The 72,089-nt window shown below is 46.0% G+C and overlaps 3 long non-coding RNA genes across 3 annotated transcripts; 1 reads left to right on the forward strand and 2 right to left on the reverse strand.

Moving 5' to 3' along the window:
• Nucleotides 1-1,565: 1,565 nt before the first annotated feature.
• On the forward strand, nucleotides 1,566-8,060 carry LOC309330130. Its single transcript, XR_014151294.1, has 2 exons — nucleotides 1,566-2,538; nucleotides 7,126-8,060. It is a non-coding gene; the product is annotated as an uncharacterized lncRNA (long non-coding RNA).
• An 18,323-nt stretch (nucleotides 8,061-26,383) lies between these two features.
• On the reverse strand, nucleotides 26,384-28,827 carry LOC309330202. The gene is made up of 2 exons (XR_014151372.1): nucleotides 28,794-28,827; nucleotides 26,384-26,994 (listed from the first exon to the last, which is right to left on the reverse strand). It is a non-coding gene; the product is annotated as an uncharacterized lncRNA (long non-coding RNA).
• A 7,909-nt stretch (nucleotides 28,828-36,736) lies between these two features.
• Nucleotides 36,737-38,531, reverse strand: LOC309330219. Its single transcript, XR_014151387.1, has 3 exons — nucleotides 38,498-38,531; nucleotides 36,972-38,231; nucleotides 36,737-36,791 (listed from the first exon to the last, which is right to left on the reverse strand). It is a non-coding gene; the product is annotated as an uncharacterized lncRNA (long non-coding RNA).
• Nucleotides 38,532-72,089: the final 33,558 nt, after the last annotated feature.

Consider the following 72,089-nt stretch of genomic DNA (forward strand, 5'->3'; position numbering starts at 1 on the left):
GTTTAATAGACTATTGTATTTTAAGATTCTGTTGAAAGCCACCCAGAGTGGCTGGGTAAACCCAGCCAGATGGGCGGTGTATAAATAATAAATTCTTCTTCTTCTTCTTCTTCTTCTTCTTCTTCTTCTTCTTCTTCTTCTTCTTCTTCTTCTTCCCTTTCCCACTTCCAACATTCATGGGTGACCATGGGTTCTAGTGCTATGGGAGAGTGAGATAAGCTTCTCTCTCTTATTCACATTTTCTCTGAACTAAATAGCCTCTAAAGAACCTTTCCTCATCTGGGAGCCATTCCATCCTCTCCATCATTTTGGTTGCCCTTTTTTGAACCTTGGGCCGAGGGGAGTTGCAGCCCCAAGCAACTAAGGCCCTCCAGCTTCAAGGCTCCTCTAATGTCCTTAGATAACCCACCACCACCTGCCACTGTAAGTGGTTGAAACCACAGACAGGTTTCCCCACATCTTCTGCTCTTTGTGAAAATTAGGCTTGAAAGGTTCGTTCCCTATGTTGAAATAGGACTTTAATTTCCTGGGTTATCTCTTTTTTTAACCACCCTGTCCCCAAAGGCAGGGTATTAACCTAGCAATCAAAACGTTCTAAGGAAACTACAATTAAGACAACATACACTAAAAGATACTTTTGTGGCATGCCGGTCAGCTGAACGATGGGATGCGCTGGAACAGATAGACTAAAAAGCATACCAACATTTCTCCAATGAAAACAAGGACGCCCTAAGGAAAAGAGGGACATTCCAGGATTAAATCAGAAACCGGGATGGCTTCTGTGAACCCGGAACTGTCCCTGGAAAACAGGGGCACTTGGAGGAGCTGCACAGACATTTCGCAATGAGGTTTTGAAGTAGGGCTCACTGCCTAGAACATACGACAGCGAGTTGGGCATGAGATGTGAAGCTAAAAAGCGAATGACATGCAATTCATTAGGCATGCAAATGCTAGACGATGGACAGAGACCACACACAATTAAGAGTGGAATGCACTCCGTTTCCATACTTCAGATAAGTTGCTCCCAAGGAGTATTTTAGGGGAATATTAAAAAATGGCAGCTGTATTTTAAAGTTGGCCATGATCAGGGGCATGGGAAGATCAGAGCTCAGAGACAGAAGGTTCCAGGTTCAATCGCTGGTGAGGACAGGGAAGAAATTCAGTTCTGATCTATTGGCAACTCCACTTAAGTTGCTCTTTGCAAAACAATATAGCAAAATTCTCCAGGCAAGTAAAGTGTACTGGAACATATCCGACAGCAAAGTGTGCATATCAATGCATATACTTGTGAAAATTGCACCCAGAATCCAGTATAATAGGGGAAATTGCTTTGCCAAAAAAGTACCCTACGTTAGGTAAAATTGCATAGGAAAAAAAATTATATATTGGGAGGGAAATGCACTAAATTGCTAGAGAATTTTCTTGAAGACTTTTTCTATCAGCATATGAATTGTTGTGTATATATTAGATATATATGTGTGACAAGCATAGAAAAATGTTTGTAAAAGAAAAAGAAAAAACATAAGGGAATTCATTTGAATTTTGAGCTCTTGGTTCCATGCTGCCCTTATTTCAGTATTATCTATTGCTCCCTTCAGCTAAAGGTCTGAAATGGTTCTTTCAGCATATGAGTGTCTAGCTCATAGTTGCACTGCATCATCAGTTCTGTAGTCTTAATGGATTGCTTATAGTTTCACTGCATCACAGATCCTGTAGACTTAAGGCAGCACAAACAGCTATGCTTTTGTGTAACGGTGCTTAATGTAGGCTTGTTTTACAGGTGAATGAATCGAAAAGTTTGAACATAAAAAGTGTCTGAGTGAAAAGTGTACAATGGGCTGAAATGGTATTCCATGCAACAGGATGGATCTATGATGGGATGCTAGCAAGGCTGAAAGGTAACAGAATTAGCTGCTCAGCCCATCCCTCGGCTGCAACATAGGAAGCTGCCTTAGATGCAAACAGACCCTTTGTCCATCTTTCTCAATGATGCCCACACTGACTGGCAGGTGTTCCAGACAAGGCACTACCAACCCTACCTGGCAATGCAAGAGAATGAACCTGGGACGTTCCGCATGCAAAGCACTGAGCTACATCAAAATAACTCGGGCGTCCTCACATCCCACATTCAGGACCGGACCACTATAAAATTTGTGGTAAATGTCACAGAATGGAAGGGAAAGCTCTCCCTTCCGCAAATTCCAGAATGTCAAGTTTTCGTGAGGAGGTTGAGCAAACATAATAGCGGATTAATAAGTCGACGAGATAAACTGTTGTTGTTTTCTTCTTCTTCCCACTTCAGGACCAAAGGAATGTGTTCCCTAATTTGCCAGCAGCCAACAGCACTGAAAGGAAGATTCTTTTTAATGACAAGTTAGAGGGGGGGAAATTGCAGGAAACACTACCGGGTAGGACACTATTATTTTTCCACGTAACGTGGCATCACTGCAAGGCTTGGAAGCAGTATATAAAGTCTCCTTTCCCAGTTGTTATCAACCTGCTGGACTGTTAAGTCATCTATTCTAGAAGGAGCAGAGGGTAAGTAACATTTCAACAACTTTAGCAGGGAAGGGTCATAGCTTGGTGGCAGAACGTCTGCTTCGCATGTAGAAGTTCAATCCCCAATTGCATCTCTGCGTTGGGCTGACAGTTGCCCCCTGCCAGAAACTCAGGAGAGCCACTGCTAGTCATTGGAGACAATACCGCTGGGAGAGATCATCAGGGGGTTTGGGCTGGGTGTTCATCAGTATGCGGATGATACCCAGCTCTACCTCTTTCAAATCCGAACCAGTGAAGGCAGTGAAGGTCCTGTGTGAGTGTCTGGAGGCGGTTGGAGGATGGATGGCGGCTAACAGATTGAGACTGAATCCTGACAAGACAGAAGTACTATTTTTGGGGGACAGGAGGCGGGCAGGTGTGGAGGACTCCCTGGTCCTGAATGGGGCAACTGTGCCCCTGAAGGACCAGGTGCGCAGCCTGGGAGTCATTTTGGACTCACAGCTGTCCATGGAGGCACAGGTCAAATCTGTGTCCAGGGCAGCTGTTTACCAGCTCCATCTGGTACTCAGGCTGAGACCCTATCTGCCTGCGGACTGCCTCACCAGAGTGGTGCATGCTCTAGTTATCTCCCACTTGGACTACTGCAATGGGCTCTACGTGGGGCTACCTTTGAAGGTGACCCGGAAACTACAACTAATCCAGAATGCGGTAGCTAGACTGGTGACTGGGAGCAGCTGCCGAGACCACATAACAACGGTCTTGAAAGACCTACATTGGCTCCCAGTACATTTCCGAGCACAATTCAAAGTGTTGGTGCTGACCTTTAAAGCCCTAAATGGCCTCGGTCCAGTATACCTGAAGGAGCATCTCCACCCCCATCGTTCTACCCAGACACTGAGGCCCAGCGCCGAGGGCCTTCTGGTGGTTCCCTCGCTGTGAGAAGTGAGGTTGCAGGGAACCAGGCAGAGGGCCTTCTTGGTAGTGGCACCCACCCTGTGGAACACCCCCCCATCAGATGTCAAAGCGATAAACAACTACCTGACATTCAGAAGACATCTTAAGGCAGCCCTGTTCAGGGAAGTTTTTAATGTTTGATGTATTACAGTATTTTAATATTTTTTTGGAAGCCGCCCAGAGTGGCTGGGGAAGCCCAGCCAGATGGACGGGGTATAAATAATAAAATTATTATTATTATTATTATTATTATTATTATTATTATTATTATTAAGCTAGATGGACCAAGGGACTCAGTCGAAGGCAGATTCCTTTGTTTCTAGGCGGATAATCCTTTGGACCTCTAAATATCATTAGTTCAGGGCTCCCATCAGCCCCCTTCTGCAGAGGCAATTGAATCGACTGAATTAAGTCAGCTCTGTAATTAGATTTGTGTGAGAGTTCATCATCATCAAACCTTTATTGGCATCACTTACAAACATTCAGAATAAATAGGCCAGTGCGATTTCGTCGCCATTTCAACAGTACAGTCATTTGCCAAAGGGAAGAGGAGGTGAGCAATCTATTTCATCTCTGTGGGTCTACAGCAAGCGCAGGATCCTGTGGCGTACTTTGGCGGCAAAAAAATCAAATAGAGGAACTTGGCTACTGTCTTGGTGAGCTCCTGGTCTCTCCCTTGTAATAAGAAGGATATAATCTCTGTCTCTGGTTTCCATGTTGGAATACATAGATGGTCTAGAAACTGTTGGCAGAGATCATCATACATTTTACATTTAAGGGCCATGTGAGCTAGAGTTTCCACCAGGTGGGCATCGCATGGGCAGATCCTATCTCCTTCTGCCATACCCGCAAACGTACCCCAAAGGAGGTTAGAAGGATTAGAATTGAACGTAGCCAGCGAAAAAGCCCTTCTTTCTTGTGGGTTTAACAAAAATTGTAAATAATTGAGGTTAAATTCCTGTGCCCAAGAGAGTCGAAAATAAAGAGGTGGACATGTTTTTTCTGCAGCTGAGATTAGTTCCTGGCGATCTATGTCTGTGGGAGAGTTGTAGAGCATCTGCTTTGTGTCACAAGTTCAATCTTCTGCATCTCATAGAATCATAAAAAGAGACCCTGAGGATATTCTAGTCCACTGTTTCCCAAACTTGGGTCTCCAGCTGTTTGGGGGCTACAGTTTCCATCATCCCTGACCACTGGCCCTGCTAACTAGGGATGGTGGAAGTTGTAGTCCAAAAACAGCTGGAGACCTAAGTTTGGGAAACCTTGATCTAGTCCAATTCTCTGCAATGCAGGAATACGAAGCTAGGTTAGGTGGGAAAAGAAATTAAAATAAAATAAAAGACCAGAACTTGTTCATGTATGCCACAGCCGCCGCAAGAACTTTACTGGCCCAAAGATGGAAAACGCAAGATTTACCCACCATCCAGGAGTGGCAGGTTAAGATGATAGATTTTGCGGAACTTGCCAAATTGACAGGAAGGATCCAGGACCAAGAGGGCCAGAGATACAATAACAATTGGAATAAATTTATTGAATATATAAAGGAGAACAACAAAAATATTAAGACACTAGCAGGACTGGAATGACACCTCCAATGTAAAACAGTAGAGTTATGACAAAAATATACGCAAAAAGTATGTGATGTGTATACCAGCGGTCGGGAGGGAGGGAAGTCAGGACTTGGCAGAGTCAAAGGGATTATGATGTGACAATAAGGATTGTTGGGGAAAGAATTACATGTTGAAAACAATAAAAAGTTATTGGGGGGGAGGAAAGGAATACGAAGCTGTCCCTTACGGGAATCGAACCTGCAACCTTGGTGTTATGAGCCCCACAATCTCGCCAACTTTGCTGAAGGGCTGGAGAAGATTCTCCTTCTGTAGAGAAGGCTGAGCTAGAAGGGCCAATGGCCTGATTCATTACAAGGCAGCTTCCTATGCTCTGTCCTCCCTCCTCTGCCTGTGTGCTAAATGTTTTGCGACATGGGGGACTAATGGGGAGATTTATTACTTGGTGAGCAGCAATGCCCATCATTACAATTGCGCACGGGGTGGGGTGGGGGTTTGCTTGCTTGTTCATTAAGAATTATATCCCATGGGATGTTGGACCATGACAGATCGCTGGCCTGATCCTGCAGGCTCTTTGTATGTTTCCCCTCCTTCTACAGTGTGGGCTTTGCTAGCTGCCTTTTCACGGGGCTGTGCAGGGTTTTTTTTAATATAGCGAGCACCTCTGGTTAACAAGATTAAGGATGGTTCGCTCGCCCAGAGTGCAGAGCCAAGTGCAAGACTGAGAAGATCCATAATTGACATGATCCATTTGGGATCCATATTATGCAAGTTTACCTCTGTTTGGGACTCTCCTTTTCTGCCTACTCCATACAGTTGGGTTATGGTAATAGGCTTTTCAGAGTGGCGTAGTAAGGATTTGGTTTGGCTTGGCATTTTGTTTGGGCAGGCGAAAGAATTTTAAGAATTATGGACAGGGATCTTGAGTCAATGATTGGGTTCAGGGTGGTCTCTAGTCACCTTCCACAGCCTTTGGCTTTGCCGTCCTGGGGGGGGGGTGCATGCTATGGGCCTGGCCAGGGGCATCTTGGATAGCAGGGACGAGGTGAAAGTGTCTGTGTCACATACGCAAGGCTCAGTGCCGTTCCAATTCTGGATGACCCCAGAATTTAACAGAAAACATGTCCAGGGGAATCGAGAAACAAGATTAAGGGTACAATTTGATATACGAATGTAGTAGATAAAATGCAAAGAAATATATAACAATAAGAGTACATTCATCTGTAAAGAAAGAATTATACAACATGATTGACAGGAAGTCTGTAGTGTCGGTATATATATGATCTGGGAATAGTTTTGTGTTTTTGTTTTTTATTTTGTTTTTTTTATTTTTAGGTATATACATTTTGTATATAAACTTTGTATACATGTTGGAAGTTATGCTATAATGAGATATGCAATGTAATAAGATAACGTATACAGATAAGATGGTTAATAAACTGTTTAAAAAAGAAAATAAAACATGTCCAGCGGATGGGAATGATATGCCTGTTCTGTATGTGACACAAACCCATCTGCCCAGATGGTTATCATTGAGTTAACAGGCCATGCAGATTGTCTAATTTGTCTTAGTTCAAGATGTGCTGGGATTAGGACTATTCATATGTAATTCTTGGTTACAATGATGGCAGTGGTGGTGATTCTTTCTTAGATTATACCTTGCACCTTCCTGCAAAGGACCCCAGGGCAGCCAACAGATCAATAGTAATACAATTGAAAGATAGCCTTATAAAAAGAGTATAAAACTCTTAAAAACAAGTGTATACTCTCAAACTAATAATTTCAGAGTTGCCAGGGACAGAAGTCTCAGCAAACAGGCAAGTTTTTCAATTTTCTCCTAAATAACACTGTTATGTACCACCTTGCTGCTAATTTAAGTCCACTTAACTAACTTCCAAGGAGGCATTTATGGGATTGCACTAAAAGGCTGCAATTCTGCAGAGACTTTCCTGGGAGTCTCTTTCCACAGGGCATGTCTTTGAAGAAAAGTAGAGCTGCACCACAAAATGAGTGATTGTTTGATTTGCAAACGATTGCGTCAGTACCTGGCTATATACGGGACGTTTCCATTGGTCTCTAAAACTGAGCTCCTCCTTCCTTTCAGGTTCTTTGTACCACAACCACCCAGTAAAGAAAGATGGAATTCCTTCACTCGTATCCAGAACTCATCGATGTCTCTGGCCCCATCTTGCTGGACACTGGCGCCACTGTCCTGATCAAGCAGAGCCCTGAATGCCTACCCGCAAAGGCTCCTTACTGCATCCAGCCATCCCACGCCCAGTCCATCCACATCCCGCCTTCTAAATATTTTGACCCCTGTGCGAAGTCCTGTCACCCTCGGTGTCTGACCCCCTGCAAGTCCATCTGTGGACCTCAGTCCTGTGGAATAGGCCCTTCTAAATGCGTTCCCATCTACGGCGGACCGCAGTGTGTCTCTCCATGCTATCCACTCTGCAGGCGTCCCTACTTGCCTCAGTGTCTCCCTCCGTGCCGCCCCATCTGTGGGTATCCGTGCCAGCCTCAGTGTGGCCCTTGCGGCCCGATCTGTGTGAGACCGCAATGCGTCTCGCCATGCTATCCTATCTACAGAAACCCATGCCTGTCCCCATGCTTGTCTCCATGCCGACCCATCTGTGGCTATCCATGTGCCCCTCAGTGTGTGTACCCCAGGCCAGGGATCTGTCTGCAACCAAGCTACCAGTATCCTCAAATCTCCTGCGGGTATCCACCCTGCGGCTACCCGTGCTGCTCTCAGTGTGGGCGGCCATGTCCTTGCGACAGCCTAGATCTCTTTTACGAAGGCTACTAAGGTTCGCATGTCTCTCTCTCCCCAACCCATCCCCATTCCATTTCAGTATTATTCCCCGGGTTTGCTCTGCCATCGCTTGCCTCCCATCTTAACGTGGAGAATCTCAAAACTGAATTTTGCAAGCGGTACATGGTTGCCTCAGTTCGTGCCTCCCCTCCCTCCCTAAAGGCTGTTGATGTGTTCCAGGAGCACACCTGTTCATTGATAGCATCCTGGTGCTTTTTTAAAAACAACAACAAAAAACGAGATCATATAATTGCATCAGGATTCCTCTTTCTCTTTTCTATTGCACTGAGATTTAGTTCAATGCTCAGGTGCTCCTGAATTTATCAATGACCTGTAAGAAGGGGGGAAAGGACAAACTTCTTGGTATTTATGGGCATTGCATTGCCTTTAGCCTGACAAAGGAGCTAAATTGAAGCACAAGCATGTTTGTTCATTTGTTTAATTTCTATACCGCTTTATATTTTTCATGAGAAATCTCAAAGCGGTTTACAGCGTATTAAATCAGTAAAACATAAATTGAACCATCTTAAGAAAGTCAAATATAAAATATACAGTCAAAGCAAGATAGCAGAAAACTAAAACTAATGTTGCTAACTAAAGTTGCAAGGCTCCATGCCAAGTTGAAGTTATTCGCACTGCGATCCTATGCCCAGATTCCTGGGAGTAACCTCCCATTGAACTCAATTGGACCAGAGTGGAGGACAAACCTCCAGCCTACATGCCTAACCAGGTGCTCTAGGGCAGCCTTTCTCAACCTGTGGGTCCCCAGATGTTGTTGAACTACAACTCCCGCCACCCCTAGCTAGCAAGGCCAGAGCTCAAGGATGATGGGAGTTGTAGTCCAACAACACCTGCTCTAGGGCTCCTCATCTCAGCCAAGCCATGACTACCTGTTCCACACCTGATGCCCTATATGACATCAGGTGAGGGGCCTCGAATGTTAAACCTCAGAGTCAAGGGGCATTGAAGGCGCTGCTTCTCCAGTACCAACTACCAGCCAGTTGTTGCGGCTTGGGAAGTGCCACAGGCCTGAGATCATTTCCATGTCATTGTGATCATCGTGATGTCAGATGATTGGCAGGCGGGCAGCCCATCCCCACCTATCAGACTTGGCCTGTGTGGAGATAGGGATCTCAAGCTTGAGGTATAGGATTGCACTGTCCGACCAACAAAACCCAGGGAGAAATTTGGGTGGGAAGGATTTGGCAACCACCTCAAATTAAGCAATCAAATGATAATTTTTGTCTCATAGCATGCTGATCTGGCCAAGAGCCACTTGTCTCAAGTGGCTCCCATCTCTTCCAAAGTGTCCAGTCCATGACCTCCTAATTAGGGTTGCCATATTTTGAAGAGCAAAAAAGAGGACACATTTGCCGGCTTCTGCTTTTAACTATGGATCGCGATGGCAACACTCATTTTACATAGCCATGAAAAGGAGGACATGTCCTGGAAAAAGAGGACGTATGGCAACCCTTTTAAAAACAGCAATGGGTGTGTTCAGAATTATTACGAATTGAGGGTGGGTGAATTTGTGGTGGGGTAGAGGCCAAGTTTCAGCAGATTCTCTCAGCTCAGGTTTTCTTGCAAAACTCTTTGGATTCATAAGGTTCTTTCCAGCTAAGTCCTTCTCAGAGTAAGCCCATTGAATTAACTGGGTGTGGTCAAATTATACCCATTGATTTCAATGGGTCTATTATGAGCAGGATTTATCTGGGTGCAACCCAAATTCTAATGTGTTTATTTTGCCACTTTCTCTGCTATGAAGTCTGTGGGTGAGCAGTGAATTGGTGTTAGGCTAAGTCCAATATCATCTCTGCTACCAACACCTTCTCCCCACAGAAAAATCAGTGTACAGTTATTTTATCCCATAACTGCTGTCGTACTAGAATCCAGTGTGGTGAATTGACCTCAGGGTGATTTCTTTGATATTCTATGCTGGTGATGGGTTCAATATTTCAACTGTTCAATGTCTGGTTTCATGATCTTGTTGATGACTGTCTACTCTTAATGGGCTTGATCCCTTACGGCAGTGCTTCTCAAACGGTGGCCCAGGAACCATCAGTGGCACCACTTTCAGGTAGGGCTTGGGGCCACAACTCATTCTCCCTGCTTAGTGGTGCTATAGACCTTTCATTTAACCAATGGCGGTACCAGAAACTTCTCCACGTGGCATGGAATGGAGGTCAGAAGACCGAGAAGCCCAGGGAAAGGGAGGCGAAAATGCAACAGGAGCTTTTGAAAGAAATTAGGCAGGTAAAAGGTTAATGTTTTCAAAATGATGGTGATGGTGGTGATGATAAACTGGGAACATAAAGAAAGGAACTAAGAGAGGGAAACTGTTATAGGCAGAAGAAGTGAATGTAAAAGGAAGAGGGATGAATTAAACTGGCAGTTTGGTGGGGTACAATTTAAGCGTGAAAGGAGAAGAGGAGACATGATAGGAGATGAGTACAAAATACTGGGGGTAGGTGGGAGCTGAAAATATAAAATAAAAGCCTTCTGCACTCAAAGCAGGGGTAGCCAATGATGTTATGAACTACAACTCCCACCATCCCAGACCATGCCAGATGCTGGCTGGGGTTGATGGGAGTCCACAATATTTAGAAGGAACCCAACGGGCTTCCTCTTCCTTGGAGCTTTTGCATCAGCCAGTGATGTCTTATATGTGAAGGCTGAGTCTCAATAGACCTTCTGAGCCAATATTTGTTGGAGGAATAGTATAGTATCTTGGACACCAGGCAATCCTTGTGGCAAATCCACTAGCCAAGAATGATTAGATGTCCATCCAGTGTCGTGTTTTGAATTCCCAGCTGGTCATGCCAAACTCCACTTCCATCTGCCACCATTTGGTGACCAGCTCCACCCCTGCACTGCCGTTTTGTGACTGGTGGGTCTCATTTTCAACCCTCTGAAGTGGGCCCCAGGGCCAAAATGTTTGAGAAGCCCTGCCTGATAGGATTTGACATAATAATTTTGCTTCTGGTGGATCTCTTGTTCTGTTCAAGAAAAAGACCAACCATTCCTTGCCTCTTCTGAATGTTTGGGTAGGGTTTGACTGACGATTTGCTGGTGATGGGTCGCTTCTGTTACAAATCTGTGTGCATCAATAAAACCTGTTTCTTCGCATGTCCCGTCTCAAGCAAATTATTTATTTTAAAGTGGGGCACAGGGCAGCTTACAACCTGTAGCTGCAAAGGAAGCCCCCCTATACTCAATCAGACCCATGGCTCATCTACTTCAGTATTGTTTACACTGGCTGGCAACAGCTTTCTAGGCATTCAACCCTACCTGAGATTGGAACTGGACAATCCGTATGTTAAGCAGATGTTTCACCACTCATCTATGAACCTTCCTTGTAGCACAGAATCATAGGACATCGCCTTATATTAAGTCAGGCCATTGATCCATTTGGGTTAATATTGCGTAGACTAAACAAAACAAATTCCTTCCAGTAGCACCTTAAAGACCAACTAAGTCAGTTCTTGGTATGAGCTTTCGTGTGCATGCACACTTCTTCAGGTATCTGAAGAAGTGTGCATGCACACGAAAGCTCATACCAAGAACTGACTTAGTTGGTCTTTAAGGTGCTACTGGAAGGAATTTGTTTTGTTTTGACTATGGCAGACCAACACGGCTACCTATCTGTAACATTGCCTAGACTGACTGGCAGTAGCTCTCCAGGGATTCATGTTTGGCTGCCCTTGATCTGAGCGTTCTAAGGAGATTCCTGTTGCCCTCACAGAGCTATAATTCCCAGAGTTCCTCAGGATTGATTGTTAAACCAGCCTGGGAACCGTAGCTCTGGGAAGGATTCATACTACCCTCCAAAAGTGAGGTAGAACATAGTCATCATGCTTATGGTCGCCACTGAATGGCACCATCCATGAGGCATATGAAGTTCCACATGTTCTGCAGAATGCGGAAAAAAGGTGGGAATTCTTGGGGAGGGTGGACTTCCCAAACAGCCCACTAAGGATGGAAAACTATAAATAGATCTTTTCATCCTTCAACAAAACTGACAAAAACATATTTCCCCCATTATTTCCCCCATGTGCCCATTAGGTCCTTATGAGAAAACCACTCCAACCATGTAGCCCAAGCAGGCCAGTCTATAAAAGTGGGGCAGAACCTGGAGGCCACATTTCTTTCTGGCCAACCTTCTGAAGGCCACATCCCAGTAGTCAGAAGGACCAGTGGCAAATGTGGGCAGAGCAACAGCTCTCATGTTTTCCCTTGGTGCTATAAGGTAGCTTCATATATCCCTGTCTCTGTCTTCCCTCCAAGCCATCAGGAGGCATGATTCATCTTCAGGGGCACACCCTAGCCAGGCAGAAATACTCAAGGAGTTTGTGCACAGCAAGGCCAAGGGGTGTGTCTGAAGAATGGGTTTATTAGGGACCATTCCAAGGACCAGGCACAGAGAACTGGAGGGTCTCATTCCCCACCGTACACCTGGGGCCGTTGTCCCCCACATCTCTTCTACTTCTTCACCCAAACACCACTGACCATCTCTTAACAGACTCGAGGAAAAACCAACAATCACAACTTCTGAATGAATTGCAAATGTTTTATTTCAGCCAAAGCGGGAGGTGAGGGTGGGGGGCAAATAAATAAAATGGCCCATCAGGCAGATGTCGTACAAAAGGAATCGCTTGCAAGGTGGAGCACAGAATGCCTTGCAGGTGGGACCAAGATTACTGGATCCCTGAGATATCATCAGAGAACTGAGCTGGTGTGGTAAGGTCCGAAGGGGGTCTCATCGGGGTGAGCTTCTTCAATCACGAAGGTGTCCTAGCTACTGTTGGAGAACAGGGCAGTCTTGCACCTGACTACTCAAGAGTCAGTCCCAGTGTGCTCACTTTCCAAAGTAAGTGGATCTGGGACAAGGACAGACCAGTCTCTCAGTCTCTCCACTTCCTGTTGCTACAGCAACTAGGGATGCTCAATGAGTATGTCCATTTTTCCATGCATCTTCTTAAAGGTAAAGGTAAAGGCACCCCTGACCGTTAGGTCCAGTCGTGGCCGACTCTGGGGTTGCGGCGCTCATCTCGCTTTACTGGCCGAGGGAGCCGGCGTACAGCTTCCGGGTCATGTGGCCAGCAGGGCTAAGTCACTTCTGGTGAACCAGAGCAGCGCACGGAAACACCGTTTACCTTTCCGCCAGATTTTTACCTATTTATCTACTTGCACTTTTTGGTGTGCTTTCGAACTGCTAGGTTGGCAGGAGCAGGGACCGAACAACGGGAGCTCACCCCGTTGCGGGGATTCGAACCGCCAACCTTCTGATCAGCAAGTCCTAGGCTCTGTGGTTTAACCCACAGCGCCACCCGCGTCCCTCCATGCATCTTCTTACCCGGTATAAATATTTTTCACAATTTCCCCCTAATGCCACCCATATTTATATGCTATTTCCACATGTTAGGCACAGTTTCCCCCCAATGTACACATGGCAAAATACAGAGCAGCGCAGATTTTGCGGGAGAATTGTGTTTCAGCAAGGAAGTGACAGCTTTAAAATCCAAACCAAGCTGGAATTGCAACCTGAGGCTGCTCACATCTTATACAGAGATGGGGAATAAGAATGTAAGCAGGTATAGTAATTTTGTCCAGCATCATGTTGACCGGCAAGGCTTGAGCGCAATGGCAACTCTCCCTGCTTGCAATTCCCAGCAGCTGGTTATTATTCAGAGACAAACTGCTTCTGGCGGTGAAGGCAGAGCCTAGCTATTGTGGCCGGCAGTGAGGCCAGGGAGAGAGAGAGCAAAAGAAGCAAGGAGCTTAGGAAGCAGGTGCCAGGATTCCTGATAGGTAAGCAGGTGGCTGATGTTGCAAGCAAGCAAGGAATGACTGGATCTTTGGTCCTGCAGCCCCTGAGGAGGTCTCCATTAGTTGCAGCTCTTGTGCTTGGGCTTCTGTTCCTCCTGCTGCTGGTGGTGCTGGTCCGGCTTGGGCTTTCCGCAACTGGAGGGCTTCGGAACGTGATGGGTCTCCGTGCCACAGCATGGTGGCTTCTGCTGGGGTGGCGGGTGGTGGACCACAGGGGGCACATAGGAGTGCTTCTTCTGTTGTTCCTGGCCGGACATCCTGGAAGGGCTTAGGCAACGCTTTGAAAAAGAGAAGGAGGAAATCTGAATTTTGTTAAGAACATAGGGAAATCCCTACTGGATCAGGGGGTCCATCTAGTCCTACAGCCTGTTCTTCTCATAGTGGCCAATTAGATGACCCACTGGGAAGCTCACAGAGCCCAATGTAGGCCCAACAGCAACTCATCCTGTGGTTGCAAGCAAGTGGTATTCAGGAGCTTACTGCCTCTGAGGGTGTATGTAGGGTTCAGTCACAGATGCCCTGATCCTCCATGAAGCCACCCAATTTGGTGGCCGTCGCTAAATCTTGTGGGATTTTTATTATGCCTCATCAGGGCCTTTTCAGTGATGGCTCCGACCTGGTGGAATGCTCTGTCCCATGAGACTAGGGCCCTTCAGGATTTAACCTCCTTCCGCCGGGCCTGTAAGACAGAGCTATTCCACCTAGCTTTTAATTTGAATTCAGCCTGATCTTTTATTTCCCTTCTCTTCCCTCCCCCTCCCCTTTTATGAAGACCACCCGCTCTGAGACCCCACAGCTAATTCTCCCCTGGCCTCCTCGCTGGCCCAAGTAGGACCAATTCAGCCAGCTAGCCCTGGGGATTATCTAATTGATTTTTGAATTTTATTGTTATTCATGTTTTTATACTGTATTTTATGCTGCTTTTATAATTGTTTTAAAGTGTTTTAAATTTGTTGTTAGCCGCCCTGAGCCCAATTTTTGAACCGGAAAGGGCAGGGTATAAATAAAAAATGTTTATTATTATTATTATTATTATTATTATTATTATTATTATTATTATTATCAATGAACCCCTTTGTAGACCCCCCCCCCTTTGGAGGTTTTATTTACAATTCAGTGGTATTCAACTCTTGTGAAATAAAAAATAAAGGAGCCCTCAGAAGCTGTCTTATACCGAGTCAGACCCTTGGTCTGTCTTGCTCTGTACTGTCTATGAAGATTGGCAGAAGCTCACTGGAATTTCAAACCAATAGTCTTTCCCAGTTCAAGCCGGGACTTGAATCCAAGACCCTCTGCATACAAAGCAGATTCTCTCTAGCGCTCCAAAGTTGCAAAGCTTCACAAGATGTTGTTGGACTACAACTCCCATCATCCCTGAGCTCTGGCCTTGCTAGCTAGGGGTGATGGGAGTTGTAGTTCAACAGCATCTGGGGACCCACCGGTTGAGAAAGGCTGTCCTAAATGAACTACTTCATTGTTGTCCATGGTGGGATAAAGATTGCGACTGACTGCACCTGTGAAGTTGAAGGTTGGGAGTTGCTGTGGATGCATCTCCAGCAGAGATCTGGCAAATCAAATTTGCCAAACAGTCATGTAGTTCTATAGTAGAGACACAGAACCTGCAGGTCTCCAAAAGTTGCTGAAATCCAACTCCTGACACCACTGACCGTTGGACATGTTGGCTAGGGCTGATGGGATTTGGAGGCCAGCAACATTTGCAAGTCCTTGCTTCTATGCTCCCTGCTTGTAGAACAACTTAGGGAATGCCTTGCTTGAACCTGAATGAGCTGGTGGCTTCCAACGGTTGTCAGACTCCAGCTGTTCCTAGACTCCAATTCCCATCATCCCTTGTTGGCCAGGGCTGATGGGAGTTGGTGTCCAGCAGCATCTGAAGGTCCACAGATTCCACACACACACCCCTTGTTGTTAAATAACACAGGGAATTTAAGGACATTAGGATAGCTTTGCTTGGTCAATGGCCCATCTAGTCCAGCATCCATACAGTGACCAACTGCCCCCCAAAACCTAGGAATCTAGATAGACTGCCAATGGCCTGGAGGTTCCATAAGAACTTCAAAAGAGCCCTGACGCATTGGACCAATGGGCCATCTATTCCAGCATTGGCTACCCAGATGCCTGTCAGAATCCCACAAGCAGCACCTAGGTACGAGAGCCCTCTTTCCCCCTGCAGTTTTAGCAACTGGTATTCAGAAGCAGAACCAAATTCTGGATTGGCCTCACATAACCTGATGACCTCCAGATGTGCTGGACTCCAACTCCCACCACCCCTGACCATTGGCAGTGGCTCATGGGAGCTGAAGTCCAGCAACATCCGAAAGGCACCAGATCCTTCCCTTCCCCCACCCTTGTTCTATGGCAGTGGTTCTCAACCTGTGGGTCCCCAGATGCAGTTGGACTACAACTCCCATCATCCCTGAGCTCTGGCCTTGCTAGCTAGGGGTGATGGGAGTTGTAGTTCAACAACAGCTGGGGACCCACAGGTTGAGAAAGGCTGTTCTATGGCAAGGAGTTTGAGCTCAGCAGCAGAATCAGTTTCCCCAGAAGTCAATGACTTACCTAGTTCAGTTGAACTGCAGTAGAAATCAGAGAAGGCGAGTTGATGGAGTGCAATCAGAAGGAGAGGGCTTTTATAGGAGATCTGGAGTCTCGGCTCCTGGCAATTAATCGCTGAGGGATGCAGATTAGGGTGCCTTGGCGGTCTCATTATCTTGAGTCACCTGACCCTATCTGCTTTATCTGACTTCTTTACATAATATATTTGCAACCCTCTGGGGCAAATGAATATGCAAGCATCTGGCCTATCCCCCAATGGGAGGTCAGGCTTTTCAAAGTCACGAGCCTCAAAGTCATATCATTAATTATTGTTGTTGGAAAGTAATTGACATCATCATTTGGTGCAAAATCAAATTAAGTCTTCCATATCCTGCCAAGCTAATGGTGTGTCAGTGATTTTGGGGGTACATGCCCACCAGATTTAATCTAGGACCCAGTTATACGTGAAAGTAGTTCCTATAATTTTCATGTGAACTGGACTTGAATTCAGCTCCCTTTGCAGGTTGTTTTTAATTCAATTCAACTATAGTTTTAATTCAATACATTCTATATGTTGATTTTGGTGTCTGATTTTGGTCATTGTGTTTTTACCGGTCTGAAAAAAATGATATTGTTTAAGCTTAAAATCATAACTGCTTGGGGAAATAACTCTTTTAAAAATGCTTATATTCATGTGTGTGTGTGCTGTTAAATCACATGCAGAGCACACATTTAAAGCACTATGGTGATATTTTAAACCAGGTTTCCTCAAACTCAGCCTTCCAGATATTTTGAGACTACAATTCCCATCATCCCTGACCACTGGTCCTGCTAGCTAGGGATCATGGGAGTTGTAGGCCAAAAACATCTGGAGGGCCGAGCTTGAGGAAGCCAGCTTCAAGCAGCCATGACTTCCTTCAAAGGATTCTGGGAGCTGTAGTTTATTAAGGGTACTGAGGGTTATTATTCCCCTTACAGAGCTACAATTCTCAGGGTGGTTTAATGATCAAGCTGAAGGCTGAGGGAAATGCCAAGAACCAGGTGAATGAATTGTAAACTGAACTGTGAAATTAACTGGAATTCCTTTTTAAAGGGGACGAACTTGAACTTTTTGAAGAGGGCGAACAGGAACTCATTGGTTTCTAAAATGAACTTTTGAAGCACTGGGGTGTGTCTGTGTGTGAGAGAGAGAGAGAGAGAACAAATAAGAATAAGAATAAGAATAAAATTTTATTTATATCCCGCCCACCCCAGCCGAAGCCGGGCTCAGAGCGGCTAACAACAATAAAAGTAACACAGCATTCTAAAATCAATTCATTCTAAAATCAATTCAAATCAAATTAATGGCAACCATTGGGCTAGAGTTCTGTGAGGATTACAGAAGGAGGGGGTCAGACTGTGCCTTGGCCAAAGGCCTGGTGGAACAGCTCCGTCTTGCAGGCCCTGCGGAAAGATGTCAGGTCCCGCAGGGCCCTGGTCCCTTGGGACAGAGCGTTCCACTAGATTGGGGCCACAGCCGAAAAAGCCCTGGCTCTGGTTGAGGCCAGCCTAACCTCCCTGTGGCCAGGAACCTCCAAGGTGTTTTGTTTGAAGACCGTAAGGTCCTCCGTGGGACATACCAGGAGAGGCGGTCCCATAGGTACGAGAGAAGAAGCTGCTGGATCAGACCAATGGCCCATCTTGCCCAGCATCCTGTTCTCACAGTGGCCAACCTGATGCCTCAATGGGATGTCTGCAGAATTTGCAGAATTTGCACCCTTAGTCATTCCTTTGCTGTTTTCATTGGAGCAGGTTGTGGAACCTGCAGGTGTAGCTTCTGGACCAAGGCCAATGACACCATCACCTCTACCGGAAGGATAATTCAAGGTGCTCACCTCGGTGTTTAAAGACCTAAATTACTCAGGTCCCAAATATCTGCAAGGCCATAGCCTTCCCTATATAGTGGTACCTCTGGTTACATACTTAATTCATTCCGGAGGTCCGTTCTTGACCTGAAACTGTTCTTAACAGGAAGCACCACTTTAGCTAATGTGGCCTCCTGCTGCTGCCATGCTGCCAGAGCACGATTTCTGTTCTCCTCCTGAAGCAAAGTTCTTAACCCGAGGTACTATTTCTGGGTTAGCGGAGTCTGTAACCTGAAGCGTCTGGAACCCGAGGTACCACTGTAGACCCTCTTGGGTGCTGAGATCAACAGATGTAGCCCTCTTGGCAGTTTCTCCACCCTCAGAGTACAGTCATACCTTGGGTTTCAGACGCTTCAGGTTGTGCGTTTTCGGGTTGCGCACTGTGCCGAACCCAGAAGTACTGGAACGGATTACTTCCAGGTTTCGACGCTCGCACATGCGCAGAAACAGTAAATCATGCTTTGCACATGTGCAGAAGCGCTGACTCATGACCCGTGCGTGCGCAGACGCGGCGCTGCGGGTTGCGAACACTGCGGGTTGCGAACGTGCCTCCTGCACGGATCATGTTCGCAACCAGAGGTTCCACTGTATTGGGATGGTGGTGTTTTAGGAGAGGGCATTCTCTGTGGCAACCCCTAAGTTGTGAAACTCCTTGCCATAAAGGTATGTCTGGCACCTTCTCTATACAACAAATAATGAAGACTCACCTCTTTACTCTGACTTTTGACCCTCATTATTTTTATGATCGTAAGTTGTTTTAGACAGTTTCAATGTTATGTTTAATTATGTTTCGATGTTACATTGTGTTTTGATTTAAGATGTTAATTTAATTTGACATCTAAGATGTTTTAATTCATCTTAGAATGAAGGGCAGGTTAATAATAATAATAGGACTTAGATTTCTCCACCAAGGTGAGCCAGGCCTGAATTCCAGTGGAGAATTGGGTCATAGCTGTCAAGCGTCCCTTATTTGGCGGGACAGTCCCTTATCCCAGCGCCATGTCCCACTGCTGTCCCTTATGGATGATGTCCCTTAAATAAGCTACTGAAGGTAACGGGGCCCTTTCTATGTCCAGCTGTCCTTTGTCAACAACAAATTGTTGCAGTTTTTTGTGTTGAATACGTGCTATATGGTAATTCATGGACCTAATAGGTATCTAAAGCCATTTGCATGCAACAAAATATGTATTTTATCAAAGTAATTGTTGATCCCTTATTTTGGCTGCTATCCCTTATTTTCGAGGCTGCTGGTCCCTTATTTTCAAATCTGTAAGTTGACAGCTATGGAATTGGGTTCTGCTCTTAATGGACTTACTGGGGAAATAGCCAAGTTCATAATTCAAGCCCCAACTCCAGTTTCAAGTCTTGGCGCCATCGCTGCTGTAGACCCATCCCAGGAAAAGCAGCTTCTTTGGGATTACACACATTCCATGTCGAGAAATCATGCATAACTCTCCAGATATTGCCTGCATGCAATATGATCTCAGTATGAATTAAATGCAATTGTTCTGCAATAAACTGCTTATGAATCAGTCTAGCTCATTAGACTGTTTCCTTCAGCATTAAAAAACAAACTCACGCATAACTATACCATGGATCTGCCCAGTGAGATGATATAGATATTTAAAGTAGGCCTGGGTGGGAACTCTAAATTTGCATGTTTTTGGTTTGCAGATTTCCAGAGGTGAGTCTCCAACTCAGTAATCTCTGGAATAAGGTGCATTGGTATTCTTTTCTGCTTTGACCATGTCAGCTACAAGAGAGAGAGAGAGAGAGAGAGAGAGAGAGAGAGAGAGAAGGAAGGAAGGAAGGAAGGAAGGAAGGAAGGAAGGGAAGGAAGGAAGGAAGGAAGGAAGGAAGGAAGGAAGGAAGGAAGGAAGGAAGGAAGGAAGGAAGGGAGGGAGGGAAAAAGAAAGAAAGAAAGAAAGAGGAGTGTTTTCTTGACTGGCACCCATGAGTTAACCATAGATATCTCCTACCTGGAACCCTGGAGAGTTACTGGCAGTATAGAGATAATTTATTATGGTCGGAGAACAGCTTATAAAACACACTTGGGGGTACAATCCCAGAAGGAAAACAAACATTTAAAACAATGTACAACAATAAATTTAAAATTTATAAATGCAATAAGCTTATAGAAACTTAAAACTTTAAGACAAGCTACGGCAGAGAGATGACCCAGAGTCACCCATGGAACCACATTTGGGGATTTTCTTAACGAACTAGTTTGGGTCGGGGGATGGTCTGCGCCTACAGATCTGTACACAGAATCTGGCAACCATCCAGGTCGTCTTATGATCTTTGTCTAACAGGAAAAGGTCAAATTTTTGCTTTTCCGGGAGGTCAGGGAGCCTCACCAGCCTCACTATGTGCCTCTTCATAAAAGGGACATCTAAAGAACAAGTGCTCTGGGCTTCCTATCTCCCCCAATGAACAGGCGCAAAGTCTCTGAGCTCATGGGACTTTTTTAAAGGATCCTTCCAGGACCAGCGAGGGCAGAGCCAAGCTTCTGGCGCTGGAAGTATAGATAGATGATACTGAACTAAATGGACCAAGGCTCTGACTTGCAGTAAGGCAGATTCATGCATCCATATATTTTTAGCATCTGCAGGTAAGTTTGGAAAACACTTCCTGCTTGGAGAGCCATTGCCAAGTCAGCGTCAACAATACTGAGCTAGACCTGCACAACCGACGCTGACACAAAAACCCACACATACATTCAGCAAAATAGCTAACTCAGGGATGATGGGAGTTGTAGTCCAACAACATCTGGGGACCCACAGGTTGAGAACTGCTGATTCTGGTTTTTAGAAGACACCTGAAGGCAGCCCTGTTTAGGGAAGTTTTTAATGTTCTATTGTGCTTTTAATTTTGTTGGGAGCCGCCAAGAGTGGCTGGGGAAACCCAGCCAGATGGGCAGGGTATTATTATTATTATTATTATTATTATTATTAGAAATTCATTGCTCTGCCCACTTCCCCCCTCCCCCGGCCCTTCCCATTGCTATTTTCCTTTTTTAAAAAAAAAAATATTGAAGTTTCCAATTAATACAAAAAATTAAACATACACACACAAAAATAATAATAAAAATACAAAAATACAAAAACAAAAAGAACAGTTAAAACAAATGTAATTTCCCTAACTCATTTCCATTAACTTGTTTCCCAGACCTCCTCTCACCTCCCCCTTTTGTATTCCAGTTCAAATTCTTAATTCAGCAAATCCTTATTATAACTTGTTGTAACTTATTGTAACTTATTACTCAACCTCTACATTACAGCTGGTAATCACTTAATTTTTATCCAACATCACACTAATGTCCATTAATTTTATAATGCCTCTGCAGATAGTCTTTGAATTTCTTCCAGTCTTCCTCCACCGTCTCTTTTCCTTGGTCTCCCCATTGCTATTTTCCAGGCACAGTCCCTGATTTAGAAGAGCCATTCCAAATTCTGATTTGGTCCTGGAATGTCCCACTTTTCCTTAGGATGTCCCTATTTTTATCAGAGAAATGTTGGAGGGTATGGAGTTATCTGACCCCCGAGCCGTCTGAAGGCAGTCCTGTATAGGGAAGCATTTTAATGTTTAATTATGTTTTTATATATGTCGCTAGTCACCCAGAGTAGCTGGGGCAACCCAGGCAGATGGGCTTGGTATAAATATGACAATTATCATTATGGAATGGGACGTCCCTATTTTCATCGGAGAAATGTTGGAGGGTATGGGCTTGTGGCCCCCGGAAGGTTGCAGAGAAGGAAATGTGGCCCTTCTGCTGAGAAAGATTTCTTCTTCCAGACAGAAGGTCTTTGTGAGCATTAATGCAGAGACATCACTTTGTCAACAAAGGTCCGTATAGTTAAAGCTATGGTTTTCCCAGTAGTGATGTATGGAAGTGAGAGCTGGACCATAAAGAAGGTTGATCGCTGAAGAATGGATGCTTTTGAATTCTGGTGCTGGAGGAGACTCTTGAGAGTCCCATGGACTGCAAGAAGATCCAACCTCTCCATTCTGAAGGAAATCAGCCCTGAGTGCTCCCTGGAAGGACAGATCCTGAAGCAGAGGCTCCAGATCTTTAGCCACCTCATGAGAAAAGAAGACTCCCTGGAAAAGGCCCTGATGTTGGGAAAGATGGAGGGCACAAGGAGAAGGGGACGACAGAGGACGAGATGGTGGGACAGTGTTCTTGAAGCTACAAACATGAGTCTGACCAAACTGCGGGAGGCAGTGGAAGACAGAAGTGCCTGGCATGCTCTGGTCCAGGGGGTCACGAAGAGGCGGACACGACTAAACGACTCAACAACAACATTGAATTATTTTAGTATTGAAGAAAAACAACTCTATAAAAAGGAAGGAGGCTGATCAGATCATTACAAATACTGAGAAGGTATTTTATTTCTCTGGCTTCTCTTCTCACCTATAATTCTTGTGTGTCCGCTGTGAACAGTTCCCCCAGAAACATTACCCAATTGCTTGGGGTTCCGTATGGCTTGTTTTTCAGAGTTCATCAGTTAAGCAAGCCATGCTAAGGTGCATTGAGTGATATTCCTTAAACTGCCACCAGAGGAAACTTTTGCCTCATCCTGCCACAGAAATCGCTCTACTTAAAGCAAGGACGGATGTGGACCCTGGCACCATCTAGTGGTTGTCTGACTGCATCTCCCATAACTGCCTTCACCAATGGTCAGGGATGATGGGATCTGCAAGATCTTGCAGGTCTTGGAGGGCAGATCTGCAAGATCTGCAGGTCTTGGAGGGCAGACCATCCAATTGTCCCTATTTTCCAGGGACAGACCCTGATTTAGAGACGCTGTCCCAGTTTCTGATTTGATCTTGGAATGTCCCACTTTTCCTCAGGATGTCCCTATTTTCATCGGATAAATGTTGGAGGGCATGGAGTTATCTGACCCCCAAACCATCTGAAGGCACCCCTGTATAAAAACGAAGCTTTTTAATATTTAGTGTTTTATTATGTTTCTATATCTGTTGTTAGTCACTCAGAATGGCTGGGGCAACCCAGTCAGATGGGCAGGCTATAAATATGAAAATTATTATTATGGCATAAAGGTAAAGGTAAAGGTACCCCTGCCCGTACGGGCCAGTCGTGTCCGCCTCTGGGGTTGTGCGCCCATCTCACTTAAGAGGCCAGGGGCCAGTGCTGTCCGGAGACACTTCCGGGTCACGTGGCCAGCGTGACGAAGCTGCTCTAGCGAGCCAGCACCAGCGCAGCACACGGAAACGCCGTTTACCTTCCCGCTGGTAAGCGGTCCCTATTTATCTACTTGCACTTGGGGGTGCTTTCGAACTGCTAGGTTGGCAGGCGCTGGTACCGAACGACGGGAGCGCACCCCGCCGCAGGGATTCGAACCGCCGACCTGACGATCGGCAAGTCCTAGGTGCTGAGGTTTTACCCACAGCGCCACCCGCGTCCCTATTATTATGGCATAGGACACCCCTATTTTCATCAGAGAAATGTTGGAGGTTATGAGAGGACCACAGACTCTGTATCCATGTCAGCGACACTATAGATTAAAAGTATGCTACATTCTTGAATACTAAAGGGAACTGGAGTTGTCTCCAGTGCTAGTCCTACTCAAAGTAGACTCATTGAAGCTAAGAGGCATGACTAAGGAGGCTTTCAGACATGGCAATCATGGTGTTAGCTTTCCTGGTTATAATGCTAGAATCAATTTGCAATGTTCCCTGGGAGAGCTGAAAATTATGCCAATAAATTTCACATCTAGCAACCCAATGCACCACTCTGGTTTCAGATAGTACATGGGTAAAGGTAAAGGTAAAGGGACCCCTGACCATTAGGTCCAGTCGCGGCCGACTCTGGGGTTGCGGCGCTCATCTCGCTTTACTGGCCAAGGGAGCCGGAGTACAGCTTCCAGGTCATGTGGCCAGCAGGACTAAGCTGGCGAACCAGAGCAGCGCACGGAAACACTGTTTACCTTCCCGCCAGAGCGCTACCTATTTATCTACTTGCACTTGATGTGCTTTTGAACTGCTAGGTTGGCAGGAGCAGGGACCGAGCAACGGGAGCTCACCTCGTCGCGGGCTTTCGAACCGCCAACCTTCCGGCAAGTCCTAGGCTCTGTGGTTTAACCCACAGCGCCACCCGTGTCCCAGTACATGGGTAGACAAGTCTAAAAAGCCTGGGACACAAATTTTCACAGCCCTTTAGCAGCTATGGTGGCACATTTACCAGAAGTAATGTGTTTAGCATTGGCTCTGGAAGTGTATACTCAATTCTGAGAAAACTAAGTCCCCTAGAGCAAAATATACATCGGGAGCCCCCTTCCCTCCCCAAAAATCATAGAATTGTAGAGCTGAAAGGGACCTCCAAAGCTCATCTGGTCGACCCCTGGAAAATATGACCATAAAACCTTCATCTCCCCTTATTGGATTTGACCACGTCAAATAGGAAAGAAAACAAAATGCTCAGAGTGTGCTTTACGTTTCAGAGAGAGAAACACCCACGGTATTTGGCCTCATGTTTCACTAAAGGGAAAAAAGGGATAAACTGTTTCCTCTGGGCCTGAGTGTTACATATAATCGAATGCAAGAAGTATCAGTAACAAATGTACTGTGTAAACAGTACATGGGAAATGGTGTGTGTCCACCCAAACTGTGTCCCAATAACAACAATAATTTTATTATTTATATCCCGCCCATCTGACTGGGTTTCCAAAGCCACTCTGGGCTGCTTCCAACAGAAATAAAAACATCAAACATGAAAAACTTCCCTTTACAGGGCTTCATTCAGACATCTTCTAAAGGTTGTGTAATGACTTATCTCCTTGACATCTGATGGGAGGATGTTCCACAGGGCGGGTGCCACCACTGAGAAGGCCCTGTAACATCACTTATTGCAGGGAGGGAACTGCCAGAAGACCCTCGGAGGTGGACCTCAGTGTCCAGGCAGAACGATGGGGGTGGAAACAAAAAATTCCTTCCAGTAGCACCTTAAAGACCAACTAAGCAGTTCTAGGTATGAGCTGAGGCCATTTAGGGCTTTAAAAGTCAGCATCAACACTTTGAATTGGGCTCGGAAACGTACCAGGAGCCAATGTAGATCCTTTAGGACTGGTGTTATAGGGTCCTGACGGCTGCTCTCAGTCACCTCTGCACCCACAATTTTCCAGGTTAATGAGGCAACAAATGGATCTTTTTCGGAAATCAAATAGCACAGGAATGAGTGTTAAATTTATGCTATCTCCAGAAGTGGCTTTAATATCAGTGCTCAGATACCAAAAGTCCTTCGCAGGGGTCAGCAAGGTTTACCTCACCTGGGCCGGTCCACTACAGCAGAGATCCCTCTATGGGCTGGATTGCACATTCGCGTGAGCACACACCCCCCCCCCGCAATTTCCAGCGACTTTCAGCGCCACGGAAGCAAGTCCCTATGCCGCGCTGCGCCAATTTAGCGCAGCACGTGGGGACTCACCGAGTGGGCTGCTTGGTTCGGGGGCGGCTCGGGAGCTGGTTAAATGACCCCGTGGGCCGCTTGTGGCCCTTGGGCCTTAGGTTGCCGACGCCTGGTCTTGTGCATAGTTGTAACTACCAGAAAAGGAGAGGGAGTGAAAACCAGGTGAAAATGTATTACCGTATTTTTCGCTCCATAAGACACACCTAGTTTTTAGAGGAGGAAAACAAGAAGAAAAAAATTCTGAACACAACAGTGGATGTATGGTTTTTGTGGTTCATGATGTGGCCACAGACATGTGATCTGATGGTGAATTTGGGGTGACCCAATGCAAAAATCCTGAGGATCCATGGGCTTTTACCTCCCCCCTCCCAGTCCCTTATCTCTCTCCTGATCCCACCGATCAGCTGTTTCCTTTCAACACTCCCTTCCCTCTTGTTTGCCTTAGTGTCTTTTTCTTAACTGGAGCAGCTTTTTTGCTCTTCCTTTTCTTCTAATTTCTCTCCTTATTGCTTTAGTTTTCTTGTTTCCCCCCTTTGCAAGTTTGCTGTCTTTACCTCCCCACTCCCAGGCAGCCTCCTTTATCTCTAGCATCCCTTATCTCTCTCTCCAATCAGCAAACGATCAGCGGCTTCATTTCAACACCCACTTCCCTCTTTCCAAAAAAAAAAAAAAAGCATGATCTGCTTTTTGCCCCTGGGCAATTCGGCTCCAGGGACCACGCATTCGCTCCATAAGACTCACAGACATTTCCCCTTACTTTTTAGGAAGAAAATGGTGCGTCTTATGGAACGAAAAATACGGTATATCTTGTGCAAGAAACACCACACAAATCAGCTTAATTTGGCATGTTTTTATTCATGTTGCAGAACTCGGCTTTCACTAGCCGACGAAGTTGGGTTACATTGCTGACTAAATTTGATGAAGCTTAACAGTCCCCAGCGCCTGGCCTGCCAGCTGTTCGCCCTTTTCACAAAAGCCTTTTGTGCTTTTCAGGTGATGCCAGCATCTCGTTGGTTATTTACACTTAGGGGTGCAGGGTTCCATGCATTTGGTGGCACACTTCTTCACGCACTGGGGGGCGCAGGGGGGCGCACAAGCCGGGGCACAGGCCGGGGCACATTTGGGGCCACAGCTTGACCCACAAGCCGGAGCACATTTGGGGCCACAGCCTGACCCACAGGCCGGAGCACATTTGGGGCCACAGCCTGACCCACAGGCCGGAGCACATTTGGGGCCACAGCCTGACCCACAGGCCGGGCCACATTTAGGGCCACAGCCTGACCCACAGGCCGGGCCACATTTAGGGCCACACGGTGGGCAGCAAGTCTTCACACACTGTTGAGGTGCACATGGTTGACACGACTTCACACATGGAGGTGGCAGGCAAGCCTGCTTGCACTGATGTTGATGGCAAGACATATTTTTGCTGCGCCTGGAAGCCAAACCCTAGAAGACAACAGAAAGACATGCACATGTGATGGGAATGTGGAAAAAACAGGAAATTTTGGGATGAAATAGATAACGGACTAAAAAAGATGTTAAAAATCCCATTCACAAAACGGCCAGAAGCCTTCTTATTAGGGATATTGTCAACTGAAATTAAAAAAGAAGTTAGATCTCTCTTTATGTATGCAACATCCGCAGCTAGAATTCTAACTGCAACGTGTTGGAAGAACAAAACTATACCTACAAAATCAGAATGGCAAGTTCAATTGTTAGAATATCTGCAAATGGCAAAAATGACGGGGAGGGTAAGAGGATATTCAACGCAAAAAGTAAACCAAGCATGGATTATATTTAAGGAATATCTGAAGAACTACTGTGATAGCAAAAACCTCCTAGCAAATCTTGAATGAGCTTTCTTCTGCCAATCGGAAGCCTCAGAAGCCACGTCAAGCTTTCAAAAAACATTCGCAAACCGGAAAACTCACTTCCGGGTTTGCAAAGTTCGGGAGCCAATTTGCTTGACAGCTAAGGTGTTTGACTACCAAGGTACCGCTGGACAGGATTGCCTTGAGATACCTCAGGGTCGGATAACTCCATACCCTCCAACATTTCTCCATTGAAAATAGGGATGTCCAAAGGAATAGCAGGACATTCTGGGATCAAATCAGAAACCGGGGCAGCTTCTCTAAATCAAGGATGTCCCTGGAAAATAGGGACACTTTGAGGGTCTGCCATAACAGCTTCTCACTTTTTCATACAGAGACCCAAATTCCCAAGGGGCCTTCCCTTCTGTACAGCGTTTCAGCCTATTACTGAAAATTCACATCTATGCATCTAACATTTTTCTTAGAACTATGCCTCCCTCTTTCTTCTCTCCCACCACTCAATATGGCGCCACTTCCTGCTTTCATGAAGATCCCGGTCACTTGAATGCCCCTCAGAGAATGTTTCACTGTTTCTCCACTCCTCAGTTGATGGGTCTCCCATGAAGAAAGAAAGTTGGGTGGGGGAGCTAAGGGAGCAGGGCCTGTCTATATAATATAATAATTTATTATTTATACCCCACCCATCTGGCTGGGTTTCCCCAACCACTCTGGGCGGCTTCCAACAAAACACTTAAATACAATAACCTATTAAACATTAAAAGCTTCCCTAAAAAGGGCTGCCTTCAGATGTCTTCTAAAAGTTTGGTAGTTATTTTTCTCTTTGACATCTGATGGGAGGGCATTCCACAGGGTGGGCGCCACCACCGAGAAGGCCCTCTGCCTAGTTCCCTGTAACCTCACTTCTCGCAATGAGGGAACCGCCAGAAGGCCCTCAGAGCTGGACCTCAGCGTCTGGGCAGAACGATGGAGGTGGAGGTCTATGAGACCGCCACCACGACTGCAATGAGTGCTGAGGGGTCATGGGTGCTGAAGAGCATCTATTATGGTCTCTTGGCTCTGCTTGCTTTGTTCAGCCACTGGTCTGCATCCTTGAAAAGGAGGCATGTGTGGTCGGGCACTGATGTAGAAGATGTCCCAGTTTTCATCTGAGCAGTGCTGGAGGGTTTGTACTGCTGAACTATGGCCCTTCTTCCAGAAGAAGACAAGATCCTAGTCCTCATGGTTCCCATCCCTATCTGGAGATGCTGAGAACTGGTCCCAGCACCCTCTGCATGAAGGCAGGTGCTCTACAGGTGAGCTACGGTCCTACCCCGTCAGATGCAGGACATCTTCAGACACAGATAGCTTTGTAGCATCTTCAGACACAGCTCTAAAAAGGAAGGAAGCAGCAAGCCCAGGATGAAAATTACTTACCCAATGCACCCACCAGGACCGAAGGAGGAATACAGTGAAGTGTGGTCTGGAGCCAAGGGAAGTGAGAACTTTTATATGCTTCCCAAGGCTCCTAAAAAAAGAAATGACCCATTGGTTGTGCAAGAAAACCAAGCCGGTGACTCCACTGCCAACAAGATCACAAATGATTCCTGGGAATTACTGAGTGGAAAATATTAACCTATATGCTTGGGCACATGCCTTTGGAAGTACCTCAGAGACCTGCTCCGCTGTGCCACGGAGATATTGTAATGCAACCCAACACCTGCAGAGACGGCGATGATCACTAAAAGTCGTTTCCCTCTTGCCCTAGTTTTGAAAATGCACAGCCCCCATGAGGTTGGGGTGCTACAAGTAAACTATGCTATGCAAAATGGAAATTTGAACATGACTATCAGTGCCTTGGGATGTGGGTGGCGCTGTGGGTTAAACCACAGAGCCTAGGACTTGCCGATCGGAAGGTCGGCAGTTCGAATCCCCACGACGGGGTGAGCTCCCGTTGCTCAGTCCCTGCTCCTGCCAACCTAGCAGTTCAAAAGCACGTCAAAGTGCAAGTAGAGTGGCTGGGGAGGCCCAGCCAGATGGGCGGGGTATAAATAATAAATTATTATAAATTATTATAGATAAATAGGTACCGCTCTGGCGGGAAGGTAAACGGTGTTTCCGTGCGCTGCTCTGGTTTGCCAGAAGTGGCTTAGTCATGCTGGCCACATGACCTAGAAGCTGTACGCCGGCTCCCTCAGCAATAAAGTGAGATGAGCGCCGCAACCCCAGAGTCGGCCATGACTGGACCTAATGGTCAGGGGTCCCTTTACCTTTATCAGTGCCTTCTTCGCATGAAATCATGTAATGAAGCATGCTTGGGAATTATTTCTGCAGTATACAAGAGGCATTATATTGAGGAAATCTGATTGCAAAAAAGTGGGTGTGTTACTTTTGAGTTTGACGATTGAAAGAATACTGGTTTATACAAGATAGAATGGTTGGATCTTCAGGAATGAATATTATATGTAGCTGCAGGACAGAGAGCAGAAAGTCCTTTATTCTTTTCTGTGGTTTTTCTTTTCTTTCCCTTTTCTCTCCCTTTCTCTTTTTTTTAGTTGTCTCCTTTTCTCCTTTCTAAGTAGCTGTTTTAGTATATTATCAAAAGATACTTTGTAATGTGTGTGTATCTGTGTATATCTGTGAATAAGTATCAATAAATAAGTTAATAAAACTTATTAATTATTATAAATGCACACACACACACACACACACACAACAGTGGTACCTTGGTTTTTGAGCTTATTGAAAGCTGAATGTTTCAGTTTTCGAACTCTGAAAACCTGGGAGTAATTGCTTCCATTTTCGAACGAGCCTCAGAAGTCAAATGGCTTCCGCTGTGTGTTTTTCAAATTTTTCCCAATTGAACTTTCAGTCAGCCCTTTGCGCCTCAGTTTTTGAATATTTCAGAAGTCGAATGGTCTTCCAGAACAGATTACATTCGAGAACCGAGGTACCATTGTATACATAATTAACTTATGAATGAGTTAATAAAACCTAGGCCACATTCACACCATGCATCGAAAGCACTACAGCACCACTTAGAACAGTTATGGCTTCCTCTAGGGAATTCTAGGAGCTGCAATTCATTAAGGGTGCTGCGCATTGTTAGGAGACCCCTATTTTCATCCCAGAGCTACAAATACAATACGACCTAGCTGGTAGCCGGATTCTGCGCCCAGATTTGTAGGCACAGATCATCCTCTAGAATAAAATAGCTTACTAGGGAAATGCTGAAGTCACCCTTTGAAGTGCCTCAGGGTCAATTTTTTATGGTAGCCCAAATCTCAGTTGTACAGGTGTATGTATATATCTAAATTTCAACTCATGAGCTATTGCTGCAATCTGCTCCAGTTGTATATTTATCTTTGTGAACAGTGTTTTTATTGTGTTATGTACGTGAGCTGGTCTTTGACCGTAATAAATGATCTAGCTTATCTAGCTGAATACAGTGTGGTTTAACAATCATTCTGTCTTCCGAGGGAACTCTGGAAACCACAGCTCTGTGAGGTAGCACAATGGGTCAGTGTTTCTAGATGTTAACCAGAAGGTTGGTGGTTCGAGGCCACCCAGGAAAAGCTGTGGACAGGATTCCTCCATCACAGAGAGTTGGACTAGATGATCCTTGGGGCATCTTCTGCAATTCTATGATGATGATATAAGGTTGTCCTAACTACTCTCAGCATCCTTTCCAAACCACAGGACTCAGGACTCTTTGGGGAAAACCATGACTGTTCCAAGTGCTATCGAGCGTATTTGAATGGGCGTTTTATGTTTTGTCCTGCCCAAAATGGAATCATAGAACTTTCAAGTCAGAACGTACCTTGAGGGTCATCTAGTCCAACCCCCTGCGATGCAGGAATCACAAATGAAGAATCCCTGACAGACGGCCATCCAAACTCTCCTTAAAAACCTCCAAGGAAGGAGAGGCCACCATCTTAGAAGGGCGTTTGTTCTTACTGTAGTTCTATGTTGCTCTTGTATTTACACGAAAAGCGACCTGCTGTCTTCATAGCTGCCAACATTTCCCTTTTTTAAAGGGAATTCCCTTATTTCGAATAGGATTCCTCGCAAGAAAAGGGAAAAGTTGACAGCTAGGCTACATCTGAATCAAAACGAATGACAATCAGGTTCTCTGCAGGTGGATCCTTGCTCTCATTCAGCAGTAAACAGCAGATTTTCCCAGGGGAAATGGTGGGACAAAATAAAATCACTCCAGACTCATGCTTACAGACCACAGCATTAATTGAAATCTAGATGAGCCCTTAAACAAAAACACACCTTCATACATGCAACATTCAGTTTTGGCGAAATCTTGCCTCCTAAGTACGTCACGTCAAACCCCCCTGCATAGCTGTCAACGTTTCCCTTTTTTAAAGGGAAATTCCCTTATTCCGAATAGGATTCCTCGCAAGAAAAGGGAAAAGTTGACAGCTATGCCCCCCTGGGTGGCTTGGAACTGAATCTAGAGTTTGCTTATGATTTCTTCTCTGGAATCCACAATGTCGAGGTGTCGTTTCACAATCCACAGGCAGTAATGCCAATTCCCCTCTGATGATGAAGCCCTTTTGGGTTTTCTATTCTGGGCCTCTGGCTTTTAAGCACAACAGATGATTAAGCTCCATGCACTGTGATGGTCCAGAGGCGTCCTGTATTTAAAGGGCAGCAGGGGAACCAGAGAGAGAGAGAAGTCGCAGAAGAGCGAGTGACGAATGTAGGTTTAACACTAAGCCAGGAAACTAAAATTGAGCCGCATGGAAAAATAACACAGAATTATATGTTCCTTCTCCGTCTGCCTCATGCGAAGGTGTTATTAAGCTGGAGAAGAGCCCTTAAGGACTCTACAGTGGGGCAAGTGTGACAGCAGAGTGGCTATTAGGATGGTGTCCTCATTTTCCGTCCATAAAAAGTTGGAGGAACTATAATTATTTGGCCTAAGATGAGCTGGAGAAGGGCGTGTCCTTGTTCAAATGATCAGGTTGTGAATCCACGCCTGGGAAGGTCTGGAGCTCAGAGGTAGAACACCTGCTTTGAATGCAGAAGGCTCCAGGTTGAATCCCTGGCATCTTCAGGTAGGGCTGGGAACGTCCCTCATCTGAAACCCTGGAGAGGTTCTGCTGGTCAGCTTTGACAATACAGAACTGGACAGACCAGAGTTCTGCCTCGATACTGACAGTGGTGAGCTACATGGACCCATCGCCTGACTTCGAATGAGGAAGCTTCCTCAGCCCTTATTTAAATAAGCCTTTGGTTGAGAATGATGAGGACTGGGATCTTATTTCATTTTTAGGGAAGGACCATACCTCAGTAGGTCAACACCTGCTTTGCCTGAGAAAGAAAATACTGAGCCATGTGGACCCATGCTCTGACTCCATATAAGATATCTTCCTATGTTCTTTTGGGAAAGGGCCATAACACTGATTTGTGGGCAGAAGGTCCAAGGTTCCATCCCTAGTTAGGGCTAGAAGAGACATGTGCCTGAAAGTCTGGAGAGCCACGGCTGGTCAGTGTAGACAATATAGAAATTGATGGACCAATGGTCTGACTTGGTATAATGTAGCTTCCTATGTTCCCATTAAATCACCCCTTCATTTAGAACCTTGAGGGCTAGAAACTTAGTTTATTTTTTTGCTGGACCAATGGACCTCTGGCTTGATCCAGCAGACTCTACATATGTTCTTCTCAACATAAAAGACGGACTGTGTCATAAATTATGTTGGAAGGCAGATGAGCAAAAGGTTATGGTATTGGACCTAGCATTCAACTTCCAGAAACATCTCAGCTTTCAAGTTCCTAGTCCTCATGTGTGCTGATATCTGTTTGAACGTATTTGGGCAAAGCAGTCATGCACAGAGGACACCTGGCCAGTAGATGGCACCTGTGGCAAGAATATGACAAACAGAGGGAGCTTGTCATCAGTTGTGAAGTTTGTGGGAAGCTATGTTGGGGCAGAAGAAGCTGGTTGCTGTGAGGGTGTGCAAGGTTTTTATACAGTCTTCTGACCAGTGCAATCCATTGGTGGTGTAGGGCTACAGTATTGGGCAAGGACTAAGCAGATTCAAGTTCAAATCCCTTCACTTCCATGAAGTGGACAGGTGACCTTCAAATGGTCGTAATTTGAGCCTAGCCTACCTTCCAAGACTTGTTGAGGATTAATTGGGGGAGGTGGAGGGAGAGAGAACAATGAACATCATGAGCACATTACAGGAAGGATGGGTGAAATGTGCCACACCCTTAAACAATGGTTAGGACCATATCTCATATTTACCTGGAGTCCTCTGCCCAGCTCTGGTCACCACAGTTCAAGAAGGATATTGACAACCTTAAAATGTGTGCAGAGGAAGGTGACTGAGATGATAAAGGGCCTGGGAACCGAGCCTTATGAGGAACAGTTGAGGGACATGGGGATGAGAAAAGAAGACTGAGAAGGGATATGAGAGCCATCTTCAATTATCTGAAGGTCTGTCACATGGAAGATGGAGCAAGCTTGTTTTCTGCTGCTCCAGAGATGGTGTCACGGTCTGGTCTACGGGCGATCGGAGTCCCAGCTGAGGACATCAGGACCAGGGGCAAGATGGTGGGGTGGGAGCAGGAATGAGAGTCCAGAAGCTAGGGGTCCGAGGGTCAGAAAGCAGGGAGTCACAAGGTCAAGGGTCCAAGGGTTGAGAAGAAAGGAGTCACAAAGTCAAGGGTCTGAGGGTCGAGATGCAAGGAGTCATGAAGTCCAGGGTCTGAGGGTCGAGAAGCAAGCAGTCACGAAGTCAAGGGACTGAGAGTTGAGAGGCAAGGAGCCAAAGGCAGGAAGCATGTTGCTGGGGCAAAGAGCTGAAGGGAAATGCTGACCTTATATCCCTTCCCGGCTCTTGCCACCAGGTGCAGTGAGTTACCAATCGGCCTCACCTGTACGGCCGCACCTTGCCTCTCCAGAACAAACTTAGGAAGGCCCCAGTCCTGCGAAGCCCTACTGGTCACAGGCCCTGGTTCCTGCACGCACTCAGAGGGGGACCCAAACCAATGGATTCAAATTGCAAGAAAGGAAGTTCTGACTAAACGTTTGGAAGAACTTTCTGGTGGTAAGAGCCGTGGAATGGACTCCCTTGGAAGGTGGTGGACCACCCTCCTTTGGAAGTTTTAAACAGAGGTTGGAAGGTCGTCTGTCAGGGATTCTTCAGCTGTGATTCCTACACTGCAGGGATCTGGAATAGATGACTCCTGAGCAGTCCCTCCCAATCCTATATGATTCTATGTGTGAGGAATCCATTCCCACCGGAGAAAGCCAGCTATGTTTATTGAAATCCCTCTCATTTCCCCCAAATCCTTTACATGATGGATGGGTGGGGAGCTCAGGCTTGGGGTTCCTCTAACAGGCCCTCCCTCCTAGACCAAATCCCTCTGCAAACCCAGCTTTGCACCCTCCCACTTGAATGTTTTTGGCATGTTGGAATGCAGCCTTCAACTCCGATAGTGCTTCTTGCCTTGTTCAGGGAGGACAATAGAGTCTCGGAATTGTAGAGTTGGAAGAATCATATTGAAATAAAAAATGTAAGGTCTTATATATATAATAAAGGTTCATAAATGTAGCAATCTAGAATGTACATAGATATGGGGACCACAAGTCTGGGGCAGCACAGGAAGACTGCCCTGAAACTATTTTGACTCCCAAACTGACCAAATGTTTTCTCTGCAAGGAGGGAGGGGGTGAGGGAACCTTCCCATTGTCTCAGGAATTGGGTAATTACCATCTCAAAGAAATGGGCAGACTACCAGGAAAGGCAATCAGATAAGGCATTATCAGATAACCTGGAAGACAGGAAAAACAACAACATTCAAATTTCTGTTGTAGACCACCTTTTCTGTGATGTAGGTATGATGTTTGGGGGGATGGTCTTGGGTTACACCCCTTCTGTGATGTATGTATGATGTATCTGAGGGGTGGTCTGGAGCTCCAGGGCAGGGAATTTAAAATGTCTATATAAGGGCAGGCACACCTTGGTTTGGGGTCCTCCTCCTTTCCTGCGTGTGAGGGGAGCACCCAGTTGCAACAGATCAATAAAGATCAGGCTTACAAGCTGCTTTGCTTCTCAATACTCTCTGGCTGGCCTCTGTTCTTTTCTCCTACCAATGGAGAACCTGCAAAGGACTCTGTAAGGACTCTTGTGTCCCCCATAAGGGAATAAGGGCAGATTTTGTTTATTACAATAGAACTGTAGAGTTGGAAAAGACCCCAAGTCATCTAGTCAATGCCAGAAGAACATAGAGAGGGGTGTTTCTCTCTCTCTCTCTCTCTCTGTGTGTGTGTGTGTGTAGGAAGTAGCTTGCAGTACAAAAGGTAATAATGTCCTTTTGTTGCTCCACCCCCTTTAATCCACTGGCCTTGCCCACCCAGGATGTGGCCCCTGGAAGGTTTCACAGAAGGGAGTGTGGCCCCTGAGCCGTTCGTTCCCCCTGTTCTGCCTTTGAAGCCGAACCTTCATCCCTGCTTCAGATTTCGCCAAGGGCGACTTTTGACGAGACTTACCAGGACATCTCTCTGCTAAAGCAGATGGAAGAAGACCAGAGAGTCATGCGATGCCACAGAGAATAGATTTTTTTATTTGATACACCTTTACATACTTGGGGTGGGGGGTGGGGGGAGCTGCTTTGCAAAGGGGAAGACTTCAAGCAGAGTGAAACTGACTTTCCAAGCACAGCAAGATCAACTTCCCTCCCAGAAATTCTCATCTTGACATTACTTTTTCCGAAGGCTGATGACCGACAGTCAACATATATCATGTTTCATATTCGTGTCCGCACATCTGACATTCCATGATATTTCATCCCAGATTATTTTTCCTGTTTAATTCGACAGCTGATCATTAACCGTATCTGATATTTGACGTGTAATGGCATTTGGCAGGAGAGGAGCAAATTCTTTGCATGCAAGATAAATAAATACCGTATTTTTCGCTCTATAGGATGCACTTTTTCCTCTCCAAAAATGAAGGGGAAATGTGTGTGCATCCTGTGGTGTGCACCGACCCCTCTCACTCTCCAGGCTTCAGGCAGCTATCCGCAAACCTTCGGAGCGTGGTGGAAGTTCCTGCCAGGCTCAGAAGGCTTACGGATAGCAGCAAGCTCTTGGAGCAACCTTGCCTCTGCTCCCGGACCCATTCTGGGGGCTGGGGTCGGGGGAAGCTCGGGCTTCCCCCGCCCCAGCCCCGCAACTAAAAACAAAGCCAAGACAGTGAGCGGGATCCATCCTGCTCGCTGTCTTGGCTTCTGCCAAAGCTGCACGCAGCCTCTCCCGGCTGGAGAGGTTGTGCATGGCTAAAGAGGAAGCCAAGACAGCCAGAGGGATTTCCCCCACTAAAAACTAGGTGTGCCCTATGGAGCGAACAATACGGTAAATATCAGGTTCGGTCCCCAGCATCTGTGGGTAAGGCTGAGAATCTCCTTTGCCTGAATCCCTGGAGAGCTGTTGCCAGTCAGTGTTGACAAGCTAGATGGAGTCCAACAATCAGACTTGGTGTAAGGCAGCTTGCAATTAAATCAGCGCTTTAGTCAGAGCCCTGTGGGCTAGAATCTTACTTCGTTTTTTAGGAGAAAGAACATAGCTCAGTAATAGAGTATCTGCTTTGCATGCAGAAGGACTGGGAAAAACTCCATGCCTGGAACCTGGACAACACTGGTCTGACAGAGTCTAAGACAGCTTTCTTATGTTCCCATGCGTCTAGCAATTAAGAAAGTTGGCTCAAATAGTGTACATGAATAGCGTACCAACCAGCCATTACTTCAACATCACATGGAATGAATGCAATTGCAGAGGCCATCTGGGAAACCTTACACACAACGGCATTTAACATTTTCCTGTGGGAACTGACATGCAATTGTGTTTAGCATTTCCTGACCGACATGCAACAGCAAATAGGATTTAATTATATTCGGAAAACTGATATGCAGGGGCATGTAAAATCGGATGGCACCCGCACAGGAGATTTCATACCTGGTTGTTGTCCAGGAGCCATTGAGATCAAAAGATGCCAGCAAGCCTAAAGCACTTAAGATTTCAAGAACTGGAGTTAAAATGTCAGAATCTGGATTTTGCATGCCGAGTCATCAACAATTCCTTTCTTATCTTTCAGCTCTCAGTCCCAGGTCCACCACCGATAGGCCATTCACGCAGTCGATCTCTCCAAGGTCATTGATACTTCCTTTTCCAAGAGATGGCGCAGAATTCTGTGTGTTGTCATAAGCAGGAAGGCATAAAGCGAAAGGTTGAAGCTGAGAGAAGGGACACACCATCTGGTATATGCGACACAGTGTGGGTCATGTATGGATCGATCGCTCCCTCGTTCCAAACACCGATGGTCATGCGCAGCACGTCGGCTTGCAGCAGGTCGAAGAGCAGCAGGGTTGGACCTGGACTGGCACTGCACAGACCGTGCTGCAGGGACTCGCGCAACAGGTCTGGGGCACCAAAATGAGCTTGCCACATCCGCAGGGGCACCGCTGAATGCAGACCGGGATGCAGGTCTGAGCCTGGCACGGTGATGCGCAGACAGGGACGCAGGTCTGAGCCTGGCAAGGGGTGGCACAGACGGTGCCCTGGCAGGGTGCCACAGCTTTGACGCCACTGCAGACGCTTTGGCAGGGCGAGGCGCACTTGGTGCATGGGTCCGCGCACTTGGTGCATGGGTCAGCGCACTTAGTGGCGGGTGCCTTGACAGCCTCGCCGCAGGAGGTTTGGCAAGGCGCCGAGCACACGTCGGTGGCGCACTTGGTTGCGCCACATGATGCGGTTCCGCACTTGACGGTGGTCCCTTTCACGCAACATGGGGGCGGTGTGCAAGGCTGCTTGCACTGATGAGACATCTTGTCTGAAAAGGAAATTGGCTTTGCCTGCAGGACAGGGAAGGGGGGAAAGACACATTGTAGGAATTTGCTGCAATAATGAGGAGAAGAAGAAGAAGAAGAAGAAGAAGAAGAAGAAGAAGAAGAAGAAGGGGAAGAAGAAGAAAGTTGTGTCACATCCACACAAGCATGGTTAAACTGTGGAACTCACTGCCACAGCAGGCAGTGGGGGTCCACCACCTGCATTGCTTTAAGAGAAGATTAGATAAATTCATGGAGGAGAAGATAAATGCATATATAGATTAAATGCTTACCCCCAAATCTCAAAGGACCAAATGGACAGAGAGGCCAGGAGGAAATGAGGGAACAAAGAAGCACAGACTCTTTTATACAATACCAACCAAGCCGGGATCCGGAAACAATGAGCCCCAGGGAAGCCCAAACCTGACATTAAGAACTCAGCCTTGCTCTAGCCATTAATCCTCAAAATTGTTCCCTTGCATCATGAAGTTTAATAGAAAATCTTAATTTGATGGGAACTACCCATCGGCTCCCAGAAAGGTAAGTATTTGCTGGTTTTGGTTTCTGCAACGTTCTTCCTTTCTGGAGTCAAAACAACCTGGAGTCAAAACAACTGAGGGATATAAGCGACCCTTCAGATGCTGCTAGACTCCAACTTCCAGCAGCCCCAGAAGCCAGTGTTAGAAATTAGCAGGCGCCAAGCGCATTTTGCAACAAGCATGGAGATCCCTGGATACAAGGTTGGTGATGGGGGAAAGCAAAAGATCCCTTGGAGAAGGATCTGAAATAATTCTTGAAGCTTGAATTTGTTTCATTCTGGATTGTTTGATGTTTTAATGTGCTGTAACCGGCTTTGAGATTTGTTCTTTAAAATATAAACAGTATAGCAATGAAATTAAGATGCCGTTTGAAGATTAGATTATATACCTGAGTTTCTAACACTGCCAGCAGTCAGCATGGCCAAGGTTCAGGGGTGTTGAAAAGGGTTGCAATCCAGCAATATCTGAATGGGCGCAGGGTTCCTTGCAACAGACTGTTTTTTTAATTGAAATTGGGGCCTTGCATGAACTTCTTTCAAAACTTCAGTGTTCCAACACAGACGTTGGAACAGACAGAGTCAGGCCATTGGCCCTGCTAGCTCCCAGTCTACAAAAGGACTGGCAGAAGCTCTCCAGACATTCCCAACCCTACCTGAGGATGCTGAAGACTGAAACCTGCACCTTCTGCATGCAAAGCAGATGTTCTACCACTATGGTCCTTGGAAGGATAGGAGGTTGACAAGTACTGAGTCAAACCCATGGCCCATCAAGCTCAGTATAATCTTCGATAACAGTCAGTGGCTCTCCAGGTTTCAGACAGGCTGTCCTGCCCAAACCAACCTGGAGATACCAGAGTTTGAAGCTTGGACCTTCTACAGGTGAAGCAGGCACTGAGCTATGGACTCAGTAAGATCCCAGTGCTTCTTATTCTAAGGAAGTGTTTCCCAAAATTGGGTCTCCAGCTGTTTTGGGACTACAACTCCCATCATCCCTATCTAGCAAGACCAGTGGTCAGGGATGGTGGGAACTGTACTCCAAAAGCAGCTGGAGACCTGAGTCTGGGAAACACTGTTCTAAGGGCAGACTTACATAGAAAGCTGCCTTCTGCTTAATCAGATCATTGGTCTATCTATCTCAAATTGTCTACGTCGACTGGCCTTGGCTCTCCAGGTTGCAGGCAGGGAGTCTTTCCCAGACCTATCTGGAGATGATGGGGATTGAACCTGGAGCCTTCTTCATGCAAAGCAGATGCCCTACCACTGAGCTATGGATCTCCCCCATTGCTTTTAGTCAATGTTCAGGAATGCCATTCTGGAGTCCTTCCTAAATTGACCATGACCGGAGACTATAATGCCAAGTTCACACTGCCACGCTCACTGTAGGAGCCATAGACTTTGAAAGGTCTAGTTCACGGGGCATCATTGGTCTTGGCCTTCTAGCTTGGGTCACTTCTCTTCCCCTAGACCAGGCATGGCCAAACTTGGCCCTCCAGATGTTTTGAGACTACAATTCCCATCATCCCTGACTGCCGGTCCTGTTAGCTAGGGAAGATGGGAGTTGTAGTCCCAAGACAGCTGGAGGGCCAAGTTTGGCCATGCCTGCCCTAGACCAACACACTCAAATGATCAACTAAAAATTTCCACTTATCTTCATTATAGGAACCCACCAAGAAGAGCTCCGATGGATCTGGTAAAAGGCCCACCTTGTCCAGAGTCCTGTTCTCTTAGTGGGTCAACAAAATGCCCTAATGGGAAGCCCTTGAGCAGGACCTGATGGCAACCTCCACCTGTGATTCCAAACAGCCGGTGTTCAGAAGAAGCATAATGCCTCCAATTGTGGAGGTAAGAAATGACCATCATGTCTAGAAGTCCTTGATAGGCTTATTATCCTCCATGGATTTGTCTAAGTCTCCTTTAAAGCCATCCATGTTAGTGACCTTTTCTACCTTTTGTGGTAGTTTAGATATGCACTATCTGGAGAAATAATTTCTCTTTACCTACTTGTTGGTCTTACCCCTTGATCTAGTAGCCACCCAACCATCTACTCACCAATGTCACATCCAAACTTGTCTCTTGAACCCATCGCCATTGCATAGAAATCATCCGTCCAGGAGAGTTAGTCACAAGACGTCCTCAACCGAGCAATTCATCGCAATCTGTTTGAGAAGTTTGGATCCCTGAGCCATGAGAGGAAACCTCTTCAGCCCCAATGAATTAATTTAAAATCAGATGTCCGTAACTTGGGGTGTCAGATGATGAGAACAGTGTCAGAAATAAGAACAGAAACTGCTGCAATTCACACTTTCATCAGCGGCTAGGAAAGGAAATCACACATGTGTTTATCGTCACCACCATCATCATTAAATGCCTTTCACCACAGGTTCTCAGACCCAGGTCACAATGTGAAATACTACATTAAAAATAGTGAAAGATAAATTACAATCACAACTGGTTGTTGTTGTTGTTGTTAGTATGTCACCCCAGCCACTCTGGGCAGCTCCTAACAGAATATTAAAAACAAAACAAAAACATCAAACATCAAAAACTTCCCTAAACAGGGCTGCCTTCAGAAGACTCCTAAAAGTAAGATAGCTGTTTATTTCCTTGACATCTGAAGGGAGGGCGTTCCACAGGGCAGGTGCCACTACCGAGAAGGCCCTCTGCCTGGTTTCCTGTAACCTCACTTCTCACAAATCTCTATCTACCTATCTACCTATCATTTATCTGTCTGTATCATCTATCTATCTATCTATCTATCTATCTTCTATTTATCTATTTATCTATTTATCTATTTATCTATCATCTATCATCTATCATCTATCATCTATCATCTATCATCTATCTATCTATCTATCTATCTATCTATCTATCTATCTATCTATCTATCTTTCTATCTATCTAATCTATCTAACTATCATCTATCATCTATCATCTATCATCTATCTATATCTATCATCTATCTATCTATCTATCTATCTATCTATCTATCATCTATCTATCTATCTATCTATCTATCTATCATCATCTATCATCTATCATCTATCATCTATCTAATCTAATCTATCTATGGTTGCCTTACCCTATAAGATTGAAGCCCACCTGACCACTTCAATTTGTGGAACTAGCACAATTACAGGAGACACACAATGCTCTTCATGCATTTGTAAAAAAAAAATTAAAAATCTTTTAATGTAGCAGCACCCACACTTTGGAACTCCCTGCCTATTGACGTCTGGCAAGCACCTTTGCTGTACTTTCTTTAGCACCAGATAAAAACTGTTTGTTTGTTTGTTTGTTTGTTTGTTTGTTTGTTTGGGCAAGCCTATCTGGATATGTAGAATGTTGGCATGTGTTTTGCTCTGGCTCCCAGGTTTTGGAAACCCCATCTCTGACTGGACGGAAAGGGAAAGTTTGGATGCTCAGAAAGAGCTAAATCCCAACGCAACGCAGAAGGGTTCTTAAGAGGACAAGCGAAGCGCCATCACTTAGATAAGGTATGGCCCATATACACCAACTATGTAAATAAAAGTGGCATTGATGTAAGACTTCCAGATACTCAAATTTACTAAGGGATGGTTATGTTTTGCCTCCACAACTGGAGACAGCATTAGACAGCATCTTAAAAAGTAGAGACATCACCTTGCCAACAAAGGACCGTATCGTTAAAGCTCTGGTTTTCCCAGTAGTGATGTACGGAAGTGAGAGCTGGACCATAAAGAAGGCTGATCGCCGAAGAATGGATGCTTTTGAATTCTGGTCCTGGAGGAGACTCTTGAGAGTCCCATGGACTGCAAAAAGATCAAACCTCTCCATTCAGAAGGAAATCAGCCCTGAGTGCTCACTGGAAGGACAGATCCTGAAGCTGAGGCTCCAAGACTTTGGCCACGTCATGAGAAGAGAAGACTCCCTGGAAAAGACCCTGATGTTGGGAAAGATGGAGGGCACAAGGAGAAGGGGAGGGCAGAGGACGAGATGGTGGGACAGTGTTCTCAAAGCTACCAGCATGAGTTTGACCCAACTGCGGGAGGCAGTGGAAGACAGGAGGGCCTGGCGTGCTCTGGTCCAGGGGGTCACAAAGAGGCAAACACGACTAAATGACTAAACAACAACCAGTTGCTGGAAACCCCAGAAGAGGAGAGAGCTCCTCTTATGCTCAAATCCTGCTTCCTGGTTTCCAGCAGGATTGGCCACCTGGTTGGCCACCGTGAGAACAGGTTGCTGTACCAGGTGGACTATTGGCCTGATCCTGCAGGCTCTTCTTAGGCTCTCGTTATTTTAGAATGAAGGTGCCCTGTAGCTTTTTAATGAATGCTTTGGAGATTTCTGTAGGGCTGGCCGGTTGATCAAAGGTAGCTGCCAAAACCTCCAGGTCGGCCTGTGATGCAGCTATTTTGTCAATTTCCGCTTTACGCGGTGCGTGTCAGAGTTGAGCAACCCATTTCCTGCAAGAAGAACCAATAAATGCCATTGCCTCTGTGTGGAGCAAATCTTGCCAGGATCCCTCCCTCCCATAATTCCCCTTCCTCCCACCCAAACACCCACCCCCGGACCTTTTGCTCGGTGTTGGTTGTTTTTAATTCCGCCTCTGCGTAATTTCACAAAGTCCCATTATGAGCTATTAAAAAATAATTAAGCTTCATCCAGCACCGACTTGCAGACAGACAACACCTACCTTTTCATGGCCAATTTCCTTGGTGGAATCCATACGTTTGAAGCCATAGGAAGAAAGGAATATACCGTATTTTTCACTCTATTGGACGCAGTTTTTCCCCTCCAAAAATTGAGGGGAAATATGTGTGCGTCCTATGGAGAGAATGCAGGCTTGTTCCATAGCCGCGCGCACCCCTCCAGCTGGGAGAGGTTGTGCGCAGCCTGTACGCTGCTCTTTGGGGCTGGGGGGGAGATTTTTTTTATTGATTTCCCCGTCTAAAAACTAGGTGCGCCCTATGGTCCGGTGTGCCCTATGGTGCAAAAAATACGGTACACATCGAGATGTTGGGTGCACAGATAGGAAGGAAAGGTGTTGGGAAAGCCGCTTCTGAGCTAGGGAGGAGGTGGGGTTGCGGGCTTCACGTCCCTCCCCCACACTCGCGGGAGCTGGCTTCCTCGGACGCGTCATCCCCGAGCCAGCCAATTGGCTGGCCTGGGGGGCCGTGGCCTAGCCGCATTTAGGTCTGGCGTGGTCCAGGGTCTCCCTCTTTGCCACACTGCAGCCAAGCAGGTTTTCCCTTCCCTCCCTCCCATTAGGCTAGGCTCTCTGACGTTGCTATGGACTTTGGTTGGTCGCCGTCAAGGGGCCTGGTAGGAATTCTTCCAATTGGCAGACTGGCCCAGCCACTTAGTTTTCGACTACCTCGTAGCAAACCGTCACAACTTCGCGGTATCGGCGGTTAGGCATTGGTAGGGGTACTGTTCTATTGTTATGCAGATGAAGGGAGGAAGGAAGCGCCATCACCTTCCCCCATACATAAGGGTAGTCCGTTAAAGGATTCTGGGGGGTGTGGCCTTGTCCTAAGCCTATGGAGGTGTGGGCCCAGGGCACGCCCCCAAGCGGTAACTCTGGTGGGAGCTCCTAGTTGACGTGCCTCAGCAGGACTCCCCCTACTGGTGGTTAACCCTTACCAGACTTCAAGCAACCGGGCTGAAGCCAGTTAGTTGTTAGGACCAATGCCTAAGCCATTACCGCTCAATTCCTGTAATCAATAAAGTTGTGGCCTAATTTGACCCATTAACTCGAATTCTTGTGTCTCGTGTCTTTATTTCTGAGGGAGGAGGTGGGAACATGCCACGCAAGTGATGAAAGAAGGAAACTCCTGCTCCTCCATGAGGTTCTGGAAACCTTTCTCCCTCCAGATGTTGCTGAACTGTAACTCCCACTAGCCACCTGCAACCATGGCTAATGGTCAAGGATGATGGGAGTTGTAGTTCAGCTACATCTGGAGGGACAAAGGTTCCCCAAACCTGGACCAGATGGACATGATCAGGGATGGAGGATGCCAAATGAACTCTGCCTGGTCCTCAGAAGTCTATAACGTAGGAATGTAAGATGAGCTTGTGGCCAATGGCCCATCTAGTCCAGTTCTCACAGTGGGCAACCAGAGGCCCCAATGGGAAGCCCACAAGCAAGACACGAGCACAACAGACATACAGCAGTTTTATTGCATTACCTCTGCAGTGAGCCAACTTTGGGACCACTTCACCCCCAGCCCTCAGGAGGTCAAGATGTAAACCAGAAAATAACCATCCTTTGATGATTCGCACCTTTCTGAATTCTGTAGGGCAGGTGTCAGATGCTGATGGTGGTTGCTCATGAGTAACCAGGCAGGACTCCGACCTGGCTTTTACAGGTTTCATTGTGGAAACTATTTACAGTGCAGATCTACAAAGTTCATGTCCGTCTCAGTCACTTGCAGAATCCAGGAGTGGCCCCTTCCGGCTTCTCCCCCAACATAAGAACTTCGGCACTCCAAGGCTCCTCCTCCCCTCCTTGCGTTTCACCCGTCTGCGTAAGCTGGGCGACGGAAGTGGCGTGCGTCCCTCCTGGCCAGCCTGGCCAGGTGAGGCGCTGGGGCTCTCAGCATCATCCTTGAGCCCTCTCCTTGCTTGGCTGGCCCCTTCCCTCTCTTCTCCACTGGAGGTGTGGCTTTTCCCACCGCTGGAAGAGGAACTGCTCCTCAGGAGTTTTGGAGGCTCTCTGTATCCCAACGGCCCCCTTGCCTCCCTCCCCTGTTCCGATGGCAGTCCTCTGACAGCAGGTCTATGGTCAAGTAGCATTGTAGATGGCTTGTTCTACCTCCCTCAGAGTGGTGGTAGCCCAGGGGGAGAGGGCCTTCCCCTAAGTGTTGGGACTCCCTAACCTGCCGAGGGGTGTCAACATTCCAGCAAATGCTGAAGATGCAACTCCTTTAAAGCCCCACGCTGCCTAGGACCCTCGTACCTACGGGACCGCCTCTCCTGGTATGCCCCGCGGAGGACCTTAAGGTCCACAAATGACAACACTTTGGAGGTCCCAAATCACAAGGTGGCTAGATTGGTCTCAACTAGAGCCAGGGCTTTTTCAGTGCTGGCCCCGACTTGGTGGAACGCTCTGTCCCAAGAGACCAGGGCCTTGCGGGACTTGACATCTTTCTGCAGGGCCTGCAAGACGGAGCTGTTCTGCCTGGCCTTTGGTTTTTGATCTATGGGCTATTTTTAAAATGAAGCTGCATTTTAAATTGCATTTTAACTTGTATTTTAAATTGGGGTCCCCCCCCCCTTATTATGCTTTTATTCTAATTTTACTGGTGTTAGCCGTCCTGAGCCCAGCTCTGGCTGGGGACGGCGGGATATAAATAAAAATTTATTATTATTATTATTATTATTATTATTAGCCATTAACACCTGAGATGTGTATCTTCAGGCCCCACTGAGTTCCTGCAGCTGTAATCTGGTTTTATGGCGGCTTCTAATTCTGAATTTTAAATTGTTGCAACACACCTCCTTATTGCAACAACAATGACTGCTACTAATATTCATAATAAACGATAGGATATATTTGCACTAAAATTCTGCTGAATCTTCATGGGGACCTTTCTAAAACAAAAACCTCAAACTGATATGGAAATAGGGAGAACAAACTACTGTTGGGAAAAGGAGAAGCTGAAATCACTGGTCAGTAACCCTATGCCTTTGTATGGGAACATGGTAGGGAATGAAGATCGGCTGAATTAAGACACAATCGAAAGCTATAAAATAAGTAATAGCTGTTTGATTTACCTGTCACTATAATCCATTATCTAAATATTACCATCATCGCCGTTTATGGGGATCTACGCCTTCCCTAATAACCAAACCCATTAACAGAGCTAAAAAAACACACACACCACACCTTGCTTGCATCCAGAGAGCAGGTGCTGGTGATGTGTCAATAACTCCCTGTTGTGACAGGCATGTGTCAGTAACAGTTAATGAGCAGCTGGAGCTCTGTTATTAGAACAAGTCAGGAAGAGGTAATGGGTTCCCTGCCTGTCTCCTGATGCTTAATCATGGCGTCTGGAACCCTGAAGGCCTGGCTTTTAAGGACAAAGTGAAGCAGGAATTCCAGGTGGAGGAGTCACATCTGTTTCCACAGCTGGAGCAGAGACTTTGGAAACAGAGTTATTACTCCCCAAAGCCACAGTGGAGTTAGATTTTATAGTGTTTTCAATGTGCTTACCTTGCTGTCGTATAGTCCGTATAGTTAAAGGTCTGGTTTTCCCTGTAGTGATGTATGGAAGTGAGAGCTGGACCATAAAGAAGGCTGATCACCAAAGAATTGATGCTTTTGAATTTTGGTGCTGGAGGAGACACTTGAGAGTCTCATGGACTGCAAGAAGATCAAACCTCTCCATTCTTAAGGAAATCAGCCATGAGTGCTCACTGGAAGGACAGATCCTGAAGCTGAGGCTCCAATACTTTGGCCACCTCATGAGAAGAGAAGACTCCCTGGAAAAGACCCTGATGTTGGGAAAGATGAAGGGCACAAGGAGAAGGGGACGACAGAGGACGAGATAGTGGGACGGCGTTCTCGAAGCTACCAGCATGAGTTTGACCCAACTGCAGGAGGCAGTGGAAGACAGGAGTGTCTGGCATGCTCTGGTCCATGGGGTCACGAAGAGGCGGACAAAACTAAACGACTAAACAACAACAATAACACCTTGCTGTCGGGGCTGTCGGGGGGTATAGAATCATATAATTGCAGACTAGGAAGGGGCCATCTACTCCTTCTGCAATGCAGGAATCACAACTGAAGAATCCGTGACAGATGACCACCTGACCTCTGCTTATAAACCTCCAATGAAAGAGGATCTACTACCCTCCAAGGGGGTCCATTCCACTGTCAAACAGCTCTTACCAGCAGAAAGTTCTTCCCAATGCTGAGTTGAAATCTCTCTTCTCACCATATGAATCCAGTGATGGATTTATGTATAAGCTAAAGAAGCTCTAGTTTAGGGGCCCACTCTCTTGCCCCCCCCAAAAAAAAATGTAAAGGGGGAAAAAACTGGATGTACATTTCCAAAGTATAAGATTAAAAAACAAATAAAATAAAACCTACATGTAGCAAGAGTGTTTTGTGTTGTGTAGGCTCCTATGATGTATGTCATGGGCCCCACCTGCTCCCTAAAATATCACTGCTTTGTTCCTTTCTCTATATATATAGGTTGCAGGGCAACATGTGCAAATGGCTTTAGATACCTTTTAGGACCATAAATTACCATATAGCATATATTCAACACCAAAAAACAGCGACAATTTGTTGTTGACAAAGGACAGCTGGACATATAAAGGGCCCCATTACCTTCAGTAGCTCAGGGCCTCATCAAACCTAAATCCAGCCCTGTATGAATCCATTGGTCTGGGTCCTACCCTCTGGAGAAGCAAAAAAACAAACTTTCTCCATCTTTCTTCTGGCAGCCCTTCACATACTTTTGAAGATGGCTATCATATCTAAGTCTTCTCTTCCCCAGGCTAAACAAACCCTGCTCCCTCAACTGTTCCTCACAAGGCTTGGTTTCCAGGTCCTTGATTATTTTGTCTGTGTTTCTCTGTTCACGTTCCAGCTTGTCAATGTCCTTCTTAAAGTGTGTTGCCCAGAAATGAACAGAGGACTCCAGATTTGGTTTAACCAAGGAAGAATACAGCAGGACTATAACTCTTGACCTGGACACTATACGTTTCCGAGCACAATTCAAAGTGTTGGTGCTGACCTTTAAAGCCCTAAATGGCCTCGGCCCAGTATACCTGAAGGAGTGTCTCCACCCCCATCGTTCTGCCCGGACACTGAGGTCCAACGCCGAGGGTCTTCTGGTGGTTCCCTCCCTGCAAGAAGTGAGGTTACAGGGAACCAGGCAGAGGGCCTTCTCGGTAGTGGCACCCGCCCTGTGGAACGCCCTCCCACCAGATGTCAAAGAGAAAAACAACTACCTTACATTTAGAAGACATCTGAAGGCAGCCCTGTTTAGGGAAGTTTTTAATGTGTGACATTTTATTGTATTTTAGTGTTTTAGTGTTTTGTTGGAAGCCACCCAGAGTGGCTGGGGAAACCCAGCCAGATGGGTGGAGTACAAATAATATATTATTATTATTATTATTATTATTATTATTATTATTATTATTCTGTTCATGCAGCCAAGAACTGCATTGCAAATTTTTTCCTGCTGCTGCTGCATCACGCTGTTGACTCATGCTAAGCTTGTGGTCCACTAAGACCCCTAGATCCTTTTTGCATGTACTGCTGTCAAGCCAGGTGACTCCCATCCTATATGTGTGCATCTGGTTCTTCCTACCTAAGTGTAGAGCCTTGCATTTGTCCCTATTTGCAAGCGTCCTTTATTTCATTCTGCGAATCATCTCCCCAGTGGATTGCGAGTTGGCAGCCTTCCCAGTTACCCACATTTCAGTTTAAGCCCAGCAGTTTGCTAGCATAATTTGGGGTGCATTCAGCCTTGCTCCACTGTCCAGCAAGCCACCCTTTAGATATTTGAAAAGGGTTCTCAGATCACCTCTTAACAGGCGACATCATTCTTCAGGTGGTCTTGCCCTTTACAAAGGCATTCAAGAAAGGCGATTGAAGTCGCTTCCATCTCACTTAGAACAAGGCAATGGTGATGATACTCATTGGAAATGTCTGGCTGCTTGTTGGGACGGATGCTTGCCCAGCTGATCATAGAATCATAGAGTTGGAAGAGACCACAAGGGCCATCGAGTCCAACCCCCTGCCAAGCATCCCTTGCCTTCTGGGGAATTCCCCTTCCTACAGATTTTAAACTATATTATGAGGTGTCCTGTCTCTGCTGGCTCCAGGAATGGATAATATTGAAAAACGTAGGTATTTTAGATTTGGAAGGACATGACAATAGGTTTGGATGGCATGCATATTTATGGAATGAAAAAGCAGAAGTACATAAAGGGTTTCAGAATCATCTAGTAAGAAAATCAGTTTTTATGGTATAAAAAGAGTCTTCTTTCTGCATTCTTGAGGTCCATGCATGATTCAATTTGGCAAATGTCAATTGGTCATTTCCCCTTCTTGTCTAATGCAGAGACATCTAAAACGACATTCCACCTCCTCAGAAATGAATAGTTGTTAAGGGGAGGAGCCCTAGCTCAGGGAGGACATTAGTAAGAGCCTGGCTGCTGGATCAGGCCAATGGTTCACCTAGTCCAGCATCCTTGCTCTCATGGCAGCCAACTAGATGCCTGTGGGGAACCTGCAAGGGGGAGCTAAGCACAAGAGCTCTCTTCCCTCCTGCAGTTCCAGCAACTGGGGAAACTGTGGCTCAGTGGCAGAGTGTCTGCTTTTCACACAGAAAGTTCCAGGTTCGATTCCCCACATCTCCAGGTAGCGCTGAGAACATCTAAAGTCTGAAAAGGCCCTGCCACGCACTGTGGAAAGTGCTGAGCTAAATGGACCAGCAGCCTGACTCAAGACACAGCAGCCTTTCTCTGTCCCTACGTGAAATGGTTCTGAAGGCAGCCCAATCATCCGGCAATGATGAAAAATCCATTTCTCTTCAAAGGGTTGGGAATCTCTTAAAGGAGATGGGGGATTTATTGGTTGCTATTTAGGGATGGGGGACGCGGGTGGCACTGTGGGTTAAACCACAGAGCCTAGGACTTGCCGATCAGAAGGTCGGCGGTTCGAATCCCCGCGACGGGGTGAGCTCCCGTTGCTCGGTCCCTGCTCCTGCCAACCTAGCAGTTTGAAAGCACACCAGTGCAAGTAGATAAATAGGAACCGCTCTGGCAGGAAGGTAAACGATGTTTATGGACAAGCCCATAAATAATACACAAACCTAAGCACCGCCATCTTTTGACATGCTCATCACTCTGAATTTTGCAGTGTAGCCCTCCAGCCAAGTAATGTGCAGAACCATCCATGCGCTGAAGTAAAGCATGCATAAAAACGTGTATAATTGTGAAAATGCACGGTGCATTGCCACATGTTTGGCAAAAATGCGTACAAACATAGATGTATTAGCAGAAATGTGCACTAAAAGGGTGCTGTGTTTTCACAAGGACTTTTTAAAATGTAAGATGATGTGGAAATGAGGAGAGGTGATCTTAAGATTGGGGGAAATGAGAAGCTGAAATGGGCAGATTTTGCCGTTCCTCATTAATAGCACTTTCTTTCTTTCTTTCTTTCTTTCTTTCTTTCTTTCTTTCTTTCTTTCTTTCTTTCTTTCTTTCTTGCTGGCAATCCGTATTCTTCCTCCCAACTTCCCCAAGCAGCAACAATAGTTATGCCAGGAAGAGAAAAAAATAACATGCCCCAGCTATCACGTGGCAAAACAACATCACGCACCCCACCAAATTAAGAGGGCCACACTGAAAATATGGAGGCTAAGAAGAAAATTAAGAGGTGACGTGGGGTTTGACTCTGTAACCATACATTTCCTTTTGTCCTTGGGCTGCTTCCTTCCCAGAGCATCTCCTTGAGGAACCCATAAAAGGAAGGGCTGCTCTTGAAGTCTCCCTACTCCTGCTGGGTCTCCGTCCACCTGTCTTGTCGCTCAAGCAGGTAAGTTTCAGATTCTTGGGATCCTTCTCTCTCTCTCTCTCTCTCTCTCTCTCTCTCTCTCTCTCTCTGGCCTACATGGTTATTTCTGCTAGTGATCCTCCCAAGGAGTATTTCAGGACAAGGACCTTTGGGAAACATCATACCCTTCCTTTAAAGCAGTTAGACCACTTTGACAGTCATGGCTCTCCACCACCGAAGGATTCTGGGAACTGTAGTTTTTTTAAGGGTGCTGAAAGTGGTTAGCAGGCACCACCCCCATTTCCCTCACAAAACTACAATTCCCAGAGTGGTTTAACGATGAACCCCTCTTCTCTGTGCAGGGGGCTTTAAATGTACTGTGTGGGGAACCTTCCTCCCATCCAGATGTTGATGAACTGCAGTTCCCAAGCATGGCCAATGGTCGGAGGTGATGGGAATTGTAGTTCAGGAACATCCAGAGGGCCAATGTTTCCTTGTACCTGCTCTAAATGTCCAGTGTAGATGTGGCCTCTCTGTAGTTTTTCTAGAAAAGGAGGTGCCGGAATTAACCATGAACACCTCCTTTATAATAATAATAATAATAATAATAATAATAATAATTTATTTATGCCCTGCCCAGCCCATCTGATTGGGTTGCCCCAGAACAGAATATTAAAAACACAATGAAACATCAAACATTAAAAACTTCCCTAAACAGGGCTGCCTTCAGATGTCTTCTAAAAGTCAGATAGTTGTTTATTTCCTTGACATCTGGTGGGAGGGCGTTCCACAGGGCGGGCGCCACCACCAAGAAGGCCCTCTGCCTGCTTCCCTGTAACCTCATTTCCCACAGGGAGGGAACCACCAGAAGGCCCTCGGAAATGGACCTCAGTGTCCGGGCAGAACGATGGGGGTGGAGATGCTCCTTCCAGCACTTTGAATTGTGTTCAGAAATGTATTTGTTCTCTTATAATGGCAATGGCACCAACCTGAGAGGAACTGAGTTCCAGTGATTTCCAGCTGAACAAAACCTCTGCCTCTCTAATTGGTAGGGGTGATGTCCGCAATGATTTTGTATGATTTATTTAAGCGTGTTCTTGTTCTTCACCCGATAAGGCTCGTTTACTTTTGCATTTTTTAAAATCACCCCAAGACAATCCCTGCCTCCAGGTTCGCAACTTAAGAGACATGGCGCAAAAGGAAAGAGGGAAGGGGAGGGTAAAGGAAGGCGAGAAAGCTTAGGCAACGCTTCGTGAAGGTCTTACAGACACCTTGAATATGACCAACCGGATTTGAAAATGTTTGGGGAAAGAAAAGGTCCAGTGGAGCTGATGGCGCAACACAACCTACGGAGCAAATCCTCTTTTTTTAGCTATGAAAGTAGTTCAAGATGGCTACACACAACTCACTGCCTCTCAAATCCCATTAACTGTATGGTGGTTTGAATCGGCTGCTTGGCATGTTTTGTTTTGTTTTCCCTTATCCTAATTCCATATTATACGGATTAGTGGCAAGGGCGGAGGCTTAAATGGCTTTCATGAAGAGAGGAACAGCTGACAGCAAGGTGTGGGGAGGGAGGAGGTAGAAAATGAGGCAGAATTCCTGGGGGGGGGATGTCAGTTGGTGATAGCAAGTGAGAAGGAGGTTGAGCACCAGGTCAAAAGCTGGAAGAGAAAAACAACAAGGATACCAGTCAGCTGATGAGATCCAGCTGCTCTGAGGGACTAAGCCGAATGTTGGAAGATTCAGGACAGATCAAAGCGAGGGCTTCTCCACGCAGCACAAAGTTAGACTGGGGAACTCCCTGACACAAGATGCAGTGATGGCCACCAACTTGGAAGGCTTTAAAAGAGGACTGGCCGAATTAGGGGAGGAAAGGGCTACTGATGGCTTCTGGCCATGATGGCTCCATCTCCATAGTTGGAGATAACAGTTGCTGGAAGCAGCAGCAAGAGAGAGTTCTGTTGCGCTCATGTGCTGCTTGTGGGTTTCCCACTGAGGAATCTGGTTAGCCAATACAGTGGTACCTCGGGTTAAGTACTTAATTCGTTCTGGAGGTCTGTTCTTAACCTGAAACTGTTCTTAACCTGAGGTACCACTTTAGCTAATGGGGCCTCCTGCTGCTGCCACACCGCCAGAGCACGATTTCTGTTCTCATCCTGAAGCAAAGTTCTTAACCCAAGGTTCTATTTCTGGGTTAGCGGAGTCTGTAACCTGAAGCATCTGTAACCCGAGGTACCACTGTATTAGAACAGGATGCTGGACCTGATGGGAAATGGCCCTGATCCTGCAGGGCACTTCTGGTGTTCTTAAAAATTAAAAAAGTTAAAGGATCCCTGACAGTTAAGTCCAGTCGCAGACGATTCTGGGGTTACGGCGCTCATCTCGCTTTATTGGCCCAGGGAGCCGGCGCACAGCTTCCGGGTCATGTGGCCAGCATGACTGAGCCGCTTCTGGCGAACCAGAGCAGCGCATGGAAATGCCGTTTACCTTCCTGCCAGAGCGGTACCTATTAATCTACTTGCACTTTGACGTGCTTTTGAACTGCTAGGTGGGCAGGAGCAGGGACCGAGCAACGGGAGCTCACCCCGTCACGGGGATTTGAATCGCCGACCTTCTGATCGGCAAGTCCTAGGCTCAGTGGTTTAACCCACAGCGCCACCCGCGTTCCTAACTTCTGGTGTTCTTACGACACCCAAAATAGGGCAAAAGTGTTTTGCATAAAACTGGCACGCACAGATTCATATGCATCGATGCAAATTTTGGAAGTGATGACTATAATTGAAAAAGAAATGGAATTCATCTCGCCGCAGTGGGTGAAGCTGCGACTGGGTGACCTTTGTGACATCTCAGATCTGGTGTCCAAGTGATCACTGTGAATCCAGTTCCCCACCCTTTCAGGCAAGGCTCAATGGTTAGAGTATCTGTTTCACCTGCAGTTCTTGGTTAAATTCCCGGCATCTGCAGGTAGGGCTGGGAGAGGCTCCTGCCTGAAACCTTGGAGAGCTGCTGCCAGTCTGTGTAGCCAATACTGGGCTAGATAGACCAGTGGACAGACTCAGTATAAGGCAGCACCCTGTGTTCCTCAAATGGACAAAAACAATGGCAGAAGTTCTACATTTTAAAACGCCGAGAAAGATGATAATAATAATAATAATAATAATAATAATAATAATAATAATAATAATAATTTGTTATTTATATCCCGCCCATCTCGCTGGGCTTCCTCAGCCACTCTGGGCAGCTTCCAAAAAATTATTAAAATACTGTAATACATCAAACATTAAAAGCTTCCCTAAACAGAGCTACTTTCAGATGTATTCTAAAAGTCTGGTAGTTGTTCTTCTCTTTGACATCTGGTGGGAGGGCTTTCCACAGGGAGGGTGCCACCACCGAGAAGGCCCTCTGCCTGGTTCCCTGTAACTTGGCTTCTCGCAGCAAGGGAACCGCCAGAAGGCCCTCAGAGCTGGACCTCAGTGTCCGGGCAGAAGGATGGGGGTGGAGACGCTCCTTCAGGTATACTGGACCGAGGCCGTTTAGGGCCTTAAAGGTCAGCACCAACACCCTGAATTGTGCTCGGAAACATACTGGGAGCCAGTGTAGGTCTTTCAAGACTGGTGTTATATTATCTCGGTAGCTGCTCCCAGTCCCCAGTCTAGCTGCCGTGTTCTGGATTAGTTGTAGTTTCCGGGTCACCTTCAAAGGCAGCCCCACGTAGAGCGCATTGCAGTAGTCCAAGCGGGAGATAACCAGAGAATGCACCACTCTGTCGAGACAGTCCATGGGCAGGTAGGGTCTCAGCCTGCGTACCAGATGGAGATGGTAAACAACACACCCTCCAACATTTCTCCAATGAAAAAAGGGATGTCTCATTCTATTATTATTATTATTATTATTATTATTATTATTATTATTATTCCCTCCATCTGACTTGGTTGCCCGAAGCACATATATAAAAACATAATAAAACATTAAACATTTAAAAACCTCCCCATACAGGGCTGCCTTCAGATTTCTTCTAAAGGTTGCATAGTCCTTTATCTCCTTGGCTTGGCGGTGTCACATAATTCCATACCTTCCAACCTTTCTCTGAGGATGATAATACTACTAATAATAGTTTTATTTATACCCTGCCCTCCCCAGCCAAGATCGGGCTCAGGGCGGCTAACACCAGATATAAAACAATGGATTAAAATACAACTTAAAAACAAGATTAAAATACAACATTAAAATAGGGATGTCTTAAGAAAAAGTGAGACTTTCCCGGATCAATTCAGAAACCAGGACAGCTTCTGTAAATCTAGGGCTGTCCCTGGAAAATAGGGAGGGTCTGCAATTGCAAATACCTGCAATTTATGGGGAAATGCTTGGGGGAAGGATCATGACGGGTAGTTAAGCCTACAAGCACAGAAGCTGGTGGAGAAGGTTCAAAGCCAAGGCTTAGCACTGACTGGGCCCAAAGCCAATTCGTTGTGGTTAGTGTGTGGGTGGCTTGATTGACGGACGGAGGACTGAACATCGTGTCAATCTGCAGAAGGCATTTGTTTCCACTCTTAATGGCTTTGGAGTGAACCAGTGACTCCAGTCTTGTGAGCAACCAGGTAGTCCTTGGTCTATGCATGATCCCAAAGTGGCCAGTCAGATACCCCATGGAGGAAATCCCTTGAGCAGGACCCAAGCAGAGGACCACCTTGCCCTCCTGGGCTTCACAGTAATAGTAATAGTGCCACTGTATTCTGCTCTGGTCAGACCTCACCTGGAGTGCTGTGTCCAGTTCTGGGCACTACAGTTCAAGGAGGATACTGACAAACTGGAACGTGTCCAGAGGAGGGCAACCAAAATGATCAAAGGCCTGGAAACGATGCCTTATGAAGAACGGCTAAGGGAGCTGGGCATGTTTAGCCTGGAGAAGAGGAGATTAAGGGGTGATATGATAGCCATGTTCAAATATATAAAAGGATGTCACATAGAGGAGGGAGAAAGGTTGTTTTCTGCTGCTCCAGAGAAGCGGACACGGAGCAATGGTTCCAAACTACAAGAAAAAAGATTCCACCTAAACATTAGGAAGAACTTCCTGACAGTAAGAGCTGTTTGACAGTGGAATTTGCTGCCAAGGAGTGTGGTGGAGTCTCCTTCTTTGGAGGTCTTTAAGCAGAGGCTTGACAACCATATGTCAGGAGTGCTCTGATGGTGTTTCCTGCTTGGCAGGGGGTTGGACTCGATGGCCCTTGTGGTCTCTTCCAACTCTATGATTCTATGATTCTATGATTCACAGCAACTCTTATTCAGAAGCATTTACTACCTCCAGCCATGGAGCATAACCATCATGACTAGTAGACGTTGATGGCCCTCTGAATTTGTCCAGTCCTCTTTTGAAGGCATCTAAGCTGGTGGCCATCACTGTGGCAAGGAGTTCCGTAGTGTCACTGTGTACTGTGTGCAGAAGGTAGCAGGGCCTGTCCTGTGGAACGCCCTCCCACCAGATGCCAAGGCAATAAGCAACTATCTTACTTTTAAAAGACATCTGAAGGCAGCCCTGTTTAGGGAAGTTTTAAAATGTTTAATGCTGTATTGTGTTTTTAATATTCAGTTGGGAGTCGCCCAGAGTGGCTGGGGAAACCCAGCCAGATGGGCGAAGTATAGATGATGATGATGATTATTCTCCATCCCAAATCTCCTAATGTTCAGTTTCATTAGATATCCGCAAATTCTCGTGTTATGAGAGAGGGAGAAAACCTTTCCTCTGTCCCCCATAATTTCATAACTTCTATCATGTCACCTCTTGCTTGCATTGTCTCTCAACTCTAACATCCCAAATGCCAACATTTCTTCATGGATCAAAGTCCTTTTTTTCCCTTCTTGCCTCAACTAGGAAAAAAAAACAAAAACAGCATGAGAATCATGTCTAGGTGTCAGGGACCCCCCCCCCCCCTTAACCTTCCTGAGAACAGGAGGACAGTATAGATTGAGAACAGTGGTTTGCAGAAGGGCACAGTTCAGAGGCTGCAGAGCGGAGAAGCTGGGAAATATTGGAAGAGGAACAGCAGGAAGAAGAAGCACCTGGGAGAGACAGAAGACAGACTCAGTGTCCTTGGAAAGCATTCCTGACCCTGACCCCGACCCCTCTCCCAGCATGGGAGAGCCAGCATGGTGTAGTGGTTAAGAGCGGTGGACTTGTAATCTGGTGAACCTGGTTCACTTCCCCGCTCCTCCACATGCAGCTGCTGGGTGACCTTGGGCTAGTCACACTTCTCTGAAGTCTCTCAGCCCCACTTACCTCACAGAGTGTTTGTTGTGGGGGAGGAAGGGAAAGGAGAATGTGAGCCGCTTTGAGACTCCTTAAAGGGAGTGAAAGGCGGAATATCAAGTCCAAACACTTCTTCTTCTTCCCAGGACCAGGCAAGCATTGAGAGTAGTGGAACAGAAAGCTCAGAGGCAGAAAGCTCAGATTAGCTCACACAGGAGTGGCGAAGAATAGGGGGAACGTAGGGGGTGAGACTTTACTTGGAGTAGCGCCATTATTTAGGGGAGACTGCATTCCTTCATCATTCTCTGTGAATTATTGAATGAATTGCTTGGCAAGAACTTTTGTCGTTTCTCTGCTTCTTGGCTGCCACCGTGGGAGGAATCTGATTCCCCGAAGCCTGACATCATCATCATCATAATAATAATAATAATAATAATAATAATAATAATAATTTGTTATTTATATCCCGCCCATCTGGCTGGGCTTCCTCAGCCACTCTGGGCAGCTTCCAAAAAATTATTAAAATACTGTAATACATCAAACATTAAAAGCTTCCCTAAACAGGGCTGCCTTCAGATGTCTTCTAAAAGTCTGGTAGTTGTTGTTCTCTTTGACATCTGGTGGGAGGGTGATCCACAGGGCGGGCGCCACTACCGAGAAGGCCCTCTGCCTGGTTCCCTGTGTAACCTCACTTCTCACAGGGAGGGAACCACCAGAAGGCCCTCAGCACTGGACCTCAGTGTCCGGGCAGAACGATGGGGGTGGAGACACTTGTTCAGATTTTCACTAGGTTTGAAACCAAATTAGATCTGGACTCTGTTTTCTTTCTCCTCCTTCAGGTCAAAGTGCCGCCCTGAAAGAATGTACCAGACCAAGCAGCCCTGCCTGCCCCCTCCGATCTGTGCAACGAAATCCACAGACGCCTGCGCCCCTCCATGCGTGAAGACATGTGCAGTTCCATGCCCAAACTTGTGCACTGCTGAATGCATAGAGGCATGTGCCGTTGGGTGCAATCCTGCCTTTGTGCACAACCCAGAAGCCTCATGTGCAGCCCCGACCTCACCTGAATGCATGGGGTCATGTGCCCCTCCATGCGCTGCTGCTTCTGAAGCACCATGCTCAAGCCCTCCTTGCACAGATGTCGCCCAATGTGAGGATGCAAGTGGGGGCCCAAGCCCTTCCATCTTTGAGGCCCCAATCCCAGTTCTCTGCTTGGATCAATGCGCCACAACCGGAGAGCCTCCTATCAGCAGTGGTGGTAAAACTCCGCCCCCGCTCCCCTGCATTTCCCCAGGTGCCTGCTTTGCTACCTGCGTTGATCCATGGGCTGCAAGTCCTGACTGCGCAACTGCATGCAGCACGAAATGTGCCACACCCTGCGCCACGAAATGCTGCGATGGGTGTGGCGCCTCAAAAGGTGCTGCCTCCGTCACATGCACCACAAAAAGTGCCACGTCGGTCCCATGTGCCATGGAATCCACCATCATAACCCCCTGCGACATGAAATGCTGCGATGGGTGTGGCGCCTCAAAAGGTGCTGCCGCCATTACGTGTGCCACAAAATGTGCCACATCGGTCCCATGTGCCACAGAATCCACCATCATAACGCCCTGTGCCACGGAATGCTGTGATGGGTGTGACGCCTCGAAAGGTGCTGCCTCTGTCACATGCGCCACAAAATGTGCCACGTCAGTCCCATGTGCCACAGAATCCACCACCAAATGCTGCGATGGTTGCAGTGCTTTGAAAGGTGCTGCCTCCGTCAAATCTGCCATGAATTATGCCACGTTGGTCCCGTGCGCCACAGAATCTACCAGCTGGTACCCCTGTGCCATAAGATGCTGCGATTGCTCCGAGGCTTTGAAAGCCGCTGCCTGCAAAAAATGTGCCACGAAATGTGCCACCTCGGTCCCGTGTGCCACGAAATCCAGCAGCACGACCCCTTGTGCCACAAAATGCTGTGATTGCTGTGGTGCTTTGAAAGGCGCTGCCACCGTCACATCTGCCACAGAATGCAACACTCCATGTGCCACGAAATCCACCAGCGCCATCCCATGTGCCGTAAAATGCTATGCTTGCTGTGCCGCTTTGAAAGCCGCTGCCTCCAACAAATGTGCCACAAAATGTGCCACGTCGGACCCATGTGCCACAGGATCTACCAGCACAACCTCTTGTGTCGCAAAATGCTATGCTGCTTTGAAAGCCGCTGACTCCATGAAATGTGCCACAAAATGTGCTGCGTCGGTCCCATGTGCCACGAGATCCACCAGCGCAACCCCTTGTGCCACAAAATGCTGTGATTGCTGCAGTGCTTTGAAAGGCGCCGCCGCAGTCCCGTGTGCCACAAAATGTGCCACATCGGTCCCGTGTGCCACAAAATGTGCCACGTCGGTCCCGTGTGCAACATCTGCTGGCACAAGCCCCTGCGCTGCAAAAGGCTGTGAATATTGTGGCACCTGTGTCCCCCAAGTGATACACACCTGGGCCAGGAGATGTGGGATTCCATGCTCCAACGCATGTGCCTGTGGCTCAACCAAAGGTGGGGTTTCATGTTCCACATCGTGCCCCTGTGAGGGATCCTGCAAGAAGTAACTGCGCACATGAAGTCATCAAACATCTCTACAATTGGGAAAGGGGTGCATTACTGAGCAAAACGTCCTCTGAGCTGGTTCCTAGTCTACCCTGTCTTGTCTGTGTCCTGTGGAAATCTTAAAAACATGTTCACATATATTATGCTCTCCTCTACATTAATTTACCTCAATTCTTTGCCTTTCAAATGTGTACCTTATCAGTTATTTGCTAAATTTCTATCTTTCTGCCGCAGTGGTATGCAATGCACTGATGTGCCAAGATATAACTTACGTTGGGGCAGTCCAATCTTATTCCAAGTATTTATATTATTTGTGTATTTATTAAACTTATAATAATAATAATAATAATAATAATAATAATAATAATAATAATTTATTATTTGTTCCCCAGCCACTCTGGGCGGCTTCCACAGAGACCAAAAATACACTAAAATGTCACACATTAAAAACTTCCCTGAACAGAGCTGCCTTAAGATGTCTTCTGAATGTCAGGTAGTTGATTATTGCTTTGACATCTGATGGGAGGGCGTTCCACAGGGAGGCCGCCACTACCGAGAAGGCCCTCTGCCTGGTTTCCTGTAGCTTTGCTTCTTGCAATGAGGGTTCCGCCAGAAGGCCCTCGGCGCTGGACCTCAGCGTCCGGGCTGAACGATGGGGGTAGAGACGCTCCTTCAGGTCTTGCCCTTCCTCTCAAATGTTCTACGGACATTATGCCTTACCCTTCCTCTCAAAGGAGCTCAGTAGGAATGTAAGGAGGCAGCTCCAAGCTGTCTCTGGCACAATTGGTTCTGTTTCCATTCTGCTGCAGTTCGGTTTCCTCAAAATGCTGCTTTATTTCTCTTACCATCTGCTGTGAAATGTAATTTACAGAGTCATTGATGTGATATGTGTAAATTGTGAATTGGACGTGATTAATGGTGTGATCATTTCCACCCCTTTCATTCCAGTGCAAAGGGCAAGCCACTTAAATGGGGAATGGGGGTAAACAATTACATATCATGTGCTGATTTTAAACAACAGCCAAGCCAAATGGCGATCTCTGGATTGATTCCAAAATAAGCAGTCACCCACAATTTCCACTTGTTTCCCTTCTCAATGGAATTATCTGACATCCCTAGTTCCCAAATTCTTCTGTGTTAAGCAAGCCTCGCTCCCTGATACATAGGCATAAGACTGTGGTCTTAAATTGCTTCTACGGACATTCCATTTTCCAAGGGAACTCTGGGAATTGTAGTTTTAAGAGAGATGGCCTGGAGAATTCTCATCACACTCATCATCTTTTGGGTAGAAGTCACAGCTTGGCCAGAAACAGTGATGTGCTTGGAACACAAATGTACTCTTGTGTATGTTTTAGGGTGATGTTGGGAGCAAATCTGTCTGAAGTGTAGTCTCCTTGTCCTCTACTCCTCATTCTACCTTTCAACCGTACACATATGTTTAATAAAACAGCTATTTGCCATTTATAGAGAACTGTTCTGCTTCTGGATTTTGTCCTCGGTTCTCCAAATCCTTCAGTGTAGAACTACAGAATCATAGACTTGGAAGGGTCTTCAAATGTCTTCAAATCCAACCCTGGAATACATGAAGAGAGGGAGAGGGAGAGGGAGAGGGAGAGGGAGAGGGAGAGGGAGAGGGAGAGGGAGAGGGAGGGAGGAAGGGAGGGAGGGAGGGAGGGAGGGAGGGAGGGAGGGAGGGAGGGAGAGAGAGAGAGAGAGAGAGAGAGAGAGAGAGAGAGAGAGAGAGAGATGGAGCATCTGTTCCAACAGCACTCTTGATAGGTTGGACCAGGCATAGACAAACTTGGCCCTCCAGATGTTTTGGGACTACAACTCCCATCATCCCTAGCTAACAGGACCAGTGGTCAGGGATGATGGGAATTGTAGTCCCAAAACATCTGGAGGGCCGAGTTTGCCAATGCCCGGGTTGGACCATCCATCTTCTCCCTGAGAATCTCTAACAAAGGAGACCTCATTACACACACACCCAAAAAAATACATTTTACTGAATCTTAATAGCAGCAAGCAAGTTTCAGGAAAAAGAAAAGAGATGATTTGTTTGTTTTTGAAAAAGTTGTCGCAATTACCAGTGAAGAAGTATAAAATATAGCTTTGGGGTTTACTGAGTCACTCATGAAACATACCAAGAAGAAAAAAAGATGTGTGGTCTATAATTACACATAATGAATCAAAACAGAGTTCACAACCTCCCGAGTTAGCATTTCCCACTGCCGTCCTAATGCTCGCAACGTGTGTGTTTCTTCTTGTAATTCTAAGACTGTCAGAAGAGCCCTGGTGCAGGGTCAGGCCCAAGTTCCATCTTGTTCTCACAATAGCCAACCTGATGGCCAAATTGGAAGCCCTGCAAGCAAGACCTGAGGGCAAGACCAACTTTCCCCACTGGTGATTTTCGGCAACTGGTGTTCAAAGGCTTAGTGCCTCCAATGGTTGAGGTAGAACATGGGTAGGCAAACTAAGGCCCGGGGGGCAGGATCAGGCCCAATCACCTTCTAAATCCAGGAATCCAGGAATCATTGTGTCTTTACATGAGTAGAATGTGTCCTTGTATTTAAAATGCATCTATGGGTTATTTGTGGGGCATAGGAATTCATTCTTTGCTTTTTTCAAAATATGGTCCGGCCCCCCACAAGATCTGAGGGACAGTGGACTGGCCCCCTGCTGAAAAAGTTTACTGACCCCTGAAGTAGAACATAGCCATTATGGGTCATTGTGCTTGTGGGCTTGTGGTCGGTGACTGTGAGAACAGAATGCTGGACTAAATGGGCTGTTGGCTTGATTCCAGCAAGCTCTTCCTAGGTTCTTAAGTAGAACATAGCCATTGTACTCAAGCATGGTTCTCAAGCACCTTGGTACTCAAACAACTTGGAACCCAAATACTACAAACCCAGAAGTAAGTGTTTTGGTTTGTGAACATTTTTCGGAAGCCAAACAAGTTCCATTTTGAGTGTTACGCTTCTGATTTGAGTGCCACACTTCCGTTTTGAGTGTTACACACTGAGGTCTGTCTGTTTTTGCTATTTATTTTGTGTTTTGTTTTTGTGGCTCTTTTTATTTTATTTTTGTGACTGTGTGGAACCTAGTTCAGCTACTGATTGATTGATTGTGTGACTGCAGTACATTGTTTATTGCTTTCATTTTAGGGATCCATGGTCTCGTTAGATAGTAAAATCCATGTTAAATTGCTGTTTTTAAAAGTCTGGAACAGGTGAATCCATTTTGCATTACTTTCTATGCGAAAGCGTGCCTTCGTTTTGGAACATCCTCTAAATAGGACTTAGGTCTATGCAACCACCAGATCTCATCTTCCATCTATGAATACAGTTCTGCTTGCTTTGGTCTTCACAAACAGCCACCGCAACCTAATTCCATGGGATTGACTATATCAGCCGCTGACAAAGAGGCATCACAACAACAACAACAAACTGCCTGCAGGCCTTGCCTACAGGCCTTCAGCTTACCCATTTCCACCACCCTCAGCCTTCAAGGTATCCTCCGCCCTCTGGCATTTATTTATTTCACAATAAAAATAAATAAATATGTTGAAATACTGACAGCTAGCCTCCCATTCCTTTGATCTCACAACAGTGCATGTAGGGCTGTAATAAACATGAATCCTAGAATCATAGAGTTGGAAGAGACCACAAGGGCCATCGAGTCCAACCCCCTGCCAAGCAGGAAACACCATCAGAGCACTCCTGACATATGGTTGTCAAGCCTCTGCTTAAAGACCTCCAAAGAAGGAGACTCCACCACACTCCTTGGCAGCAAATTCCACTGTCGAACAGCTCTTACTGTCAGGAAGTTCTTCCTAATGTTTAGGTGGAATCTTCTTTCTTGTAGTTTGGATCCATTGCTCCGTGTCCGCTTCTCTGGAGCAGTAGAAAACAACCTTTCTCCCTCCTCTATGTGACATCCTTTTATATATTTGAACATGGCTATCATATCACCCCTTAACCTCCTCTTCTCCAGGCTAAACATGCCCAGCTCCCTTAGCCGTTCCTCATAAGGCATCGTTTCCAGGCCTTTGACCATTTTGGTTGCCCTCCTCTGGACACGTTCCAGTTTGTCAGTGTCCTTCTTGAACTGTGGTGCCCAGAACTGGACACAGTACTCCAGGTGAGGTCTGACCAGAGCAGAATACAGTGGCACTATTACTTCCCTTGATCTAGATGCTATACTCCTATTGATGCAGCCCAGAACATGAGACCTACTCAGAGTAGACCTGCTGAAAATAATCAACATAACTTTATTATTATTTTTTAAAAATATCATTTTTATTTGATTTCACAAATACAAAATTATAAAAACCCAACTATGTATCCATATATATATATATATCCATGGGGTCCCATTTTGAACATTTATAACTGCATCATCTTCCATACTTTTATATCAATCCATATTATCCATGGTAATGGTTACACTACAAGTGAAATCAAAATCCTGCCAATGTTTCCATCTGCTTGCAGTGGGTCTCCTAAGTAACTTATAAATTTTTCCCATTCCTCACATGAATTTCACCTGTTCCTATCTAGAGGACACCACAAAAATTTATTATTATTTTATTTCTTAAATTTGTATATCGCCCTATATACACGGATCTCAGAGGGAGCAAGCAAGGGCAGCAGCCCCTGGTACAAATAATATTAATTGTAAAACAGTTGAAGAGTTTGGTCAGCCACACTCAAAGATGCATTAGTTTCCTCCTTTGGTTCACACAAATCTGTCTTTCCCCCAAACTGGCAGATAAGTTCTGAACGAAAGCTTCAGAACAGCTGTAGACCCAAAGGCAGAAGAAAGGCAGTCACGAGGGCCTTGATTCAGGAGTGTTCCACTTGGAAATCCAGAGGCTATGAGCCTCCAGTTAATACTTTTAAGTCTTCCATCACTCATTGCCCAACATAAACAGGAAAACACCCAGGTAGGTCTTCAATCTCTGCTTTCATGTTGCAGTCAACAGAGCAATTAGCCTCATCTAGGAAAGCCTTTGATAACAGCTGTCAATCTACAGGCGTGTGTCTTCACCGTGGAGCAGCAGGGTGTTAATGCGGACAAAGTCCTGAGCAGGTCCCAAGCTTAGACTAAGAGCATCATTTGTTTAGGGCAGGGGTAGACAACTTGGAGGCCTCTAGATGTTGTGAGATTACAACACCCTTGGGCCATGCCCCAGCCCTGTCCCCACCTGCTCTCCACCCCCTGATGCTGGAGCATGAAGCTCTGCCATTGTGCCTGTGGACAAACGCCGGCTCCCTCGGCCTGAAGTGAGATGAACGCCACAACCCCATAGCCTTTAACTGGACTTAACCGTCCAGGGGTCCTTTACTTTTTTTTACCTTTCTTATGTTCTTATAACGGGACGCGGGTGGCGCTGTGGATTAAACCACAGAGCCTAGGACTTGCCGACCAGAAGGTCGGCGGTTCAAATCCCCACGATGGAGTGAGATCCCGTTGCGCAGTCCCAGCTCCTGCCAACCTAGCTGTTCGAAAACATGCCAGTACAAGTAGATAAATAGGTACCGTTCCAGCGGGAAGGTAAACGGCGTTTCTGGTTTGCCAGAAGCGGCTTAGTCATGCTGGCCACATGACCTGGAAGCTGTATGCCGGCTCCCTCGGCCAATAAAGCGAAATGAGCGCCACAACCCCAGAGTCATCCACGACTGGACCTAATGGTCAGGGGTCCCTTTACTTTACTATGTTCTTATAAGTGAAAAGGTTCTGCAAAGAACCTTCATCCCAGTGGTAATTCTGCTGCAACTGATCTCTCAGTGGGTTGTATCCCACACCTTTCCATGGTTAAGGTCTGATGTGAAGGTCCACATCTGCAGAAAATATCCCTCTTGGCATTCTTGCTGAAGAACATGTTTTCTTATTTGTCCCTTGCTAATTATTGTCCTCTGAGTTGTTTGTCTTCCCCAGACAAAATTACAGCTGTAATTTTAAGATGCAACCTGAAATCTGACTTGCAGATCCCTGATCCAGATGGTGCAATGAAATGTATGAATTTCCTTCGCTGTGCTTCCTTGCGGTGATTCATTCTGGTTGAAAGCTAACTGGGAGCTTGGTTTGACCTTGGACTTTGTTGTCATCTGCCTTCCATTTTTTCAAAAGTCCCTGCCCCCCATGGAAGAACATCCATTTTGCCTCCTAGGAAACAGTTTTGAGTTTACCTTCTCGTTGCAAGTTGGCTGAGGGAGGCATGAAGGCATTTTGGAGAATCTGCCAAAAAAATGAAACAGAAAGCAGAATGCCCCACATCCAGAATGGGAAAATCAACACAGCAAATTCAGTTAGCGTTCACTGTTGTTGTTTTCAGTGTGCAAATGATACATAATTGATTACAACTATATATATATATATATATATATATATATATATATATATATATATATATAATGTTGTTGTTTAGTCGTTTAGTCGTGTCTGACTCTTCGTGACCCCCTGGACCAGAGCATGCCAGGCCCTCCTGTCTTCCACTGCCTCCCGCAGTTTGGTCAAACTCATGCTGGTAGCTTCGAGAACACTGTCCCACCATCTCGTCCTCTGTCGTCCCCTTCTCCTTGGGCCCTCCATCTTTCCCAACATCAGGGTCTTTTCCAGGGAGTCTTCTCTTCTCATGAAATGGCCAAAGTCTTGGAGCCTCAGCTTCAGGATCTGTCCTTCCAGTGAGCACTCAGAGCTGATTTCCTTCAGAATGGATAGGTTTGATCTTCTTGCAGTCCATGGGACTCTCAAGAGTCTCCTCCAGCACCAGAATTCAAAAGCATCCATTCTTCGGCGATCAGCCTTCTTTATGGTCCAGCTCTCACTTCCATACATCACTACTGGGAAAACCATAGCTTTATGTGTGCGTGCATACACACACACACACACACACACACACATGTATATATAAAATAAATGTTGATAACTGCATATATAAACCACATGTCTGAAACCCCACAGAAAAAGTCCTGAAACCATTTTGTCCCTCCCAAATTGACCTCAAATATTTCTCTGCAAGGTCGAAGGAAAATGGAAAAGCCTCCCCATTGTCTTTTCTTTCACAAATCCTGTCTTAAGGTTATGTCTGTGTATGAATAGGGTGAGCCTTTGACCTGGCTCAGGAACTAAGTACTTATCATTACAAAAGACTGGCCAGGCTCCCCAGGGTATCAAGTGACCATTAACAGGTTACCTGCTAGACAGGAGATAAACAAGGCAATCAGATTTCTGTTGTAGACCACCTTTTCTGTGATGTAGGTATGATGTTTGTGGGGGGTGGTCTTGGGCTACACCCCTTCTGTGATGTATGTATGATGTATGGAGGGGTGGTCTGGAGCTCCAGGGAAGGCAATTTAAAATGTCTATATAAAAGTGGACACACCTTTGTTTGGGGTCCTCCTCCTTTCCTGCGTGTGGGGAGTGAGGACCCTGTTGCAACAGTTCAATAAAGATCAGGCTTACTAGCTGCTTTGCTTCTCAATATTCTCTACTTGGCGTCTGTTATTTTCTCTGACTTATGGAGAACCTACAAAGGACTCTATAAGGGCTCTTGTGTCCCCCATTAGGGAATAAGGGCAGATTTTTGTTTATTACACAACCCCCTCCCAACACAACACACACACACTTTGCACTGTATTTCCTTTGCATTGAAATGAATGGGTTTCCATGTTGGTGGGAGAGAAGTCATTTGCTAAGAGTCTCCTGTTTAGTTGTGGCTCAAGGATGGAAGGAGGCTTCTACATTCTCTATTACAAACTGGTTTAACGAAGCTTTCTTTATAGCCACATCAGAGAACCTTTCGTAAGAATATTTTAAATGATTATGTAGGGGATGCCAGGTGGGAGAGGTTGTTTTCTGCTGCTCCAGAGAAGCGGACACGGAGCAATGGTTCCAAACTACAAGAAAGAAGATTCCACCTAAACATTAGGAAAAACTTCCTGACAGTGAGAGCTGTTCGACAGTGGAATTTGCTGCCAAGGAGTGTGGTGGAGTCTCCTTCTTTGGAGGTCTTTAAGCAGAGGCTTGACAACCATATATCAGGAGTGCTCTGATGGTGTTTCCTGCTTGGCAGGGGGTTGGACTCGATGGCCCTTGTGGTCTCTTCCAACTCTATGATTCTATGATTCTCCTGCGAAGAAGCAGGTCATCTGGTAGATCTCGCCTTTATGCAGTTTCTTGGTCTTTTCCTTGCTCATGCCCACGTCTCTTTGTTTCTTTGGTTTTTCAGATTAAAGTTTTACAATCACATATCCAACATACAACATAAAAACAAAATTCTAAAGAATCTCCTGGACTTCCCTCCTCCCCTTTGTGGGTCCTATTGTTAGTCGTTTCCTCCTTCATCTTTCATAATACTCCAAATCTTTTACATCTCCAGTATGTCCAAAATTTACCATTACACTACAGTAGTACCTAGGTTTAAGAACAGCCCTGTTTATGAATGATTTGGTTTACACACTCCCCAAAACCGGAAGCAGTGTCCCGGTTTGCAAACTTTACCTCGGTCTAAGAACAGAATCTGAATGGTGGAAGGGCACTGGCGGCAGGTGGCCTCATTAGGGAAAGCGCGCCTCAGTTTAAGAACTGTTTTGGTTTAAGAATGGACTTCCGGAAAGGATTAAGTTCGTAAACCGAGGTGCCACTATACAAGTGTTATTCCAATCCTACCAACGATTTTAGCTGTTTACAATGGCTTTTAAGATAAATTATAATTTTTTCCCAATCCTTATTAAAATTTTGGTCTTCCTGATTTCTGATTCTTCTGGTCATTTTTGCCATTTTGGCATAATCCATCAACTTAATCTGTCATTCTTCTCTGGCAGGAACTTTATCTTCTTTCCATCTCTGGGTCAATAACATCTGCGTAGCTGTGGTCACATACATAAATAGTCTTTTCTGCTCCATTGGGATGTCAGCACCTAGAATTTCTAAAAGAAAGGCTTCAGGGTTTTTTAATAAAAAGTTATTTTTCCCCCCATTCATTATACAGTCGTACCTTGGAAGTCAAACAGCTTAGTTCCTGAACGTTTTGGTTTGCAACGGTTGGGAGCCAAAACATTCGACAACTAAGCTGTTTGACTTCCAAGGTACGACTGTATAATGAATTGGGGGAAAAAAATGTTTAAAATAACCTAACATCTCTCTCTCTCTCTCTCTCTCTCTCTCTCTCTTTCTCTCTCTCTCTCTCTCTCTCTTTTTCTTTGGCGATCACTCATAGCAAAGTAAGATTGTCTTCCATAAACACGGTTTTAACAGTGAATCTATACGTGACTGTGGAGGCCAATTCTGGATCTACACATCCTTCCACAGTGGGGACTTTGGTTTCTGGGTGGGAACCTCTTTTGTTGACCACCAGCATTACGCTTTCCATTTTTTAAGTTCAGAATAGAGGTGTTGCTTCGGAAGACGAGAATCAGGCATCCGCACAACTTTTGACCAGTCTAACGAAGTTTATGTTGAAGAATCATCGCTTCAGCACTGGTGATCTTTGCTTCTTCCAGTACATTGGCATTAGTTCGCCTGTCTTCCCAAGTGATGTGTAAAAATTTTTGGAGACCCCGTTGATGGAATCTTTCAAAGAGTTGGAGATGGCGTTTGTAAGTGGTCCATGCTTCACAAGCATACAGTAAGGTTGATAGTACAATAGCTTTGCAAACAAGCATTTTGGTTTCCCTGCGAGTGTCCCGGTCCTCAAACACTCTGCACTTCAATCGGGAGAAAGCCACACTCACAGAGCTCAGGCGATGCTGAATTTTGGCATCAATGTTGACCCTTGTGGAAAGCCCAGGTAGGAGAAGTGATCAACACTTTCCAAAGTTACACCAGTGAATTGAATTTGTTGCCCTGCAGAGGGGTTGTTTTGTACTTCTTGGTGCAGCACTTTGGTTTTTTTGGATTAGGTCCAAATTCAGGTTTGGATTAAGTTCTCAGCTGAACCCGACGCACAGCCCTAGTTTCTACTATCTGCATTTAGCCCCATCCTGGGGTTGTATCTCTTGATCACAGCAAGGTATGACAGAACATTGTGGAACGCCAAGAATTCGCGTATCGGTTCCAACCAGTACTTGACACAATCACATACTGACGGAAACTCATATATTCGCAAGCATCTTGTTAGCTGCAGCGTATGCTAATTAAGGGTTATGGGGAAACTCGTTAGGGGAACTCAGGTCCAGCTGATTGCTCTGACACCTGTAATGAGACAGTCAGAATGGGACAGAGCACCTGATTTAAGTTTTAATCAACATCAAAAGCCCTGGGTTTGTGAAACAGCTCTGGGGCAGAAGAAAGATGAATCTGAACCTCTTCATTAAAGACTTTAGTGATACAGTAGCTCCATGATCTGAGATGCCCATGGGTCACCTGGATTCTTATTTTAATTATGGCCATTTTTTTGTTTGTTGTGTATTGTTGTTTTTTAAGAATACGTAGGTCACATTCACACCATGTATTTAATGCATGATGATACCACTTTAAGAGTCATGGCTCACACACACACACATCCCCCCCAAAAAACTTGGTAACTGTAGTTTGTTAAGGGTGCTGAGAGTTGTCAGGATACTCTCCCTCCCCTCCCCAAGCTACACTTCCCAAAATTCACTATGCAGAGGGATCAGTTGTTAAACCTCTCTGGGAATTGTAGTATTGGAAGGGGAATGAAGAAGAAAGAGAATGATGTACACCATCTTGAGCTTCTTGGAGTGAAAAGGTGGGACTATAACTAATAAAGTCGTAGAATTGTAGATTTGGGGGGGGATCCCAAAGTTCATCTAGTCCAGCCTACTGCAGTGCAGGGATCACAGCTACAGAAGCCCTGCCAGATGGCCATCTAACCTCCAATAAAGGAAAATCCACTGCCTTCCAAGGGAGTCCATTCCACTGCTGAACAGCTCTTGCCACCAGGAAGTTCTTCCTAACATTTAGTCAGAATCTCCTTTCTTGTCCTTTGAATCTATTGGTTCAGATCCTACCCTCTGAGGCGGCAAAAAACCAAGCTTGCTCCAACCTCCATGGGACAGCTTTCTAGATATTTGAAGGTGGCTTTCATATCTCCTGTCCGTATTTTTTTATCCAGGCTAAACATACCCATAACTGTTCCTCATCAGGCTTGGTTTCCAGACCCTTCATCATCTTGGTTGCCCTCCTCTGTACAACTTCCAGCTTGTCAAAACCCTTCTTTAAAAAACAACAACCCAGAGTTCTTTACTCCTGCCCCTCCCCCCCATGAATAACAATGTAGAAAGACAGATTTACAGATTCATCAATCCTTAGCAGAAGGTAGCAGAGCAATGAAATGGGGATACACAATAAAAAGAGATGGAAACTAAACATTAAATTTATAACATGTCAACTCAACACTGGGGACTTGACAGCCTCACATTAGTCAAAATGAGGCACCAGCTTCAGGCAGAGGATTTTGAGAGCTCATAAAACTACCAATTATTTAATCTGCTTTTATTATTATTATTACTGTTATTAGCAACGAGCGGGATTTCCCCTTTCGTTCCCTGGTTCCCTCTTCCATGTCTTCCGCTCCTCTAGACTGAACTTCGATTAAATTGGTGGTTGTGTTTCGAGGAAGAGAAAGGGGGGGGGAGGATTTATTCCAGAATCGAAAGAGAGGCAGTTTTCCATGAACTTCAGTTCCTTACGTATATTTGACTTTCAGAACAGGCATTTGCCGCTATAGAAAAGAAAGAGGCCACACTTTAAACAATCATGCCTTTCCCCAAAGGATTCTGGGAACTGTGTTTTGTTAAGGGTGCAGAGATTCATTAAGAGAACCCCTATTCCCCTCCCTGAGCCACAGATCTTAGAGTTCCCCAGAGGATCGATGGATCGATGGATCGATGGATCGATGGATCGATGGATCGATGGATCGATGGATCGATGGATCGATGGATCGATGGATTGCTAACCCACTTTGGGGATTATTGCTCTCTGGGGGGAATGAGGAGGTCTCCTAAGAGCTCTCAGCACCTTTAGCAAATGGCAGTTCCAATCAATTCCTCTTT

This window comes from Podarcis erhardii, assembly GCF_964252035.2.
Source record: "Podarcis erhardii genome assembly, chromosome: 15".
NCBI classification, from domain to species: domain Eukaryota; kingdom Metazoa; phylum Chordata; class Lepidosauria; order Squamata; family Lacertidae; genus Podarcis; species Podarcis erhardii.